The sequence below is a fragment of the Amblyomma americanum genome, chromosome 4 (assembly GCF_052857255.1).
Source record: "Amblyomma americanum isolate KBUSLIRL-KWMA chromosome 4, ASM5285725v1, whole genome shotgun sequence".
Taxonomy (NCBI): Eukaryota; Metazoa; Arthropoda; class Arachnida; order Ixodida; family Ixodidae; genus Amblyomma; species Amblyomma americanum.
Window position 1 is genome coordinate 99,459,199 of NC_135500.1, and position 72,089 is coordinate 99,531,287.

Here is a 72,089-nt window from a genome sequence, read left to right on the forward strand (position 1 = left end):
AGAAAGGAAATGGCACAGTATCATGTATATATCTGTGAACACCCCAACCGGTTTTGAGAAAAGGAAATGGCTTAGTAACTGTCTCACATATATCAGTGGTCACCTGAACTATAAGGTGTTTGACCTTTGGCTCACTTGAAGGTCAAAACCGAAAGCCCCACGAATTCATTACTAGGCAGCATAGTAAAGAAGGACGTTCTGGCGGGCTAGTTGGTTCATGATGAACAGAAAGGGTATAAACTGCGCTAACAAGACGGGACGAGAGGCACACACCTGCGCTTTGTCTGTCGATTTGTGTGCCTCTCGTCCCGTCTTGTTCGCACAGTTTATACCCTTTTTGTTCAGCATAGTAAAGCTTTCCCTTCAAAAATGACAATGATATCATACAAGTTTGCAAATAAATGAATAGCTTAACTCGAGAAGCAGCATGTTAAGATTCATGCGTGGTCATCATGCTGGGAAAATTTATGCTTTATAACGCACATTCCCGCTGCCAATTGTTACGCAAGAAGAAACTGTGTAGGTAATGTTAAAATTCTGCCTGCTGGTGCACGCACCACAGCAGTGCAGTCGATGTGACGGCTACATTACCAAAACCACATAGCACATTTTAACAGCAGGAGAAAACACAGAAGTGTCCCTTGCTTCCTGCGCTATAGGTGATTGCAGAATCCGTATTAGGATTGTCCCATTAGGATTGTACATATTAGGATTGTCACAGAACTGCATTCATAACAAGGCTCGCTCATTTGCGCCTCTGGTACAAAGTATTGTCAATGCTCTTTTGATCACCTATAATGAGGGTAATTTTTTTTCTTCATAGCACACTGGTAAAATGCACCAAAAAGTACCATGCTTTACACTTCGTGACAGTTGCATTTCGTTTGCTAAATGCAGCAATGCACGATATCCGCTCTACTTCGACGCACATGCTAATTTCAGGTGACGCCAAGGACTGCGCCACTTGCCAGAGGCGACACGAAGTACCTAAAGTTGCCGCCGAGTGAGCACACTACAAAAAGGACAATATACTGCCAGCCACTGTCGTTTGGAAATCATAGTTTTCATGAACTTTTGTTGCTGCGTAATACAGTCCAAATGTAAGAGGACGCAGGCACTTGGATGCGTGACTTAAATTTCAAACACGTGGCCAATTTGAAGCCTACGCCCGATGGTACTTGATCAAATGCTTAATCAAACTGGTCATCTCATTTTAACAAAGTGGACAATATCCCAAATAATCTCAAAGAATAGGAAACCATGCTAAGCAGCCTTCCTCCCCACATGTTAAACTGCCAGCCTTTCATGCCACGGCACATTTGAGCAGCAGCGCACAGAGGGCACCGCAAACCCGTGGCGCACGTGCAAGTTTGCGTCACTGTGCAGAGAGGGTGCCACGAGTCAGTGCGCTCATAATCCACATGGTAACACAATCCCCTCTGTATCAATTGCATTTATCGCCTGAAAGATTTTTTTAACGACCCTGGAGCTGCCGATTTGTAGATGCAGTTGCACAAGCTGGCTACAAGGCTTTTGTTTCCGTCATCCGCTTTTTGTCATCCCATTAGGCTCTATATACACAGTTTATAGATTCTAACCGATAAAAATTGTTCAGGGAGAAAGTGGTGGCCATGAAAGTACTATCGCTGCACTCGCGTACCCCAGCTTACCCGTTTATAAGCGCATCGCATCTTTCATCTTCATCAAAAATTACAGAAGCACTGCTTCCCATTCACTTTTTTTGCTGCCATGTTCACAGCCAATCGTCAACTGCATTACAGCACTATGCACCGTGCCGGCGCAATGCTACACTTCCTAATCCGAGAGAACAGAGCGACCACGCCGCAGAGGCTGTTGATGACCACCACAGCATTTCTTTTGTAGCAGGTCTAGAAATGCTGCGCATGCGCTTTTGACGAATTATAGGAACTGGCCTCATTGACAAAATGACCTCGAGCAGTCATATTAACATTCACTTTGGCAGGGAAACTCGCCACTTATATCTTGCACATGGCAGTGAACTGGTACCAAGCTCTGCCACTGAAAACGCAGCAGGTACAACACCGAAACAACAATGGCACCTAGTGGGCCTAGGCAAGTGGTGGTTATGATGGTAGATTGTTTTAGACACGGATCTGACCATGAATTCAATCACTTGCACTGCAAAGGCTTTCCAACAACAGTTTACAATTTGGTACTGCTTGCTACATAAGACTGACTACAGCACAATACATTTTTCTGAGAAATGTTCCATTTATTTTCCTGGCTATACATTCTCCCGTCTTTAATGTACACAATTAAACATAGTTATGGGTACTAGAGCAACCACAGCACTTACAGTAACGCACTGAACAAGTGATCAAATAAGCTATTACAGTGAGAACTCTTTCACACATCAGTTTTTACTGTACATTGATGTGGAAATGAGTGACATTTGTTGCAAGACATGTAATGTGCAATGGTGATGGCGCTATCCTTTACCTGTTTCTAAATTGTCACGTAAATTTTCAGGTCCTTGAGACCCGCACAAAAACCTCAAAAGTATCTTCATGTATTTTAGGCAAGGAGCATTCCTAGAGTGGCTTCCATGCCCAACCCAAGAGAGCAGTTAACCTTCTTTTCAGGTCCTTGAGACTCACCCAAAAGCTCACCATTCCATTTTCCATTTTAAACCTCTATCTTTGTGGGTACCGTACAGGACACCTCTTATGCCAGCAGACAAGTCAAAACTGATGTGATCAGATATGATGTAAATAGGCCAAAAAAACGTAACGCAACATTAAAAATGACCCTGCTGCTCATGTTGGGATTGGGAGAGCATTTGCCACTAGGACGAGGATGTCCTCAGTCTTTTTTCGCCAGTTCACAATGTCCTTGGACACTCGGCACCAGTTCGGCCCATGCCTTGGTTCCGCCATGATGCAGCGCCGCTTCACTTCCTCCTGCTGCTCCTGCACAATGGCAAACATTTGGAGCGCTTCAGTGCAAAATCCTTGCTTTCCTTGCATGATTTCACTTAAGGCAACTAATTTGTGGACTGATGACTGCATTCCATACGGTCTCATGCCAACAGAGACTGTCTGCACTTGCTATCCATTTCTTACAGGACTAGCTGTTAATGCAAATGTTTCTGAGAAAAGTGAGTTTATCGTGGTCATCGTCAAAAAGCATCAATGCAGTCAAGTGCGACCAGAAGAAGGGGGGGCAGGACGGCTACCCAGCAGAGAGACCCTCCGAGGCCGTGATAACATCGCCACCCTGTGCATAGTCACCAACCGATTTTTCAGGCTCTGTGGGACCCGAAAAATGGTTAAAATACTTAAAAACTGAAAAAAAAAACACTCTGCTGTGAAAAAAACCGGCCTGTAAAATCTCCAATTCTGCTATTTCCCATGTTCTGCTTGCAAGGGATTATGAGCTAGTATTTAAGCTGGAGTCATGCTGTCATCATGTCTTTCTGTACTTGTCTGCGCTGCCCTTAAAGTAACCAATATAAAAGGTTTGAAGCCACCGCTCATCGTGCCACGAACAACGCCACAAGCCAGTTCTGCGCTGGCATGCCGCAATGCACATGTCTCACCACCAGACACATGCTATGTGAGGGAGGTGAGGGGAGCATTTGCTCCTTTAGGCAGTGCAATCACAAAGGCAGAGGGGGAACCTAGGAGAACAAACAAGCCCCCCCCCCCCCACATTCCCGCCGCATCCCTGGTAGTAGCGTGCTCCGAGCCATGTCAGGCGCTGCCGCTGTCCCGTCATCATCGCGATCACCCGCACCTCTTTGCAGGCCACCCTGGTGGGCACAATGAACGTACCATAAACTCAGGTGAGAACTACAAAGGCTGAAACCTAGCCAGGCCAATCCATCCAATTAAGTCGGTTTGATGACGCCTTTAAGGCGGCGAAGAGCTGGCTTGCTGTGGTAGCAATCCTAACCCGCGTCTATGTAGATTTTAAAAATCAAACTTTTCGTACAAGACAGAGCCTTGCTGGCACCCAATTTAGTCTGAAAAATTGAACCTCTGAACTCCACAGAGTCCAAAATATTAGTCGTGAAACTACGCGTTCCTATGAAGCCTATGACTGCGCCTCAGTAAAGTCTGAAATTTCTTGCAAGTCCAGATTTTGGGAGTCCAAAATATTCAGTCTTACCTTTGCAATGGAAGAGGCAACTGCTAAGAGCGTGTACTGCATCAAAAGTGACCACTCCTAACTGTCGAATTTCAAGCACAGAAAGCAGCCCCAGCAAAGAAAACAAACACTGGAAGCCTGCAGGCCACCAACCTCATTGCCGTGGAGCAGTTCAAACTTGTAGAAGTAAGCCCACGCATCACCCAGGTCTGGCTCAATTTTGACCGTGCGGTTCAGCCACTCTCGGACCTTGTTTGTCTTGCGTTCAGTCCAGAAAAGCCTGGAAACAGCCAACCCAGGTAAATGTCACTAAATGAATGTAGAACAAGTCCAAGGAGGGCCCTCTTGACGAAGGACATTGCCAAAGGTTTCCACTGTTTCCACCAATCATAATCTTCCCAGTATGCACACATGGTCTCAACACACAGTTAACTTACTTTGGAACTGGCTGTGACATGGTAAAGGATGCTTCTTTACAGACAATTTTGTAATTTAACACATAAAACTCAGGGCACAGAAGAAACCATTAAAGAGGACCACAGTCAAGACAACCACATTTCAAGCTATGTGCAAGACACTCATATATCTGAGCAGTCAAGGGTTAAACCAAGCTGCTTCACAGATTAGTACCTGAATAACAGGTAGTCCAGAAAACTATGCAGTGACTCAGTTAAGGTGCCTAATCTATGCCAGCAGTTCTCCATGTGTGGGAGCAAACAAGCAGCAAATTTTAGCGGTGTTGCTAATACAGTTTATCACTAGAACCAAAAGCAAGCCACATCAACCAGTACAAGGGCAGCATTCAGAGTTGGAACAAACCCCTGCAGTGACGATGTACTATCGTGAGCAATATGAGCAAGAACGCGGGAGCGCGTGGCAGATAGCCTCATACCCTCCTTGTGGTGACACACGGTTTCCGCATTCAGCAAATAAGTGGTGAGGGTTCGCCCGTTGGACATTCTGCCTACACCCCCTGCGGTGCTAATCTTTCTGCAAACATGGAACATTACGTCTGCACCTGAACGTGATAAAGCTTAGTCATCCTAGGGGATAGGCAATGCGCCAAAGCAGTGATAATTGCGCCCGCATGCAACCGCAGAAAACGGCCACAATATGCGGGCGCGATGAATGGCCATGACAGTGCAAGTACCGAGGCTTGGCCGCGGGCTTTTCACATGCGGCTTGATTTCGCGTGCAAGAATCGCTGCATGCAGGCCGCGCTTGAATGGAAGTTTACTTCTCAAGCGGTCGACGATAAATGAAAGCACTGCTAATGGTTCCTTTTTCACGGTACCGCTATCAGCGTTTGAAACGAAATGAAGGCACGCAGCGCAGTGAGGTGAGAACTATTTTATTGATGCCTGTCAATGCGAAAAAAGGTCATAAAGACACTGCAAAAAAAGCACTCCTGTCAGTATATTTATATGTGCTTCCTTCCAGTTTGTGTCTTAGTAGCACGTCATGCCACTGGCGGACTGAATGCCGCACTCCATTCTCAAAGGCAGAGAAGCATAAAAGATTCAACGAAAGTTGTCTCCTGCTGAAGGCGCCGCCATTCCTCATGCGTTGTTTTCCACAGTTGCGCTGTTGTGGCCGAGTCCAAGGACTGCTTGGAAAGGCTGACTTTCATACGGCCCCAAACATGTTCGATAATGTTTAGGTCGGCACCTTATGTGCACCATGCAAGGCACATAATGCCTCGCTCGTCCAAAAGGCTTGCCACAACCTTGGGTGTGTGCACAGGTGATAGACCCTGTTGGAACAGGTAGTCGCCATCCGGGTGTGGTCCGTTCAGCACATACGGAATCATCGCTTGGTCTAATATTGTGCAGTAAGCAGCGCTGGTGAATTTTCATCAAATCTCACCAAGGGCCCAAGGCCATCGCATGAAAGCGCACCCCACACATTAACTGCTGTGCATCCGTTTGATGCAACTTCCTTGACGTTTTGCGAGCTAAAACGTGTGCACTCCGTGCGCCATACTCTCTGTTGCTAATCCCAGCTGCTTGAAAATGTTGAATCATCGGAAAACAGCACCTTTTTCCACTCGTTCATCATCCAGCCACGGTGGTCCATGGCAACTTGAGCCGAGCTGTTTTGTTAACTGTCGTGAGCAGTGGTTTCTGGGCGGTAATACGAATTCGCAGTCCGGCTTCTCGAGTCTTCGCCGCACTGTGGTGCCACTCACACGGCCGAGGTCAAGAGCACTGCGGATGTCCTTCGCAGTCTGAAATGGATTGTCGCTAGCAGCGCTAACAATGCTGAGACCTTCGGCTTGTGTGGTGCAGTGTGGTCGCCTATCGTGCAGTGCGTCTTCAAGCCGTCCTTTGGTTTGATATGCTTGGACGATCCTGTTTACTGTGCACAACAGCCATCCTGTCACAGAAGAAATATATGGCTGAGAGTGGCCCTTTAAAGACATTTCTACAATTGCCTTCCGTTCGCTGATAGGCACCCTAGCCATCGTTGGCCTTGGAATGGAAAGAGCAGCTTTCCGTCTGTCACTGAAGAAAAGCAGTAGCTTGTCTTTGCCAAGAATTCTTTTAAAAATTGTCATCTGAGAAAACAGATGGCAACAAATATCCCAATCAGTCACTGCAAGCAAAAGCAGAAATGATGACGCGAAGAGGCACCTTCCTTTATAATTGCGTAAGGCGCATTGCCAATCCCCTAGGATGATTAAGCGTTATCACGTTCAGGTGCACACATAATCCCGTTTGCAGAAAGACAGGCGCGGCAGGGGGTGCAGGCAGAATGCCCAACGGGCGACCCCTCTCTACTTATGCGCTGAAAGCGGCCGCCTTGTGTCGCCACAAGGAGGGTTTGAGGCTATTTGCCACGCGCTCCCGTGTTCTTGCTCATATTGCTCATGATAGTACAGTTGCGACAGTGGCAACCACTTTACACAGCTTACAGGTTATACAAATCTTTACTTGTCAGTGCAATGCATATGGATGAAAGAAAGAAGCAGACCCAGCCTCTTTGCTTCATGTTGAAAACAAGAAAGATTCCTACCAAATCAACAAGTTTTTTGCTCTCTCAAATCTTCAAGCACCCACACATTAATTGTGGCTCCTGACCACACTTCTGCTTAGCGCTTAATTCACAAATCAAACAAATTACAGTGGAATCTCGTTGATACGATTCTCACGGGCACCGAAAATAAAAACGCATTATCCAAAAATCGTATTATCCAAAACGGACTCCTAAAGATCGCGAATAATACATTCTTGGCACAGAACTTGCTTTTATTAAAGCACTTTAAAATAATCCGTCACTTTGCGCTGCACTTTTTGCTTTTCGAGGTCCTGCAGCAAGCTTTTTTGGAACTCGTAAAAACGAGTAGCAGTTTCCTCACTGAGCTCCGCAGACGCGACAAAGCCACGAAGCCCGTCTAAAGCTTCGAGTGCACCGTCAGTATTTAATGGCCGACGATCGCTGCTGCAATCTCCGGCGTCTTGGTTGTCATCGTCGTCGCTCTCCTCTTCAGCGGTAACATCTGCAATGATGTCTTGGACGGTGCGCAATTCACATGTCGCCAGTTGGTCATCCGCCGATACAAACTCTTCCGGAGACGCGTCGACATTGAGGTCACCCCAGTCCGGGATGTCAATCTCTGCGCCGTCATCTCCATTTTCCTCAGTATCGCCAGGTGCACAAAAAAAGCCACACTTCTTGAAGCAGTTGGCGATGGTGTCGGGTTTGACGCGATCCCATGACATCGCCAGAAAATGGATGGCATCAAGAAGATCCACCTTCAAGCTGGCATCTTTCCGGTCAATCTTGGCCAAAAAGCGTCTGACCAACAAGCTCCTAAAGTGAAATTTCATGTTTCTAATGATTCCTGCATCTAGGGGCTGCAAATGGCTGGTGCAGTTGGGCGGCAGGAAAATTACTTTTACGTTTTGCAGCCACGAAGTATCGACAGGGTGCGCGGCACAATTGTCGAGAAATAGAAGAATTCTACGGTTCGCGGCACGCATCCGGGCATCCAGAAGGGTGAGGAATTCTGTGAAAAGGGCTCCGGTCATCCATGCCTTCTTATTCGCTTTGTAAATGACAGGAAGGCGTGGGTTACGCGAAAAGCAGCGTGGCTTCCAGTATTTGCCAATGACAGTAGGCTTGAGCTTCTCGGTTCCATCAGCGTTGCAGCACAACAATACGGTGACTCTTTCTTTGCTTTTTTTTCCGCCTTGACACGTCTCACCTTTTATGCTGAGACTTTTCTCGGGCTGAAGGTTGATGAACAACCCAGCTTCATCTGCGTTGAACACGTCCCTTGGCTGGTACTGAGCAATCACCGCCGGCAGAGTCAGAAGCCAGTTGGAGACCTGATCTTGGTCGGCAGACTTCCCTTCGCCGGAAACGGTTTTATACGACAGGCCATGCCGTGTTTTAAAACGATGGAGCCACCCGCCCGAAGCTTTAAAATCTTCGATGCCCAACGAGAGTGCTATCTCATCAGCTTTCTCGCGAACAATTGTCCCGTCCACGTTCACGCCCGCTGCCCTTACTTCCCTGAACCATGCCAGAAGAACCTCTTCCATCTTGCCATGCTGGGCGCCCCTTGTCTGCTTCACGCCGGCGCCGAAGACTTGAATGTTCTTCTGAATTTCTTCTCGCTTGCCGACGATCGTGTTCAGCGTGGAGACGGGCAAACAAAGTTCGCGTGCCAGGTCGACACGTTTCTTCTGCGGATTTTCGTCGACTTTTGCGAGGATGTCGAGTTTTTCTTTCAGCGATAACGCTTTACGCTTTCTAGACATGGTGAAGCGCACGGGTGAAACGCGGCACCAAAACAGAAGAAACGATAAGGGCGAAGTGCAAGCTGAACGCTCGAAACACCAAAATGGCAACGAGAAATGGCAAGCACAAAGCCAACAAAGCCTACAGCATCGTCAATGCATGCGCCAATCACTGCTTCTTGGTCACGTGATTTTACCGTGAGTACTATGTCTTAGGATAGATGGCGCTAAAAACCTTCGGTGCGCTTCGGTGCGTTTGGTGTGCGAGCTTGCGAAAATTGCTCCCAGAGGCCGCCACACTGCTGCAGGAGCAGGGAAAGTGGATTTTAAGAGGTTAGAAGTAACCAAGCGAAGGTTATCTGATTGGTGGCTAAAAGCAAGACAGGAGTAAAATTTCACAAGACATGGCTAGGTGGCTTGAGCCACCGCCCGATGTAAAGGGTTCAGCCGTATCCATCCATCCATCCATCCATCGCTGTGCGGAGGCACGGCCGGACTCTAGCCGAGCCGAGCCAGGCCGAGCCTCGAGCATACAAAGCGCGCATCGCCGCGTCTTTAGTCCGCCGTGCCTGTCGTTTCGCTCGATGTTAATTTCAGTAGCTCTGCCCACCCGCTGCAAAGGACTGGTTCTGATGTCATTATCATACAGAAGACGTTTCCAGGATCGTATTATCCAAACCGACGTGGAAATACGATCGTATTAGCCGTACAAAGAAGCATTTACCTGTATAGGGCATCGGCTGGGAACGAAAAAAAAAACGTATCATGCCGAAAAACGTATTTAGCCGAATCGTATCAACGAGATTTCACTGTATTTGTTTACAGAGAGAAAGTTTAGCACATTTGCAATCCCAAAAAGGGAAGGTCTACCTTATCAAATGTTTGAGCTGCTAGTCTCCGATCCTAACAGAGCTGCATAAGACCATTTCCCAGTTAACACCAGGTTCAGCCTACACTTCGCTTCTCCAGAGCCGGTTCTTAGGCCAATTGGTTGCGCCCACCAAGGCGCTATCGCACGAGAAGACACAAATATGACAAGGGCCTTTTCGCCCGCGTCACAAGCTAGCACAGTCATTCCGTCTGTCTTCTTACACAACAGGAGCCTGTTTTTCTTTTCACTGCTGCAACTATGTTTACAAAGGTTGTGTACAAACCCACCGTGCCATTTCATTCTGTGAAACCTTTGAAGAGTAGAGAACACACCCTGCGCTCAGGCGAAAAATAGAAGCTGCAGCAAACTAACACTGCTCAGCCATGGCAGCTCTTCTAACAGGGATGAAAAGCATGCTTGCACAAATAAAAGCCTGGCCAAAAGGTGACTTAGGCCAGGCGAAGCTACAAAGACAGAAAGGAGGCCCACTCACTTGCTGACAGCCAGCAGGACGTGAGGGTCGTGCTCGCAGCGCTTGAGTGCATCCACACTCTTGGTCTTGCGCTGGGGCCTTGGCTCCATGAAGATGGCCTCCGCCCACAGGACGCCACTCGCCGGGCAGTCCTGCATGGCTACAAGGGGCCAACACCATGGCAGAAGTTACAGCATCAGGAGGTCAGGTTCCACAAGGCCTCAACCCTCACACATAGCTGTTCCTTAAGCCTTGCATTTTATAACTCAACCTTTGGATAATTGGGACGTTATAGTCCCTCAAAGTTCCCATTAATGAAATTTTACTACCTACCATGTTATCCTTAGTTGCCATTCATGTTTCTATTGAGAGATTTCATTTTGCTACTCCTTTTGCATGATCACATTGCAGGTTGTGTAATGCCATGCTGTCTAATCAAGAAGTATACATTTCTGTGCACATCATGCTTTTTTTTTGTCTGGTGCTGATTCAGTTTCGGTTTGTTTAATTTCAATTAGAAGAACCCATACACTCATCATCATCAGCCTGTCTACACCCACTGCAGGGCAAAGGCCTCTCCCATGTCTCTCCAATTAACCCGGTCCTTTGCCAGCTGCATCCACCCTTTGCCTGCGAACTACTTAATCTCATCCGCCCACCTAACCTTCTGCCGCCTCCTGCTACGCTTGCTTTCTCTTGGAATCCACTCCGTTACCATTAACGACCAGCAGTTATCCTGCCTTCACATTGCATACCCTGCCCATACACTATTTTGAAAAACATGAACGTTTGCCTAATTAGCGTTTTAATATTTTTTTCGAACTGAACAAATATTGGATATTAGAAGTCATCTTATGTGATAGCGCAAGAAGCTCATTCTGCTGAAGACCCGGAGTCGGCTGCCATCCTTCGTCAGTTGGAAAATTCCCAGAATATAAAAAAAATCAGAATACAGACGTAAATAACCACCATTCGGTTCGAACAAAAGCCCTCGGCATGAGAGATGGGCACACAACTCATAGGCCATGAAGGTTCGTTAATTTGAGCGTGTCAGAGAGGTTGTGGTGTGAATGTGATGTGTATGACATAGTAACATGTGTTTGCGATGTGTGCTATGTTACAGTAACTAAAAGAATAAAACCAAATATATAAATATAGATATTAGGCATCAGAAATTTTGCAGAATGAAAAGGCGGTGTTATGGTGCTTCACTCCACTGAAATAAATCGTGTGCATGTGTACAAGACGAGTATGTAGTGGTGTAGTACGTCAAGCAGTGTAACCTGGATAATGACTGGTGACTGGTAATTGGTAATCGGTAATGTGATCAGTAATTGTGATTGCAGTCAATGACTGTGATTGGTAATGTGACTGCACATTGGTAATCGGTGAGAAATGGGAAAGGAACGGAATAAAAAGAGAAAAAAAGAGGAGGCGCTATTGCATTTTGCTCTTAAGGCGAAGCTTGAATGTCCGCTTAATTTTTTTTCTTCATGTTCATACACATATGATTCATATTAGAAATTTCAATATTCACATGTACCTACAAATGCAGTTTCGAAAAACTGTAGCCTCCTGTAGATAGGCTGCATGCAATTCCAATTTCATAGCATTCCACCCCATAGCTCACAACAGCGTTTTTCCACAATAGCGACCGTTCCTATGACTCATTTCTTTCAGCTTTCAAGGCATTTCACATCGTGGGTTTTTCTCAGTACAGTAAAACCTCATTCATTCGAACTCGAGGGGGACCGGAAAATTGTTCGAATTAAGCGGAGTTTGAATTAACGAGCAGGCGCTAAAAAAAGCGGCCAGCACGGCCGGCAGCACGGGCCGAAGCTAAAACAGGCATATCTGAGATCGTTATCTCTTACTACGCGCTACTACACATTTGCGGCGGGCGATTGCGCGAATTAAAATCATAGAGCCCGAATGTCGAAGGAAATAAAGTTAATTTGTTTATGCGGTTGGAGCTAACATCAAAATGCATTCGCGTAAGCAGCAAGCTTAATGATTAAATATGACACTATGCTTCAAAAACATGTTTATTAAAAACAGATTGGCAAAGCATATCAAAGAGAAAAATAATCGGTGATGCGCATTTGTTTTCGTTTTCTTTGCCGTGACTCGACAAGCATCGCCTGCAACTTGCCCAACAGCTCCAACGCAGCGTCCCAATTATCATCGGCGGAGAAGTAGCGCGCAGCCAGATCGAGTGCTGACGCTGTTTCACATGCACTCGGGGGTGGCAATGGACCGTCGCCTCCGTCGGACTCGTCGTCGCTGTCAGCTGTGCTCGCCGCGCCGGAATTGTGCGGCATCTGGTCACCGCAGGCCGCTTCAATAATCTCGGCATGGCTTAACGGCCCCGATGTCTCCACGCCGCTGTCAACGTCTACGAAGCTCTGGAAGTCAACACCCTCCGATAAAGCAGCGTAGGCAGGGTGCAGCGCGACGGAGTCATCACACTGAGCATCCAGCTCAGCCGTGCTGCAGGCTTCTGGGCCTTCAATGAAGCCGCACTTTCGATAACAGTTCGCGACTGTGTCCGCCTTGACAGCATTCCACGATGTTGCCAGCATGTGGCAGGCTCCGAGGAGATTGACGTCGTACGATTTGCCGCTGTCCATACACACAAGAATCCGCTCTAGGAGGTGGCGCCTGTACAGTGTTTTGAGGTTTTTAATAACCCCAAGGTCCATAGGCTGCAGCACAGCCATAGTGTTTTTCGGCAGAAATGCCAGACGGATTGCCTTCAGTCCGCTGATGTCGCAATGGGCTGAACAGTTGTCGACGAACAACAGAACATTCCTGTTCTGTGCCGCGAACTTCCTGTCGAGTGTGCGCAGCCAATCCGTGAAAATTGCTCGCGTCATTCACGACTTTCTGTTGAAAGTATAATCAACAGGGAGAGTTTTTAGCCCTTTAAAGCAGCGAGGCTTCGCTGCTTTGCCTATAACTAGCAAGCGGCACCGTTCCGTGCCAGTCGCCTTTGCGCACACCAACACCGTCACTCTTTCCTTGCTTCTCTTCCCGCCTGAACACGTGTCGCCTTTGTAACTGACAGTCTTGTTCGGCAGCAACTTAAAATAAAGCGCGGTTTCATCTGCATTGAACACATCGCTGAGCGAGTAATCGGCAAGGTAGTCCTTTAGTTGACCTGTTGCAACGGCTTGCGCCGGAGCCACCGTGGCCGGAGCATAGGCGGCGCCCGCGGTAAGTGCAAGGCGTTGGTATGTGTGGCTACCCGCGTGACCGCGCGTCAGCCAAAAATAGACAAGTCAACGCTTCGACGCTCCGGCAGCGAAAACCTGCTACGGCATGCACCGGAGGGTTGGTTCGGGCAACGAAATTCACATCTCACCTCGTGCGTGCTGACATGCGTGCTGGCTTATTTTTGTTCTCATCATTCTGCATTTTTTTAAATTTTCAGCGCATTGTATTTGCTACGAGGTGACTTCTATATGCGAGGAGCAATGCCAGCCATCGGCGCCTAGTTCGAATTAACCGACGTGGATACCGGCATATTCGAATTATCGGGAGTTTTGACCCATTGAAATACACAGGGCTTTGCCGGGACCCGGCCGTCAGTTCGAATTAACTGGAAGTTCGAATTAAGCGATTTCGAATTAACGAGGTTTTACTGTAAATGCATAGTGTTCTTCCTGTGCTGCCTCCAAGGACGTAGACGAGATGAGTGTTTGGCAGTGAAAACAGGCCCTGAAATATTGTTTACCTCTCCACTACTCCACCCACACCACACATCTCCATCTCCTTTCTCCCAGCTGTGCCAATGCTGTGCCACTGCCTGCCCAAAGAAGTGATGCACGCTGCACGACAAACCTAAAAAGCAAAAAAGCAAAGAAAGAAAGGCAGCTAGGGGAGGAAAGCATCGCGTGTGACTGACCTTTAGCCATGAGGTTGAGAGCGATCTCCCTGAACCCTGCACGGACCTCAACCCGGACAGCCTCAAGCCAGAGCTCGGCACATCCTGGGTTGCGAAGACGGGCCTTTTCCAGCACTGAGCGAGCCTTGGTCAGTGCGCCTGTAGACTCCTCCAGCCTGGAGAGCAGCAGCCACAGGGGCACCGATGTGGGGCATTTCTTGAGCTGAAAACATGGGAGATGGGGGTCAGCTGAGCAGGACCATAGCATTTCCTCATGGAAGAAAAAGGCACGCCCAACGAGCACAATAAGGACTATGCTCTTAGCCAGCAGCCTATTCTATGAGGAAGTGGCCGCCTGTCAATGTGGTCAACCCTGCCCCACATGCCACACTGCTTCAATTCGATGCTAAAATAGACTGAGAGGTCACGACATTCAGAAAGTAGTCACAAAGAAATCCCTATGGCCTCAATGGCATTTTGCTAAATGCCCTTTTGATTCCGCACCCCGAACCCTCGCTCTGCACTGCAAGCAGTGAAAGCCAAGCAATGCATGTGTGACGATTCGTGCACATGCACCGGTGCCACGGCGAGCCGGTCAGTGACTTTTCCTGGAGACGGTTGGCCGCGCCGTCCTGGCGTGGGGTCGCAGCGGAGAGACATGACCATATTTGGTTGTGGCGGAGAAACATGACCATATATGGTAACCGTCGACGGCCCTGTCGAACGACGCTTGAGTGTCCCCGTCATTATGCACCCCTCGAGAGCCGCGGGGGAGTGGACAAAGGTGCGGCCACGGCTGAAGAAAGAAGCAAAGGCTTTAAAAGCGGAGGCCGACGGGAGGAAGGGGGAGAGCGATCGGGGCGAGTGGACGAGAGGGCCGGAGACGGAGCGAGGCAGAAGACTGGGACTGCGCATTGACCTGAGCCCGGGGTCTAGCCGTCGCTAACGTTCGACCTTTGCCAACGCGCCTCCACGCCTGGCAGCTCATCCAACGACCAGCCGAGAACGAGGGCTGCACAGCCACGAGGAACTCCCAGCCCGGCCGCTGCAGACAACCAGCCATTCGTCGAGCCCGTGCCACACCACGCTGACTCAGCCCCGGCGACGACGAGCCCAGCTTCTGTCCCGTAAGCGGCATCGAGCCAGATGCTTTAATTAAATCAGTTCAAAAATCATTCTGGAGTCTGTGCATCAATCTCCTCATGCCCAGTGTGGACCCAGGGCCATTTTAAGAAACTGGTTCATCACATTGGTGTCAGAAGTGGGGTCCACACTTAAATCATTGGGCAAAAGCTGGACTGCACCCCCGGCGAGAGGAGCTTGAGGCACTGACTATATTTGGTCTAATATGGAAGAAGCCCACTCGAGTGCACAGCCCTTTGGGGCAAGCGTACTTGCATTAGCAAACATGGTGGAGAGATTCACGGGCGACGGTCAGGGGCCGTCTATTGTTGAATTTTTTGACATGTTGGAGCAGGTGTGCAAAATGGGCGGGTTAACGGATGCACAACAGCTGGGAATGGCGAAATGTCGCATGTCAGGGGCAGCACATGATTTTGCCTGGAGAGATGAGGGAGTCAGGAAGGGAACCTTCTAGCGTAAAGCTCAGGCGGTTCCTCGACGCTCGGCAGAAGCCGGGGGAAGACGCACGCGCGTTTGCCTCCCGCCTTCGCTTCCTTGGGAACGAAACCCTAGCGCGAGAACCGGGGCCTGATAGTTCGAAGCAAAAGCACGCCAGAGAGCTGCTTCTGGAGCAGATGACGTCCCAGTTCATCACTGGCTTGAGGGGTCCGGTGCGCAGGTTTGTTCTGTGTAAGGCGCCGTCTACTTTTGAAGGAGCGGTAGAGGCAGCTGTAGACGAGGAGCGTAATGAGCTGCTTGTCTCCAGTGAGGAGAAGGTGCGGCTTGTAACAGAGCCAAAAAGTGCAAGCGCCGACGCGAATGTTACTCAGTTGACCGATAGGCTAGACCGGCTGGAGGCGCTCCTCGCGGAAGGCCTACAGTTAAATAACAGGGGCAATTTCCGGAACCGTGAAAGGAGGCAGGTTCGCTGTTATGCTTGCAGAGGGTACGGACACGTTTCCAGATACTGTCCCGAGCTAAACCGCGAATCTGGTACGCCAAATGGGCAGCAGCGCGCGCCGACCAACACGGGGATGGAACAAAGATATATTGTGCCAAAAAAACGCGTAGAGTCCCCCGCAGCCGAGCCAGTTGAGGGGGAGAGCAGTAATAGCTGTGCTATTGTAAGCGTTTTTGGAGAATCCTGCCCGATTGCCAAATTCGTGGTAAACGGGGTCACTTGCAGTCTGTTGGTTGACACTGGCTCCCGGATAACGCTCCTTAAGCAAAATTTTTTTATTCTGCTGACAAGGAAGGGAGACAGGCAGGTGCATGAGGCCCGAGAATCTCCGAAAGTAAGATTCGTGGGCATCACAGGAGCTGACCTCGGCACGGGAGGGCTGTACCTTTTGCGCTTCACAATCGGGAACGAAAGTTTTGACCATCCCAGCTACATTTGTTTTGATGCTGTGTCGTTGCCGGATGGTATATCGGGCCTCGTAGGTCAGGACCTGTTACGGCAGCATGGCATCGATCTCATGTTAAGCCAGAACTGCCTTTCCTGTAGCGGGGCTTTGGTCCCATTAGCAAATCGAGAGGCCGAGTACGTTGCACGAGTGGACTATGGGGAACAGAGCGCGAAACAGGGCTCGCTAACACACGCGGGCGTTAGTGTTAGGACAACGAGAGAAACAGTGGTGCCGCCTCGGTCAGAGATAATCTGTGTGGGAGCGATGTCAGCTCAGGTTGATGAGGGACACATAGGAGTCGTTGAACCTACAGAGGGGCTCGCAATAGGACTGAGTGTGGCGGGCTGTTTGGTCACGGTTGACTCAAAGAAAAGGGTTCCCGTCCGCTTATGTAACTACTCGCAACAAGAGCTTCACCTGCCGAAAAACAAAAACATAGCTACATTCTCCACGGCTGAGGTAGATGAGCAGGGTACCCCGATTTACACTACGGGCCTCGTCAATGAAAGGAAAGGAAAAGAAGGGAACCTGCAGTTTGACCTCTCTCACATCGACTGCAAAGAGCGAGGAAGAGTTGAGGGTCTCCTACAGCGCTACTCGGATGTGTTCGCTGCATCGAAGCTAGACCTGGGAAAGTGCGGAGTGATTAAACACCGCATTACGACTGGCGACTCGCCACCAGTGTACCAACGGGCCTATAGAATTCCCTACTCACAAAGAGAGGAAATGGATAGGCAGGTCCAAGAGCTAATCGACAAAGGCATTGTTGAGCATTCCAAGTCGCCGTGGGGGGCACCGGCACTTCTAGTTGAGAAACCCGATGGTTCATTTCGACTGGTAATAGACTACCGGCGATTGAATTCCATTACAAGGATAGATCCCTACCCGCTGCCACAGGTGCAGGAAACCCTCGCGCAGCTTGGGTCAGCCAAGTATTTTACAGTTGTAGACCTCGCATCGGGGTTCTGGCAGATCGAAATGGATCCAAACGATGTCGACAAAACCGCATTTAACACCCCGTCTGGCCACTTTCAGTGGAGACGCATGCCGATGGGACTTGTTAATAGCCCTGCAGTCTGGCAGAGAACTGCGGATGTAATCTTGGCCGGTTTGCTGGGAAAGAGGTGCTTCGTCTACATGGACGATATAATAATTTACAGCAGCACATTTGCCGAACACTTGGAGGCCATTGAGGAAGTGCTGGTCAGATTGCGAGCTGCTGGCTTAAAATTGAAACCTTCAAAGTGCCAACTTCTACAGCGGCAGGTCAAATACCTTGGACATATCGTTTCTGCAGACGGCGTAGAACCTGAAGCGGGAAAGTTAAGTAGCATCCGCGACTTCCCTAGACCAACTAAAGTTCGAGGCGTTCGCGAGTTTCTTGGCTTAGTCGGATACTACCGAAGGCATGTGCGAGATTTCGCCCGAATCGCAAAGCCACTGACTGCACTAACAGCAAAAAACATAGAGTTTGTATGGTCGGAGGAGGCAGAGGTGGCGTTCGAAGAACTAAAGGAAAAATTAATAACCGCTCCCTTGCTAGGATATCCAAACTTCAGCCAGCCTTTCATTGTAGCGACTGACGCCTCGAAGTTTGCAGCGGGTGCAGTGCTGTCTCAGAATTTTGACGGCAAGGAGCACCCTATCGCGTTCGCGAGCCGGCAATTCAGTCCAGTCGAGCAGCGGTACAGTGCCACTGAGCGGGAGTGTCTTGCAGTGGTTTGGGCCGTGCGGCACTTTCGATGCTACCTCTATGGCCACAGATTCAGGCTAGTGACCGACTGTCAACCCCTTAAGTGGCTTCTAAACGTGAAGGATCCGAGCTCGCGCCTCGCGCGCTGGAATCTGCAACTTCAGGAATACGATTTCGAGATAGAACACAAGCCAGGCAAGGTGCACACTAACGCGGACGCATTAAGTCGAGCTAACCTGGTACGCACCGTGAATGAGTTTTGTCCGGCCATAGCTACAAACGATCTCCGCACCGAGCAGCGAAAGGACAAAAGGCTGGAGAAAACATTTCATGCCATTTCTGGGGGGATCGCCCGGGATCCCGACAATTGTTACTTTGTTGACAACGAAGGAACCCTACGAAAGCGCACCCGGCTTACGCGGTCAGGAAGGAAGGCTAGCCAGGTGTGGGAAAGAGTGGTGGTACCAAAGTCAATGGTGCCGCACGTCTTGAGGGTTTTTCACGATGCCCCATACGCGGGCCATTTTGGAGTAATGAAGACGCAAAGGAGGTTGGAGCGCTACTACTATTGGCAGGGCATGCGTTCAGATGTTAAAGAGTACTGCGCTAACTGCCGTTCTTGCGTGGAAAGAAAAACTCCGAAAAACCGCAGGCCGGCCCCCCTTCAGGAATTCGAGGAAGTCTTGACGCCTTTTGAGAGGGTTGGCATGGATATCCTAGGCCCACTTCCGACTACGACAACAGGAAACAAATATGTACTGGTGTGCGTTGACCACCTAACGAAGTATGCTGAGATAACAGCACTGCCCGACCAAAAAGCAGAAACTGTGGCACGTGCCTTTGTAGAAACAGTGGTTCTGCGGCACGGCGTTCCGCGGCAGTTGTTAACGGATCAAGGGTCAAACTTTGTGTCGAGGTTGATGAAAGATGTGTATAACCTTCTGGGAATTGACAAAAGACAGACCACCCCTTACCACCCGGCTTGTAACGGTGCTGTGGAGAGGCTTAATCAAACAGCAAGCAAACTGTTATCCCATTATGTTTCGCGAGACCAACAGGATTGGGACCTCTGGATACCGTTTGCTGTTTTTTCTTACAACACGGCGGTGCACGAGAGCTCCGGTGACTCCCCTTTCTACCTCTTGTACGGTCGCGACCCAGACACACCGAATGCGGTGGTTGATGGACAGAGACGGGTGCCATACGGGTCACTAGATGATTATCGAGCCGAACTGACGTCTCGATTGCAAGTGGCCCATGACGTAACAGCCGAAGCATTACGGGAAGCAGCCGACAAAAGAAAAAGGCGGTTCGACACTAGGGCAAGGGCGGTTCCTTTCAGGGTGGGAGACCGCGTATACCTTGAGTGTGTGCAGGTCAAGGCAGGGCTTGCCCGTAAGTTAACGCCCAAATGGAAAGGACCTTACCGCATAGTAGAACAGCTATCGCCGGTTAATTTTCGGATTCGGGAGATCGCAGGGGCCTCAACCGCTGTGGTCCATGCTAACCGGTTAAAGCAAGCACCAACATGCTCGCCTCTTTCTGAAACGGCTGCCTCAAGGGAACAGGAGGGGCAGGATAACCTTCGCACGGAGCCCGCCATTGTAAATAACCCTGCATTGCAGAAAAGCGGTCAGAGCGGCCGGCACAAAAATTTCAGTCCATGTGATGAACTGGAACACTTTATGCAGTCGCAGCTCGGAGGCGCCCTTCTCGAGGAGGAGGCATCCCAATCTGGCAGACGTATTCCAGCCGCTAGGTACTACCTCCGTAACCGAGTAGTGGACAGGGAGGTACCTCGCTAAGACTACATTTCCTTGTTTTGTACATTACAAGTGCGCTTCGTTTAGTTTTATTTTTGTTCGTTCTCTTGTTTGAGATTTTGTACATACTGTTAATTATGGTCTTATATTGTGCACTCGAGTGGTATCTACGTTGAAGAATTGTTCTGAAACTCCGCTCTGGCTCGGTGCTCGTGGGGAAGAAAGGAGCGACTTGTGCGGGATACTGGCCCGAACAGCGCGGCGTGTGTGTGTGCGCGTGTGTGTGTATGACGAATTCCTAATGTTCAATGAACATTCCTTTTAAGAAGGAGCGGATGTGACGATTCGTGCACATGCACCGGTGCCACGGCGAGCCGGTCAGTGACTTTTCCTGGAGACGGTTGGCCGCGCCGTCCTGGCGTGGGGTCGCAGCGGAGAGACATGACCATATTTGGTTGTGGCGGAGAAACATGACCATATATGGTAACCGTCGACGGCCCTGTCGAACGACGCTTGAGTGTCCCCGTCATTATGCACCCTTCGAGAGCCGCGGGGGAGTGGACAAAGGTGCGGCCACGGCTGAAGAAAGAAGCAAAGGCTTTAAAAGCGGAGGCCGACGGGAGGAAGGGGGAGAGCGATCGGGGCGAGTGGACGAGAGGGCCGGAGACGGAGCGAGGCAGAAGACTGGGGCTGCGCATTGACCTGAGCCCGGGGTCTAGCCGTCGCTAACGTTCGACCTTCGCCAACGCGCCTCCACGCCTGGCAGCTCATCCAACGACCAGCCGAGAACGAGGGCTGCACAGCCACGAGGAACTCCCAGCACGGCCGCTGCAGACAACCAGCCATTCGTCGAGCCCGTGCCACACCACGCTGACTCAGCCCCGGCGACGACGAGCCCAGCTTCTGTCCCGTAAGCGGCATCGAGCCAGATGCTTTAATTAAATCACTTCAAAAATCATTCTGGAGTCTGTGCATCAATCTCCTCATGCCCAGTGTGGACCCAGGGCCATTTTAAGAAACTGGTTCATCACACATGACTCTTCTATTGTCTGAGAAGAAACCAGCGCAAAAAGATGAGATGAAGAAGGAGCAGACATACCCAAGCACTGACTAGCAAATGATTGTATTTAATGAATGGTCGTATAAATACACAGAACAACAGATGCGCGGAAACAGAGGAGGTGGGGAAGCAACAACACCAACAGCAAAAGCACTAGTATAGGCTTGTCAATCATGAATTAAGATATGACAACTCGTGGCGGGACAATCAAATCGAAGGTTTGCTTGCGCATGAACCCCTTTGCGCGCGATGAGAAGGACTTCATAGCATTCCCTTGTGCGCTGCTCAGAGTAACTGAAGATTGCGCACTGCTCAAAAAGTGGAACGCAATCTTGGCACAATTTATATGCTCCAAGTTGCTTTTGAGAACAATATCTTCTAGGGACGATGCAGGATTCTCTGAGGCAATCATTGATACATCAGCCCATCTGACAAACAAACGAGGCCCTGCAAGAAAAAGACACCACATAAACTATGTGGGTGCAGCACAAGACAAAACACTATTGTCACTAAGCATTCAGCGGAGACATGGCAACATATTGTGTTTTTTCAACATGCTGATTGGTGCCTGTGCACCAACCGTGAAGCATTTTCGCTGTTAAGGCAATCATCCACTCATACAGGCAACCTCGCAAGCCTAGAGAACAGCTTGATGTATCTCACAAACCTGCAGAAAACCCTGAATATGTAATGCAGTCAAATCAATCCGAGAGGCATAACAAGCAGACAGACTGACTGAGGGCCCGAGCAATGCTTCACCACTGCTGCCATTTGTGACTGTGCAATAAGGCAGACCGGACACACTGCAGTTACTCACTCCTTGGTTGTAGGTGTTGCGTGCCTCATCGGTGCGGCCCTGGCTCTGCTCGATCTGGCCCTTCATCATCCACAGCTTGGGGAAGTCGGCGTACAGCTTGAGCCCTTCGTCCAGCAACTGCAGGGCCTGCGGCAGGTCCTTGAGTGCCCACTCCAGCCGCACAGACTTCATCATCACCTGCACGCACGCACACACACAGACATCACACCGGAGGAAAGTGCACGTCTACATGAGCAGGCCTTTCAGACTTGCTATTAAGTGGGTTCATGAACACAGCCAAGTGTCCAATTAGCACAAAGCAAACAAGCAAACAAAAAATTTGAGATCACTGCGGCGACCCGCATTGGAGAAATGTGAAAGCACTGCGTTGCTGCGATATTCGTGGCTCCTATGCTACCAGCGCCTCAACGATTACGCAAATCACACCGTTCTGCTCACGAGCAGCAAAACGTGCGCACTCGTCGGCGGCAGAAAGGGAATGACTGACGTGGCCCAGAAGTGCTTCTATGTATAAACATGAAGTGACATCATGGAACTTTTTAGAACGCGGGTTTTTTCCACGACGTCGTCGGATGACGTCCAGCTGTTATGTCGAAGTCCATGGCTGCTGTGACCTTCAGGTGTTATATCGAGGTCCATGGCTACTGTGACGTCAAAGGGTAATTTTCTTGTTTAATTAATTCACTAATAACAACTCATCAACCAAATTCTCCCACAGCAAGATCTCATTCCGCACTATCAAACACAATCAAACTTTTGCACATTTATCTTCACAGAACGACATAAGCGTGCGGACAAGTTTTGCAGACACGAAACACGGGACATAGCCCAGTAATGCTTTCGCATTAATAACACTGCACAAGGATCAATTACAACAGTTTCCAGTGAGACCATCAGACCTTCTTCCTGTAATGAAAAAAGGCCCAAAAAAGGACCATGAGGATATGACGCTCCTGCGAAATTTCAGCAGCTGAGCCAGAACACATCATGCTCAGGCACACTGGTTCAAGAAAGCTGACAGCACCATTTCGGCCATCTAAAGGAAGTTCTGCAGCAAAAAGGCATATGCTACGCCTTCCGTGATTTATAAAAAAAACTTGGGAAAGCATGATGAAATAATCTGTTTTGTCAGCAAGCCTCATAATGTGTTACAAAGGTGCTCCATCATGCCCAGACCACTGAAAGTATGATGGCACGGTAATACCATGGATTATGTTCTCTGAGATAGGAGAAATGTCAAACTCGAGCAATATGTTCCTCAAGCTGTTTCTCAAGGAAAGTCCCAGCAGAATTGTGGAACACTTGATGTTTCACACTAAGACAGTGGGAGCCCATGGGTAAAGAAGCATTCCAAGAGATAAAGCAGGGATTCCTAAACCTTTTTGCCGGGCAGTGCCTGTGCCATTATAACTTGAGCACATATGCAGTCAAAAGTACTCCAAGCCTTAGTTAACTCAAAATCATATACTTATCTCAAATTATGAGTTAAAGTAATAATTTTTAACGCCACACAAAAAAAGCTTCGGTAAGTACCCGGCATTTGTAACCACTTATGATGAAAGGTTTTGGTGACGAAATTCGAATACATAAATCATGAATCTCGCCCATGAAATCTAAAAAATAATATGAAAAAGGCCAACTAGTTGTTTGTGCAGACTGCAGGTTATGCCAACAACTAGGCCGCAAACCAATGAGCGAGTCGACACTCGTGTGCTGTAAAGTGCATCCTGCACCCTGTACTACACGTACTACAGAGAAGGGTGCCATTCTTCACGACTTTTACTCTCACCCACCCTAATGTGCTTCACGCAATTCCTGCACTGGCTTCACATGAAGCAAGGACACGGACTATTTCCCTTGAAAACTACAGCACAAGTGTAGCAGCATTGTTTGAGCGTTGACTGATTCTTTGTCACAAAATTAAGGTAGATAGAAAGGTGTAATTTATTAGAATGCAGGGACAGAGCACTAAATTTTCTGCATTTCACCTGTCTTGCAATTCCATTTATTTCAAATATTTTCTAATTCTACAAATGAGTAAATGAGGGTTAGAGATGTACAGCTCCTCAATAAAAGCCTCTGCTCAAGCAACCACATGGTTCCACAAGGTTTACTGTGGAGGAATGAAAAATGGCTGTGGTTTAGCTCTGGCTAAGCCTGGAGTGACGCAATAGTAGCTACATAGCTACATCTGGCCGAGTGGAACTCGCTCAGCCGAATTGCAAAGCCAGTCTTTGACGCTCCGTTTCGCTGGGCGTTCCTTCTTCATCTTCGCGGACGTGGATTCATTCCCCCGCACCCGCTCAGCGCGCTGCGCCTCTGGCAGCTGCTCCCCACCACCTGTGGCCAGCCACGGCGCCACCACAGAGCTCAAGGGCTGCCATGCAGCTCAAGGGGTGCCACGCTGAAGGCTCAAAGTGCTAGAGTAATGTAGCTGTCGCTACAAAAGGAAAGGGGCACATACAGCCAGTGGCAAAAGTTACAGCTGCTTTCTTTCTTTCTTTCTTTTTTTTATGGTTTTAAAACAAGCACAGGGGGCGTGTGCAGGGGTCACCAGTGCTTGAAGAAGCAGAAAAAAAAGTGGAAGGGACATATAATAGGGTACACACAGGTAGTACATATCTGGTTTTTGCTGCAACCATTGTCATTGACTTGGCACAGGTGCCTGTGGTGTGTGTGTTCTCTCTTTCCCTCTCCCTCCTTGATTTACTGACAAAAAGTATGGTGGAGCTGCCATAAAAAAAAACGTAAACCAATAAGCTCCTGCCTGTGCCACTACGTATAACAGGCTTTTGATTTACTGACAGTCTGATTCCTGCATGAGGCAGTGACAGTAGCCTGTTTGGTGCCAGTCAATAGGCTCGCGCATTTTCCTTTTCTTCCCTTGTACAGCCACTCACGCACACAAGCAGAAAAAAAGGTTACCCAAGGGTTTCCTGCCACCTCGCTAAGTAACCCCAGAGCTGAAGCAACGCAGGGCAAACATAAGAGGAGGCAAGTTTTTAAAAAAGTAGACAGGCAAAAAAGGACTGACACAAACGTGCATCAAAGATCAAAGGGGGCACAGGACAGCTACAGAAAATTTCTCTACAGCAGCACATATTGCAGCTAGTAGCAGTGCAGCAGCATCATCAGTGACCCTCTCACTCATGCCTCGTTTACCATCAGAAGTCACCAGCTGGGCACATGGCCACAAACCACTGCAAGGCCTGCAAGTTCCTCCCAGCTGTGTGTAGTACTACCAACAAGAGCAACTCATATTCTTTCAATTTTGAACCACATCAGTGGCATCAAATGTGGTGGGGCCAATAAAGCCTACTGTTGTTGAAGCTCCCCCATTTTCCATGTGCGTTCCTTAAGGAAAGCAGCTGCTCGAGCTGAGTGACTGCAAACAGGGCTCCAAAGAGAACACAGGGAGGGGAAAGAGAGAGAGTGAAGCAAGACCCAATGGGGCACTGACCCTGGCGGTGGGGGCGCTGGAGCGTGCCTTGGCAAGGAGCCGACGTGCACGCTCAAACTCATTGTTCTCGCTCTCCAGCTTGACGGCAGCCAGCCAGATCTCCTCGCTGTTGGGGTTCGCCTGGAAGGCCAGCGACAGGATGCTCCGTGCCGCTGGGATGTCACCCTGCCAGAGACAGAAGGAAGGAAGGAAGGAAGGAAGGAAGGAAGGAAGGAAGGAAGGCACAGCTTGTCAGGCTTGGTCTCTTGGACTCTCAATGAGCTCGCAGCTTATCCATAAACATTCTTGTATCTTTTTTTTTCCCCGCAGTTTTCATCCGTCAACCTATAAAGCATCTTTTTTTTCTTTTTCATGGGTATGAAGTTGTTGACCTGTACAACGTATTGACCCACATGTGAGTAAATACAGTAAATGAAATCAAATAAACCACGTATAACGATACCAGATATAATGATATATCGCTTACAATGATCAAATTCATTACATTTATCAATTCTCCCATCATCATTAAGTAAAAATAAACTATACGAAATAATGGATACAGTGATAGGATATGGCTGCGCAGAAGGTGTTCTACCACCAAAATGTCTGAAAGTTTGATAAAAATAAAATACATTGAAGCAAATGACATGAAAACTCTGCAAATGGACCAGACTAGCGTGTCGATATCCGTGACAGGGCACTGCCTACCCCTTGGGAACCAAGCCATCCAAGGGCTATCACCGTGGTCACAATCTCTGCACGATGGAGGAGAGCTTACTTGGCCATCGCCTAGGGAATGGAACGGTTTCTCACACAAACGTAGTTTCCGCCCATTTATGCATTCGTAAACTGGGTAAAAATGGCGCTGACTAAGCGCAAGGCGATATCTCTGAACACCGGATCCTCCCCCACTTTTGTCGGTGAGAGTTCACTTCTTTTTTTTAAAGTGTTTGCTTTTCTTAGCTTGTTCCTCCCTTTCGCGCTGTTTTTACTGCAAACTTTGGCAGCGCGCCAAGATGCTATGAACTGATAACATCAGGACCATCAGGACGTATCTTTTTTAAGGGAGCTCCAGTGGGGATGGCTCACTTGGCAGAACGCCAAGACGCTGTGCGTCCTTGACAAGAGTGTCAGTCGTGGTGGCTACATGCATGGGGTATAACCTACATCCGTGAACACGTGGGTGTGTTCTTCTTGCTTTTTTTTTTTCGCCGGTCCAGATATAACAATAAACAGTTACAACGATTGGATTTTCCATTTTCTTTAGTACCGTTATAAGTGGACTGCACTGTATAGAGTTCCTGTGAGTGAGGTGCAACAGGAATGAATGCTGCACTTATTGTATGCACACACAAGGAGGAAACATATCTGGCCCAAGCAGATTGCAGCCACAGAAGAGCAGTGCAAGGAGCTGTTGCAAACAGGGAGTATCCAGTCGGGCAGTAGTTATGCATCACTGAACTTCTGAAAAGGGGCTCTCAATAAAGGTGTGGTATTCCTGGGATGTTAGAGGACACTGCTTCATGAATATCTTCCAGCAAGAATTTTTTTTTATGCGCTTTGTAGAAGCTCAGTTATCTGTAGTCAATATCTGAATTTCAGCGTCTTTGCGCCTTCATCTCTCCTCTTATCACTTTTTGCACGCTCAAGTGTCGGCGTTCCTCGTGCAAGAATTCCTGAGTAACACTGCTGACTGGCCATGACCATGGTAGCTACGCAACGCCTGAAAGAAGCCAAAACTGAACCAGAAGCTTATTACTTATGCAAGCCTCACTAGCCTGGCCCGGCTTCCTGCTACTGACAGTAATCAGGTTCACCCTGCTTTGAATTCCTCCTTGCAGTCGGTGTGCATGCGAAAGGGCTACAAGTTTCACATATAAGGTCACACAGTACACTGTCCAAAGTGCAGCTCATGGAGTCGAAGAGCGCTCGCACAGTCAGTGCTCGAAGCGGAAACTGCGCACGAGCTCGTGCCCACTACTCACAGCCATCCATTTGGACTTGGCACCCATGAGCCAGAGCACCTCCGCCTTGGGGCAGTGGGCCACTGCTCGCTGCAGGAGGGCCTCCAGAGTCTCCCTGTGTACAAGAGCACCAATGGCACCAATTGGCAACAGCCCCCGAAACTCCACCATACATCATGAAAAATGCTGAAGATTAATAGTGATCGACACATGCCCCAAACCAATGCCAGGGACTGCAAGTCAGTACACATCTCCAGACAACCATTGACCACTCGGGCTCTTACAGCGGGTGCAGACGAGACTGAATGCAGCATGAGTACTGCTGCCACCACAAACACGCAGTGAGGAATTGGTAAGCAGCAGCTGTGTTTGCAATCCAACATCCCCCCCCCCAAAGCACAGGGCACCGTGGCCGAATAAAGAACCTGCAATCTTGTACCAGGCAGCAGCCAAGGCAGTGATGCACACAAACCAGAGAAGATGCACTGATAAGGCTGAATGCGAAATCAGAAAGAAAAAAAAAGCCACAGGTCACAGAGGCATTTGCATCTGTTCTCCAATTTCCTGTTTCAAGCATAACATGAGATGACTACTGAGCCGCCCCCCCCCCCCCCCCCCCCCCCTTTTTTTGAGGTGGTTCAGCGCAATTTTACGTACACTATCACACATCCTTTCAAGCAAACCTTTGCATCTTCTATCATGATGATCTCCAACTTTGACAGCAGCACTTGAGCCAGTTTTTCTTCACTGGCACATTTTCAAACTATATATGCACTCACAGTGCTTTGTGGCTCTTGACCAAATGAAGCGCTGTGCTGCTCATCATTCCTGATCCACAAGTATGCAGCAGCTCTGCCACAATCTGCAACAACTCACAATGAACATCAACTACTCATCTGTCCCGATAGGTCCAATAAGGGCATACAGATGCAATGACTATACTTGGTGACAATTAGTTTTGGCAATGAAAAGAAAGGTACAGGGGCACAGCACCTGTAACTGTGTCACAGCACCAACAGTACAGCTGCAGGATGGCCACTGACATGCTGCTCGCTGTGCAGCTGATTTGCTCCGCTGACGGAGTGGGTGGCGCCATTTATGGAATCCTCGTGTACTAGACATACTCAAACAAAAAGTGTTTCTGCTAAGACTCCATAATGTTGAAAATGTGCAGTTATGATAGAAATATGCCTCAAATAATAAGTGCTAGAAATAGACTGTTTTAAGAAGAAACTATTAACTGCAACCAGGGAGTACCGTCTGTGGCAAAGAATGAAAGGCTGTGCTTCAGATCTGTAGCTGGAGTATGAAGTCACGAAGTCTAGCACTACCACATGTTCATTTCTGCTCTGGGTTGGATACAGGTGCTACAAGAAAAGAGCAAGTTCAATAATGGAGCATGGCAACACTTCTTAAAATTTACGCAGGGTGTACTTTGTTGAAATCCTGCAACATCTGACTGTGCCTGCCCATGAACGGGAAAGTTCCACAACTGTTATTATACTATATAGTAGTAACTTTCGAATCTTCAAAAAACTCAAATACCGTATTTGCTCGTGCAATTTGCGCACTTTTTTCTTCAAATGGGCGTCAAAAAGGAGGTGCCAAATTACGTGAAAATTTTCTGAACACGTCCTAAAAAAATGCTACAGAGGTCATAACCTGTAATAATATACTGTACATTGTCGCCTAAACATAGATCCTCCCATCTCGCACCCCTTGCTGGGCAAAAAAAAGAAAAAGACTCCAAATATGAGACACATAACTCCTGCCAGCCCATTTCACGTTATCTAATTCCCCACGAAACGGCATGATGACAAGTGAGCAGCTACAAGCAATAAACGTGCAACGACACAATTGTGAAGCCAGCAGTAAGAGGCAAAGGAGAAAACCGCTGATAACACGGCGCCCTCACATGCAGCCCGGCTAACTAGCGGCGAACCAAACAGTTTGGTAGTTTCGGATTCGGGCACGCACGTAACTGCTCGTCCTGGAAAGCAACTGCCAGTGTGAGCGAGCCAGGGTAAACGGCACAAAATTCGTGCCCTCGCCACTTGCACCTTTCGCAACCGCACACGGCGATGCTGCCAAGCTGGTTTTCCAACCAAGCCTGCTTTGAGCACACCCGCATACGTGCTGGTGGTCTCACGCAGCAGAGAGCACATTATGCGAGTAGTTTTCTTTTAAAAAATCCGGGTAAAAAAGTGGGGGCCTCGCATTTTAAGCGAGTAAATACGGTACTTCCAAATACTGAGAACGCAATGCGAAATGAATCGAACAGCAGCCACGATAGGCAAGGTATTCAAATTTTCAAATGTTTACACACAAAAAGTTCTACTTTTAACCGGACCAAGTTTAGCATGCTCACAGTCCATGAGCACATTCACTACATCCTCACTCCTCCCTCACGGTGGCCGCATTCTGTGAGTGCCAACCCTCAAAAACTTCTATCAACACCGCCGCCACATGCATTTTTGTAAAAGCAAAATGCAATGCCCTAATGGATGTAGTACTGTCACAGAAAAAAATATGGTACTACTTGGAGCAACGCAACTATGCAGAGACCCCCTTCATTGAGCAACGATTTTTTGAAGAACTCAGACCAAAATCAAGGCCAAAGCTAGATTTCCTTCATTACTGAGAAACCCTTCAAGCACACAGCCCAGTAGACGCATGTGGATGAATCATGCCTTATCCGCTGAATCAAAAACCTGTAAATTATATAGCCATGTAAAATTGAGACTTAACTATATTATTACACCTGCCCACGAAAACCATAGTACTATAGTGAGCCGAGAAGGTGTACCAGCGCAGCAGTGCTACCAGTGTGCCAACCAACGAATTCCCTTTTCCATGCCGTGAAAAATAAGGTGTGGCGGTTGAGGGCAAAGGGACGGAAGAGGAACTGGTCCAGAGGAAAGAGCCAGAGAGTTGAAGAACAAAGAACGAAGCAGTCAGCTGGCGCCAAAACTCACAGCTGATTACCCCACCGCTTCTGCACTTCACGCATGCATGAACAGTACCTAATTGTGGCAGCTGTTCAATGACTACTTAGGGAGCTGCACAAACGTACTATGCTGATGCAACTAGTGTGCACACGTCAAAGCCAGTGAAGGCCTCACCTGGTGCCACTGCTTTTCTCAAAGTAGGCTGCCCGCAGCCAGATGCTCTTTTTGCTGGGGAACACTGACAGGGCATGAGCATAGATGGCACGGGCACACTCGTGGGCACCCTGGGTCGCCACCTGTGAATATAATGAGAGGGGGCACAAACAGTTGAAGGCCAAGCCGTACTCCTCAAGCCTAGTCAATATGAAGGAATTTCACTCCTGGACTCAGAAATCAAGAAGTCACACCAGAGTAACAAATACAAAAGAAGTCATAGCAAGACGATTTCGAATTCCCACCAAATTCACCATCAGTAAGCAAGCCTGTAACATCACAATACATGTCTCGTAGTTTTGTGGGCTTTTGCGAGCTACACTTTTCATCCTTGGCTCGGTAATTTAGCTCAGTTCAACAAGACTTTCCCTCATGAAATTTATGCAAATGCGTTTGTCCTATGTGCACAACTAATTGAGAACTGCCACTGTCAAGGAAGAAATTCACACGGAAGCACTGCAGGCTACTACAGAAAGCACAATTTTTGTCTAGTCTTGCAGGTTTTCATCAAAAGCACGCAACCTTAATCTGCTATCAATATCTTAAATCTTAAAACTTGTTTTGCTTGAATAAGAATTAAAAAAATGTCTCTCAATACAGAGGCAAACCCCGATTTAAATACTAAGCTAGTGCTCTCAAGCTCAGAATTTTCAATCACCGACACATCACTATCAAAAACTAACCCTCTGGGGGAAAAGTCTGCAGATATTTGCGGCCACAGTACATTACTAAATCAACCTTAAATCAACCAGTACATTACTAAATCACGGCCTTGGCACTACAGCAATAACAAGAACTAAATGCCAGGGGCATATGATTTGGTTGTCTTAAGAGCTCCATCAACGGTAAAAGAGCAAGCTCAGCGTACAGCCTCGGCATCCTCCATCCAGGTGTGCTTGCGGTCCTCATCCTCAACGCCGATGCCCACCACTGTGCGGATGATGGCCTGGCAGGTGAGGATTGACTGGGACTTCTCACACTCCACAGCATCCTTCAGCCACTGCTCGCGGTTGATCTCCACCCCGTTGGCACGCAGGGATTGAATGGCTGCACCAAACAGACGGACACACACTTGCGCCTGACATACGTTTTCCACCACAACAACTGTTGTACCAAAACTAGCAAGAGACCACAGTTGCAGCAACTTGTTATTTATTTCACGCGACCACGATAATCCCTGCCACATGCTTATGGGCTGATGAATGACAACACAGTGGTGTCAGTGAGCTCGCATGTACCGGCTACTTCTGTTTTTGTCGGTATTGACAATTTAACGAGTCAGCAAACCCCTTACCACCCCAAAAAATAAAAATGAACTGCCCCTCCAAAAGTGCCTAGTACGCAGCCAAGGATGGCAGGTTTTACCTCTGTCGATGATCTTCTCAACCATGTGGGTGTTTCCATTGGCCTCCTCCAGCTTGGCGGCTGTGATCCAGATCTGCCGGTCTGTGGGAATGTTCTCTCGGGCCTTGTTCAGAACCTGTGAGGAAGAACAGCCACAAGGGATGGATAAGCACTGGGAAACGTACAACCGTGCTACTTATTCGAATGATACGACTGTCGCACCATGTCCCTAGCTTCCGTTCTTGGGTTATTTTAACTAATGATTGAGTGTAAATGGCACTCAATAGCCAGCCAGCCAAGGCATACAATTCAGTGATACCGACCTTTTCTTGGTTAAAACCGAATTTCAAAGAAATTGAATCAGCAACCCCTACACACTATACTGCTGTGTCTGAAAAGAAGGAGTGCTTCGGCTCTATAGCCTTGGCTCCACAGCCAAGAAACGTTGTCACAGTCTACTTCTTCAATGTAGCAGTGCCTGTGAGAAAATGGTTGCACAACTCCTGTGTTCATTACCTGCTTTGCGGGCTCAAGTTCACTCTGTGAACATGCTGCTTTCAAGCTCACCGACCTCCTAGTTCTACCACTGACGCCGTGACACCATGTGAAGACACCAGTACCTTCCGGGCGTTGTCGTAGCTTTCTAGTCGTGCCAGTGCCAGCCACAGCTCGACGCTGGTGGGGCAGCATTCGACGGCACGGCTGAGCAGGATGCGGGCGTCTTCCGGTTCTTCCAGCTCAACAGCTGCCTTCCACAGACGCACAGAGTTGGGAATGCTCTCCAGGGCCTAGGCAGGGAGAGGAAAAGAATGCAATGAACCACAACATCCCACGGCGCATTTGTCTCTTTTACCGACGGGACTGCATTCAGCCAGAGGCAGCAGCACAGAAATGGTGTCAGGCCCGAAAGTAGAATTGGAATCATTTTCTTCCTTTCTGTCAAGAAAATCAAAACTAGACATTCCATTTAGGTTATATATTAATTTTCTTCCCAATGTTTTCAGATGCACAGTTGCTATCTGAGTAGACCACTACTTCTGAAGGTAACTTTTCACAGTAAAAACAGCCAGAGAAAAAAACTAAGCCGTATAGGCTGCTATTGCCAAAAACTAGACACAGCGAACTCCAGTTAATTCCAATAGCCGACTTAATTGAACATACGGTTTGGTTCCATCAACATCAGGTGCATTAAAAAGGGTATCCAATTCCAACGCTACAACATACAAGCAAATTTTCTGTCCCTTTCAAGTTCAAACTATCAAGAGCCAACTGCAGCACAAAGCGCAAGAAAGATACAATAATAAAGAATGGGAGAAGGAGTCACATACCTTGCGGAAAACCCTCTTCTTGGCCTTGAGCTCACTCTCCAGGTCAGCAGCCTTGATCCACAACCGCACCGAGTTGGGGATCTGACGCACTGCCTGCGCTATCACTGCCTTGGCCAGGTCTGTCGGCTGCACACACAACGTAAAAGCCACAAGTTAGCATGAATGCCAAACTACAAAACAAGATCAGAAAACATACTGCATTCACTCCCGTGTACTACGTTCACCTGTTTTTTTTTTTCCAAATAGCACTCTCCAAACTGGGGTGTTGACTAATATGCAAACTACTGGCAGAGCAAGGTGCAAATTTGGCTACATACGCAGAAAAAGATGAGCAAGAATGACACCAGTGATGCTACAATGAAAAGCCTTGCATTCCGGCCGCCTTCGAGCATTCAAAAACTATGGGGTTGCTATTACCATTTACTTGCCAAAGGTTTCATGAGCCCCTTCTTTTTCAACATAGCCACGCAGTAGATTCTCAGATAAGGCCGACATGAAGATAAGCATGGAGCAACACAGTGGCCATGCCAACTGTGGTCTCGTCGAAAAAGCTAAACTTTTCTCCGTAACTGTGCTGCAGGTCATGCCTCCCTAATGTTGGTAAATGTTCTCAGGGCAGCATTTAAAGGAACTGACAACTGAATTTCAAGCCCCCAATTTTTTGCGCCGCACCAAGGACCTTACTGCGTAAAATGCTCGATTTCACAATGGTATCATTATGGTTTATGGGGGTTTAACGTCCCAAAGCGACTCAGGCTATAAGGGACGCCGCAGTGAAGGGCTTCAGAAATTTCGACCACCTGGGGTTCTTTAATGTGCATTGACATCGCACAGTACACAGGCCTCTAGAATTAAGCCTCCATCAAAATTCGACCGCCGCGGCCGGGATCAAACCCGCGTCTTTCGGGCCAGCAGCCGAGCACCATAACCCCTGAGCCCCCGCAGTGGCTTAACAATGGTATCATTAGAAACACTGTAGAAGATTTCTACTGAGAATTTTTCCATCAGCGGATGCACCCGTTTTTATGCATCCTGATAATGGAAACAGAGCTCAGTGAGCAAGATTATTATTGCATGCTAGCAAAAGTGATGAACTAAAAACTAATATACAGTCCTAGATGCCTGACATTAATCAAACAGCTTTAGTACAATGTAGTGCCCATTTGAGTTTTTACACCCAAGGTTGTTAGGCACAGTAACATAGGCCTCATCGACAACATTTTCAGTGGGCCAAGGTTCCTGCTTCAAACAAGAAATGCCAAACACTGTGGTGTCATCTAGTCACAAAAGCTGAAAGTGCTTCATCAGCAATTAAAGAGAGCATTGCTCATGATCGAAAGGAGCACTGGAGAGCATGAACTAGGATAAATATGACGAGCACTCGTGAAAATAAAAGATACATTGCAGTTAACAAAAAATAAGCAATACCTCACCAAGATGTGCTTATGTGGTGGTATGCACACCATTAGTGGGTGGTTTTCACCACAGGATGGCACTTCAGATTATTTTGTGCAAAAATACTGAATACAAAATACTGATTTTTTCAATTTTACAGTGCTCGATTCTTACAATACGAGGCAAGATCTTTCTATTTCCACCACAATCTCATGACATGCTTTTTGTCAGTTGTAAGCCTCTTTAAGCAAGCAGCTGTGTTACGTGCAGAGGTGTCAAAAAATTTCGCAACAGCCCTCAAGTTCGATGGCACCAAAAAATGCGTCAGATATTGAGGAAAGCAGCAAGAGAGCCTCTTAGCATGCTGTAACAATGCTAAGCTTTTTCATGCAGGAGTGCTGCCGCTGACACAGAGCAATGGTGGCACTCTGGAAGTTGAGCCTGCTGTACATTAAAAAAAAAAAAGTGGTGTTGACATCTCGTGGGCTCTATTACACATTTCTCGGGATGAAGTGTCAAATTTTTATTGCCTCTGCTGATGAGTTTCTCGTGGTGTAGTGTGTTGATCATCTTAATGAAATGAGGGAGCTTTCATTGGTCGATTTGTAAAACGTTCCAGAATTCGGGGAGTGGCGGGTGGGGGAGGGGGTTTTCACGACATACAGACCAATATGCGAGTAAACACGGCATCCTGCCGCACTTAGCACTTCCCTATATAAATTCATGCAAACTTCTTTCTTCATTTTCCCCCCACAGTTACCTTGTCCCTCCCTCTGAAACAAAAGGATTTCCAAACAATCATCCAGTAACTAGCCCCAGCACAAAAAGCAAATGTTACCTGGAAATTTATTTTTATTTATTTGAACATACTGCTGGCCTCACATTTGAGGCCGTCGCAGGAGTGGGACATCACATACACTAAAATAACACAGGTCAAGTAAGTGCCAACACAAAGGCGATTGTAGTCCAACAAGGCAATATGCATTATACAAAAGGTAAAACAAAATAGCAAAACAGGAGCAAGTAGCATATTTGAGGACTTCGGCACAGTAACAAAATGCAGTAACAAAACACAGTAACAAAACACAGTAACAAAACACAGTAACAAAAATGCAGACAAGTTTTTAAGGAGCAAGAAATGAAACAATACAGTCGAACCTCGTTATAACGAAGTAGCATCGGGACCGTAAATCAGTTCGTTATATCCGATATTCGTTGTAACAGTAGACATAAATATCGGCTGTGACAAATTCGTAATTTGGCTCGCGCAAATATTCTAGACACTAAAATGTATTATATACTTGGCTTTGAACCCACTACAAACGTGGTAATCCTTACCTGTCTCCTTGTGGCATTCAATCAAAATAGGCCGGAATATGGGAAGGTTGACACGACTGTTCTTACGTCGCCGCGCACGTGAAAGTGCGTGGCGCGAAACGACTGCACCATGTGTCTGCGCATAGGCGACTTGGTGTAGAGAGAGGAACTCGAGTGAGACACAGCGGGAACCATCGCGCCTGTGTGCTCTGCCGAAGCGCGATTGGTGGCCCCGAGAGGGACCGTTGAAAAAAAAAAGCTGCCAAAGCAGCTTTGAGAGAAGAGGAGGAGGAGGAGAGGGGGCGTTGGGCGAGAAGAGAAGGAGGAGAGGCGGCGTTGGGCGAGGAGACATATGCAACGCCAGCCCGGGATCAGCCAAACAGGTTTGCATTCGTTCATTTGAAGAAAGATGTTATCTTCGTCTGGTGACTTTTCACAGCGCTGCGCAGAATGAAGTTTTCCACATTGTCCATGCTCAAGAGGGCCTTTTCTACGTCAGCAGTTTTCGTCGTCGGGAGTTTTTCCAAATATCCTTTCAGCCTCCTGGCCATGTCCGCGGCATCCGCACTGCTCATCGTTGGTTCATCCCGTTCACTCTCACCGCTGTCGCTGCTGCTGTCATCCTCGGGCAACAAAACGCGATCCACAATTTCTTGATCCGTCAGCTCGGGCGCCACGGCCAAGTTCTCATCGGCCGAAACGAAATCGTCGAATTCGACGCCTGGGACTGCCAGCCGATCCCAAGTTCTGTCCAGCTCTGCCTGGTCTTCGGGCTGCACTTCTTCTTCGTCGGCAGGCAGAACAAAACCGGCATCCGCGAAACAGTCCCTTATTGTCGACTGCCTCACCTCATTCCACGACCCGTACAACATTTCGAGTGTCGTCTTGATGTTTATTGTTGTCGATCTATGTCGATCGATGTCAAACACCAGTTGCGTCACCAAACGCTTCCTATAATTGCACTTAAGCGAACGAATAATGCCTTTGTCTAAAGGCTGCAAAGCAGAAGTTGCGTTCGGTGGCAAAAACTGCAAGCGAACTGCCTTCAGCACGATCGAAACTTTATGCGCCGAACAGTTGTCCAAAAGCAACAGGACCTTCCTGTGCTGCCTCTCCATGTCCTGGTCGAACGCTCTCAGCCAGTCCTCGAAAAGCTTGGTCGTCATCCACGCTTTTTTGTTCGACGTGTATTGAACCTGCAAATTCCGGACGCCTTTCAGGCACCTCGGATGTGCCGACTTGCCGATGACGGTGAGCCGTCTTTTGTCGGAGCCGTCCATGTTCACGGCAACGACGACAGTCACCCGGTCTTTGTTTTTCTTGCCCCCATGGCAGGTCTCGTTCTTCATCGCCAGTGACCGCTCTGGCAACAACTTGAAAAACACGCCGGTTTCGTCGACGTTGTATACGTCGCACTCGTCGTACTCCTGGAGCAGAGGACGAAAATTCTCCAGCCACGTTTGACATGTCTCCATGTCGACAGCGGACCCTTCGCCAGACAAAGTGTGGCACGCGATCTCGTGCCTATCTTTGAAACGTTGCAGCCAACCGCTGCTTGCACAGAAATCGTCATGCCCCAGTACGCAGGCCAGGCTGTGGGCCTTCCGTTGAAGAAGTGCTCCCGACACCGGCAAATTTCGCGCCCTCACATCTTTAAACCAAGAAAGCAAAGCCGCTTCCACGTCCGGGTGATGGCAAGGCCTAACTTGTTTACGGTCGGCTTTTATGGCGTCCTCGGTGTTGCCCTCAATCTTCTTTCTAGTGGCCAAAATGGTGGATAACGTACTTGGAGGAACGCCGAATTCCGAAGCAATATCCTTTTTCTTGCGGCCACTGTCCACAGCTCTCAGTATCTGCAGCTTTGTCTGGAGCGAGATCGCTTTCCTCTTCGATGCCATTTCGAGCGCTGCAACAACAAGACTGGCCGCTGTGCTGATGTCAGAACGCCGGCCTCAAAGTTGCCAATGTTGCTGCGCTTGCCTTTCTTTACCGCTGGACAAGTGGCGCCGCCTTTCGGCCCTCTGTCATGTCATGAGCTTTCAGAGTTTTCGCGCTCTGTTCACAGGTGGCGCGACCATCCAAACGCGATTTTTGTGCCAGACGGCAAAACTTTTTCAAACGATAAAAAAAAAAATTCAGCTGTGTATCGGCCTTCGATTTTCATTTTGGTTTTTGGTTTTTTTTATGCTACTTTCAAGTTCTGAGCCTCGTGTAAACCAAATATTTCTTCGTTACAGCCGATATCGCGGCGGATCTCGCGTTTTCGGTTTCGTTATAAAAGAATAAATGTCACTGAAATGAAGCATGACCAACCAAAATTCGTAATTAGTTCGCTATAACCGATAATTCGCTATATCAGTGTTCGTTATAACGAGGTTCGACTGCTGCTGAAGAATGATACTGTCATGAGAAACGAGCAACATGGTTAAAAAAATATAATAAGCGAGAGTCAGATAAGAAAGTCGGGATGTCATCGTCAGCAAGGAAAAAAGAGTGCAAGAGTTAGCGCACCAGCATCGTAGTCGTTTTGCAAAATAAAGCGTGATATGTTGGCGATGAAATCTTTGAGTGATGCGCAGTTGACAGCATCGCAAGGCGGACTATTCCACTCACGGATTGCTTGTGGGAAGAAAGAGTACCTGAATATATCGTTGTGAAATCTGTACTCGGTTAAGTGCTGTTGGTGTTTTGTTCTGGTAGTGCGCGTGTTTGACTTTATTAAGTACTTACTCGTATCGATTTTCATACCGCCATTAAGCAGAAGGAAAAGAAACTTGAGGCGCAGTAGTCTGGCTCGGTTAAGTATAGTGGGAAGGTCGGCTTGTCTTAAGAGCTGTGTAGGGGAGTCATGACGGCGATATTTGTTAAAAATAAATCTGACCGCTTTTCGTTGTACGCCCTCTAATCTTTCTATGTAATGTTTGCGGAAGGGGAGCCAACATATTATTCCATAGTCCATTATGGAGCGAACAAGTGAAGTGTATGCTAAGAGCTTAGTGTCGACTGATGCGGATTTAAGCAATCGTTTAATCGAGTAGAGAGCTGCCAGTGCTTTATTAGTAATATAGGCTACCTGCTTGTTCCATATAAGATCCGAGGAAATTATTACTCCTAAATATTTATATTCTTCTACTTTCCTTAACATCTGTCCTTGTAGATAATAAGGGAGATTTATTGCCGCTCTCTTATTTGTTACTGTCATGCAAACCGTTTTTTCTACATTAATCGTCATCTGCCATGTTTCACACCATTGTGCTATGCTTTCAAGGGCACTATTTAGAATTGCTTGGTCTGCATGGCAGGTTATTTCTTTGTAAATGATGCAGTCGTCTGCAAACATTCTTACTGTTATGTTAGTACTATTATGCAGGTCGTTGATAAAAAGAAGAAAGAGGACAGGGGCCAGAACGGAGCCTTGTGGCACGCCAGACATCACATCGCCGCAATCTGAAGAGTGCCCTTTAAAGTGTACATATTGGCGCCGGCCTGTAAGGTAGCCTTTCAGCCATTTGGTAATATTATTGTCACCGAGATAATGGAAAAGTTTTTGGAGGAGCTTAGGGTGGGAGACCCGATCGAACGCTTTCGAAAAGTCTAAGAATATCATGTCTGTTTGGCCACATTTGTCTATTGTAAACGCTAGGTCGTGAATTGTCTCTATTAATTGAGTAGTCGTAGACAAACCTTTTCTAAAGCCATGCTGGTTAGGCACAATTATGTTATTTTTTTCTAGAAATGATAGGATATGTTTAAGAATTAAATGTTCGAGGATTTTGCATGTTGTACAAGTAAGCGAGATTGGTCGATAATTGGATGCGTTGGTAATGTTGCCCGATTTATGTATAGGAATGACCTTGGCAATTTTCCATTTCTCCGGGATTTCGCCTGTTTGCAGTGATTTTTCAAAAATAATCAGCAAGAACTTTGACATCCATTCCGCGTAACGCTTAAGAAATGCATTTGGTATGTTGTCGGGACCACCGGATTTTTTAGGGTCTATTTCAAGTAAGAGGGAAAGAATGCCCGATTCATTTATGATCAAATCATCTATTTTTGCTGTGTTACTATTCTAGGTCAGGTTTTTTTCCATTGTCGTGCGTAAATACTGATATAAAGTAATCATTGAAGTCTGTAGCCTTCGCGATAGCCTCGGCGGGTGGTGGATTACTGTCCTGACGTGAATTCGAATTGAGGTACCGCCAAAACTTGGAAGGAGATACTTTGATAAAATTACTTAGGGTGACGTTCATGTACTCATCTTTAGCCTTTTTTATAGCTGCCTTTAGTGCATGAGACTTTTCGCGTAATTTATCAGTGTAGACGGGTAGCGGCAGTTTATTCCTCAGTTTCCTATGTCTTGCAGTCTGGCGCTTTAATTGTATAATTTTTCTTGTTATCCAAGGGTTTTTCTTATGCACCGGCTTGACCTTTGTGGGAACATATGCTGATAAGCAGTGCTGAATAATTCTTTCAAACGCTGACCATAATGTGTCTACTGAAGCTGAACTATTCATGGCGAGAGAACTAAAGGTGGAATACGATTCATCTAGATAATCCAGTACACTAACGTCGTCGGCGTTTGTCCAGTCGAAAATTCGTGCACTCATCTTTACCATAGGTGATGGCACGCCCAGCAGCAAGAAGCATTTAGCTGCTCTATGGTCTGCTACGCCATCCACAACTTCCCATGAAACTCTGTCATTTGCAATCAAATAAGTAATTTTTTTCCTCTTCCAGAAGCAACTTCACCCCACCTAACTTTATCTGTCTCCATTTTGCTGACAACAGAAGTCCATCAAACACCTTTTCCGGTGATCACCGATGCTCCATCCTGAACGCAACTATACTCCGTTTCATACATCAGTTGCAGCGCTGTCAAGGCTGGCGTTCCTGTTTGCACTGCCTGCATCCACGACCAAGAAGTAGTGCGCTCCTTGTGGCAAGTGAAACTATGTAAATCCTTTGCCTGCAGGCTTACTACAAGACACATTTGGCATGAGCTTGAATAAATGCACTCTTACCGCTGACGACACGCTGTTGCTTTCTCTGGATTTAGACCACTCGGCCACCGAACAAGCACGGAGTAACACGCCTCCCTTTATATTTCCGTGCGGACTACTTCCGTACATTTCATAGCATTGCACTTGATGTATGAAACGGGGTATAGTGAAGAGCGAGGGACCTAACAGAAAGTGACACTATCACTGCAGCTTATGACAGCATCACCGTTATGGGGACACGGAGGAAAAGCTGAAGTTGGTCTGAATCAATATATTACCCCGTTCTAATGACTAATTGAAAATGGAGCGTTTAAAATAGTTGAGTGAAAACCTGACGACAACCAATATTTTATTTCTGCCAAATGTTTCTGTACCAACTCGGTCCCTTCTTCAGGGATGACTAAAGTGTGTGCCAGCAGCAGCGGGTTGCTGCCTTTGCTCTCCACTCTCCATTTGTTACATGTAACGCAGTCCACTAACTTACACGGAGCGGAGCATTCCTGGAGTCCTATTCACCACCGCCTTTGTGAGCCGGATGTGCCATGACTCGACATGTCGCCTCTTGAACCGGTTTGGCTCCATAGCCAAGACGCTCACCCCTCGAAGGCTATTCCATGGTCGGCATGTTAGCAGTGTTCGGTGAGGCAGTTGGCTTCCGAATTCATTAACCGGATGTCATTCTCATGCTGCCATATTCGTTGGTGGAGTTTCTTTGTTTCAAGGGAGAGCGAAGACAGCCCCCCGCTGCTGCTGGCACACATTTTAGTCACCCCTGAAGAAGGGACCGAGTTGGTCCCGAAACGTTGGGCAAAAATAAAACATTGGTTGGCGTCAGTTTTCTCTCAACTATTGTTTCAAGTTCTCAACCAGGCGAACTTTCGTCGAAGATGTTTTCGTTCAGCGCTTTTAAAAGCTATAAAAGGCCAAAAAATTAACTATGCATGTCGCCCTCGACCATTTTCACAAGCAAACTGCAGCGTGCCATAACAGATTCTTCCCCGCGGATCCCCGAAGTTAGGTAACACCACTGCTGCCTACCAAATGACGACCATGGCATCCTACTCAGTACGGATGTCGCAAGTTTAATTCAAGAGGTGACAAAATTTTTCAATCAAATTTTCTTGGTAACAAATGCATCTTTCGATGCTGGACAAATGTGAACATAGCCAAAATAGAAACAGAATTGATTTTTACTAGAATTAAAGGTGGCTGCAGTTGCCGTCATTGTCTGTTTAAGTTCCATGCCTTAAGTTTACTACCAGTTGTCCATGCCATGACTACCATCAGCTTTGGCTCCTACATCATTAAGCTCACAACTGCAAGCAAATCATATGGCACCAAGTACAGTCACCGACCGATTTTTTGGACTCGGCGGGACCCGCAAAAAAGTCCGAATAATCAAACAGTCCGAAAAATCCCCGTGAACTTCGAAAGAATGATCCTTGTGCGGAAAAGAGGCTTTAAAAATCACTAACTTCACCACTGCCCATGTTCCGCTTGCAAGCAATAATACTAGACTTTATCTGAGCCACAGTCATTCTTTTGTCATGTCCGCACCACCTCGCGTCACGACAGACTCGCTCTACGTCAGGATACCAAACAGTATGACGCGGCTGTAGGTCATGTGCGAATGAATGCACGCGCCGTGCAATGCAAGAACAGCCTGTTTCAATGGGCAACGACGCTCGCGAGGATTGAGAGAAGGAATCCACGGGAAGATGCGAGCGAAAGCGAGCACCTCCTAATGCACGACACCCTGTCCCCTCACTTCCCCAGCAACGCCGTCCAAGCTGCGGCGAACGCTGCAGCTGCCCCGTTTTCAACTCGATAGTGTGCTTTTTAAGAAAGGCCGCCTCGTTAGCAACGATCAGCGTGTTATTGGTGTTATCTCAAGTGGCAGCAGTGAACAACAAATAGCCAAGCCTATCCAAGCCAGCCCGTCCAATTGACTCCGTTTAAATTCAAGATGGCGCCTTTTACAGCGGCGAAGAACCGCTTGGTGGCAACAGCGGTGCCCGCTCAAGTCTTTATTAAGCCAAAAAAATTAATTTTCGGTTGAAAAACTATCTTCACAGTATTGCTGGCGACTATTTTAGTCTGAAAAATAGAACGTTTGCACTCTGCAGAGTCCAAAATATCGGTCGTGAGAATGCATACGTCCCTATGAGGTGTATGACAGTTCCTCAGTGAGGCACGAAATATCCCACAAGTCCGAATTGTTGGAGTCCGAAAAGTAGGTCGGTTGCTGTAATTGCAAGATGGTCGTAAGCCACTGCAAAATAAATTAGCAAGAGCATATCAGAGATGCCACTACACCTCAACACCTAACTGCACAAGCAATGCACGAAAAGGACCCTTACCTGGAGCCTGGCAGCTTCCAGCCAGATGTCCTCAGAGTTGGGACACATCTCCCCACCCTTCATGATGAGGTTTCTCGCTGTCTGAATTTTGCCTGTCACTTCTTCCAGACGGGCCGATGCAATCCAAGCTGGAAATCCACGCAAAAAGGAAAAGATGTTACCGTTACTCTATGTGATCTAAAGCTGCAAGATGCACTCACACATACAAACTAATAGTCCACATTGTTTGGTCACACAGAACGAAAGACACACAGAGCATAAACTTTCACATTTAGTCACAGAAAGGAACGAAGTTGCAACTTAGGTAGGTACAGAGCAATTAAGATGTTTGTACAGTAGGTTTTACTTAGGAAATAAAGAACTTGGAGAGAATTTGAAGCCTATATTTGTTCATCCCTACAATGAAGTAATGCTACCAGCTTCCCAATGAACTAAGTCATAAAGTCTACATAACACCCATAGCCAGCCTAGTTGAAGCATCAAGTAAAAAAGAGAAATGCCCAAGACTAACAGCTTGCTCAAATGCTCTGATTAATCAAGACCACATCTAGTTTCTAATATCTGCTGATGGAAGGAGAAACTATAGAGGCAAGTGGAAGGAAAAAATTCTAAGGACAATTTTGATTCTCCTTAATGCGAAAATGGAGTGCAGCTCTGCCGGTGTCTCAGGCTCTGTAGGTTCACTGTGTTGCTTTGCTGGGCTGTCAGCATGTCTGGTAGTTCGGTAGTAGTACTATTAGTTAATGAAGAAGATGATGTGCAATGCACAGCGCGAGAGTGTTGCAGTTAACGTAAGACATGATCAGTGGACAGCGAAGCTGATCTGTTCGTGACAACGCGGGTTCGAATCCCAGTCGCGGCAATGTTTATTTTCATTAATTTATGGTTTGGCTTGGTTACACCGACAGCGGTAATGTAGTTCAACCCAAGAACAAGCGCTTAAGAGCTGAGCTCTAGAATATGTGCAAAAATTTGTGCAAAAAATGGGATGACAGAAGAACAGAGACAACATGGGTATTTTTTTAACAGCAGAGAAAAATAAGATGTCCCACCTGGCGGATGGTTGGGGTTCGTCTCTCGCACTGACTTGAGAAGCAGCCGAGCCTTTTTAATGTCACTGCAAGAAAAATAAAACCAAGATGGAAACATAAGCAAAAATCGGGCACAGCACACTATGACCTGCAGGCCATGAAAAATGCCCAAATGATCCAAAGATCTGAATCAAGGAATGGCCTCCCAAAAACTGTCAAGAACCATTTGTATCGCCGTAAATTTATTTGGTGAAAACCTGGGCAGGGTTGTCTGCTTTTGAGATGAAATCTGCGCAGCAATGACGTCATTTCAGTGTCAAGTCAGATGATTTAGAGCATGCATGCAGTCGGGAATGCCAACACAGAAGTGCTCCACAATGGCAGAGGCTTCCGCAGCTTCCTTCACAATACGAAGTGGTAGCAGTGTAGCCTCCTCATAAGCAGTGCCATCTCGCGTCGGGAGTCTACAACACACAAACTGCAAACAGCGTGTGATGAGCGCTCAGTTACAGCACACAGGCAGAAGCGGAAAACCATGGGGACAAATGCGAGGGAAACGTGCCGGTGCCAGAATGGCGAGACATCTTAAAAAAAAAGAAAGAGCAGTGACAGCCAGTCAGAATTAAAACAGATGTCGCTGCACTCAACTGGCTGGTCCATGCACGACCAATGCACAGCCATGCGCTCCGTTGCTGCGGGCCAGTGTAAAGCACGGAAAAGAGAAATCACCGGACAATTTTTTTGTTACGGTGCCTCTCTGATCATCGTCACACCTGCCGCTGTGCGCACGTGAGAGGTTCACAGACAACACTGCGATATGAAGTACAGGTTTGAGAAGGGTCACTGCAACTATCACTTGCTATTTTGGTCATGCATCGACACAGCCCTCCACTGGCAGCCAGTTCCCGAGTTGACTGGTGTGATCCCTGCTGCGTCCAAGTAAATCAGTGTCCTACGTCATGTACACTTACGTAAGCGTAAACCGGGACTACGCTGGCAGTCCAAGCTAACGGGGGCCGAATTAATGAGGTTTCACCGTATAAGTCACCCACCTGATGTCAGCCCCATGGCTAGGAATCATGGACTGCAGGTCAGTGAGGTACCCTTTGGGGTCCACCACAGTCTGGCCGCTCACAGAGTCCGACACCTGCACAGGAAAACATCGAATACAAAGGAGAGAAGAGCATTCCATTACTGAATAGAACTGCAAAGAAAGACTGAAAAGTCTTCAGACAGCAAAAATGGTCTAGCTAGTTTTTAGCATTTGCATTAATGCCAAATGAACCGAGTGTGTAATGCCACAAATATAAATAAAGTGTACAGGTTTGCCAAAGTACAATAATGTTTCTGAGGAATTTATCAACTTAGTTTTTTGGAGGGTGCACGCATTAACTTCCACTATGAAAATTTTTTGCTGACCCTTAAGGATATGGGCATTAAAGAGCAAAGAGCAAAAATAACTGCAGCAAATCACTACTTAAAATTCAGAGCCCTCTTCGGTTGCTAAGGAGTAAGTAAATAAAAGTTAATGTAAGAGAGGTTTGGTAAGGAAGCCTTTTACTACAGTTCTTTTTTTTTTGTCCACTTACAGTAAATAACCAGACAGCCAGTATGGCTGATTCCACCAACAGTGATACTGGTACATTAAATGGGTTTGAATGGAAGATATGCTGCATAATATAAGAGCAGCACAACAACGTCACACCACGGCAACAACACCGCTCTTAATGTGTGTAATTCTTACTGGTGCAAGTGATGTGTGGCACAGCAAGCCATGTTTACTGCCATCCTCATCATCATCATCATCAGCCTGACTAGGCCGACTGCAGGGCAGAGGCCTCCCCCATGTCTGAATTGAGTACTGCCATGCCATTCAGAACTGCCACTGTCTACCACTCGCATCAACAGCAAGCTATGGGCACAAGTGCCTGGAAAGTTGCTTTTGCCTGAACGCGAACCCCATGTGCATGCATCGTGTTTTGCTGTCACAAATGCATTTCCTGTCCAAGAGAAAAAATGAGAAGATCACAAAAGCAGTGCACTGGGAGAACTTGAATGGATATACCCACTCAACTGTATCTGCACAACCCTTAAAAATTTTTGACAGACATTCCACGGAATAAACTACTGACTTTCTATTGACAGTCGAAGCACTTGCGAGGCAATGCTCCTACGACCAGTCTAGATTCCAGTAGCTTTGGAGCCCTTCACTTGCGTCCAACTCAAGAAGGAGAGCTGCCTGACCTGATTGAGCTTGATGTCCATGAGGGTGTTCCGAGCTTGGCCAATCTTACGCAAGTCCAGGTCAGCCGACGGAGTGGCCCATCCGGGAGTGACTGTGCCTGGGAATGGTGTCGTCAGCCCGCCTCCGTACGGCTGCATGGCATTGGCAAAAGGACATGTCAGATTTTGCTTCAAGAAGCCACTGTTACATTGGCAGAAAACAAACAAGCCCATTGCCCTGCGAATCGGGACTCTAGTATACAAGCAAATGGTTGCGAGGTCACATTACAGGAGCACTGCCAGCCTAATTTGCAGAATAATCTTTTGCACGACCACTGAGTTTCATCAGTGTACATGAGGGCACTTTCTGGACACTTTTGAAGCTGCACTGGGTGTATCCTGCTCGCGGTTACCACTTGCACCAATGGAAGCAAAACCAAGCTGTACAGAAATTGCCACTGAATAAATCGAACACAGTTTTTGCAGCACAGAGTGCATGAGCCATTTTCTTTAAATCTTGGCAAAGCTGCCTTTCAGTCCTCATAGATTCACCACTGCTCTATGGCGCCAGCATTCTCGTGGTGTTGCTTTTTCTTCGTGACTGCACATAAGCACAGCGTCTGATGTAGCTGCAGAAAGCCCTGTTCAAACAAACCACGCTCAATCATGCTGGCCCTGCAAATTTTTGCATCAGCGCCTTTTGCATTACAGCTAACGCTGGTAACCTGCCTACTGCTGCTTCTGTGTGGGTAGATTTATCTAATCTTTGATATTGTAAGCGCAAAATCATGAGCTCCCCCCTTCCCCTTGAGAGGAAAGCATGTGCATACGTCTGGACTCAGCCAACTACAATGATGAACTAATCAAACAAACTCTTAGCATGAAAATTCTTTTATCCCCAAACATAAAGAGTAACAGAAGACAACCAGTAGTTGCAAACCAACACCATGAAAAGGGGAAAATTAGAAAAAAAAAACTCAGTAAAAAAATAATTATTCAGCAAGTCAATATCTAATTTTAAAGGACCTCCTACCTGCTGTCGTGGGTCCAGCGTTGTCACTGACTCAGAGCCAATGCCTGCCTTGGACAGAATGGAATCTGGCATGGGGGTGAACCTGAAGGAAATCACAAAATATACGCAGAGCCCATTATATTTACCTTGTAACCCAGTACAGGCTGTTTTCACTCCAAAGCAAAAGCTGTTTGCATTGCCAAGGCGCAAGGCAATAACATCAATGCCAGTCCTAAGCAATAAACTTCCAGGAGGCCAACACCTTACAAGACAATCATGGTGAATTTGCAAGTACATTAAGCAGAACGTGGAGCAAAATATACATGTTCTGGTTACCTGGCTATGCGCCCACCATCTATGTCATGGAAAATACACGTCATCATTTGTCTGCGAGCGCTGCGCAGTACTATCGCACCCGCAGCTCCACGCGGGAAAGCTAGTCTCCCAAAATGTGCTGAGGAAAAGCCAGCTTCTTAAGTCGGCCGGTTTTGCCCAAAGTTCGATCTACGAGATATGACGGCTAATTTTATACAATGTAGCCATATGATTTACTATACATCCACGTTGTAGCTTTACAGAGATCAGAAATTATTCGATATGTAGGATAATTCAATCTAACCAAGTTCGATATAATTGGGTTCAGCTGAATATTACTAGCGGCTCTAGGGTGAAGATGATACGATCTGAAAAAGTACAAGCAAAATAACATAACAAGATAAATCTTTTGAGTGCGCATGACGTTACACACCAGATAATTTTTTGCATAGCAAACCTGTAGCTCAAGGCCAATACACATGCAATGCAACATTTCTCCTTTTAAATGTCAAGGACACATACTTTTCAGGTCGAGGATTCCGCTGCCTCTTGTTACGGGCATCGCCAACCTCGGGAATGCTCTTCCAGTCATCCACAGTCACCTGCTCCAGATCTCTCTGCATTGCAGTGGTGTGGTGCGTGAAAGGGAGATAAGTGCCGCTGCTTAGTAACTGGTGTTTGAAATTAACCAACAGTTGATGTTCACCGCCAAATGCCTACAAGGCATGACAACAAGGCATTCCACAGAGGAAACTAAAGAGCCTGAAAAAAAAAACATGGCTGTCCTGTTTTTGTTTATTCATATATTCTTTTATACTGGGCATCATGACTTTATTGCACAAACACTTGCGTTCATCTTTTGTGAGATTATTTCTAGCTTGCATGATAAAAGTGTAATAAAGCTAAAACAAAAGCCAGGTACTTAAATGAAGAAAAAAAGAAGATGCAGGAAGTTTGTTCTACAAAAGAAAGGCTTCAGAGAAAGCAAGGATGCAAGACCGGTACTGGTACCATTTAAACCATAAGCTTGCCTCCGTCTGGTACAATGTCCATAAATTACAGTAAATAAAGTTGTGCAGACCTAATATACAACATAAAGACATAAAAATTCAGTCTCGTTCAATATATGATGGCAGAAAAACAAATCCGCATGCCTTTGGCACTACTCATATTTATGGTCAACCTATCCTGCGGTGGATCTGAAGACAAGGAATGACTGACCTTGAGATCGGAGAACTGCTGCTGAATCTTGGGTCTCTCTTGACGGTAGCGCTCCAGTTCCCGCCTCAGCTTCATCTCTCTGGGGAACGGGCAAAAGAGAGGAGTTACAGGATATCACGTCTCTCCTCCCACCCGCCACTAGGCAGTTAAAGGCCAAAGCTACGCGCAGGCCTCAAGGAAAAAAAAAAAGGCCTGATAAGTAATAACCTGCTCACAACTGCTATAAGCAGAAAAAAAATGCAACATTTATATTCACAGGAGAAAAATATTCTTAATATAGTAGCGTGAAAACAGCACTCAAATACGAGACCACAGAAGTGAGGCCACAGTTCAATAAAACTGGGAAAACTGCAACAAGTTGATGAAATTCAGCGATACATCAGTAAACGCAAAGTAAACTCCAAATAGTCCCCTTTCACATCAGAAGCACAGAGCGCAATGGAATCACTGTCACCATGCCCATACAGTTAATAAAGCACGCTGACTCTCACCAACTAATAGACTGTTATTACTGCTGCAATCAAAAAGCAAATCAACAGCATGTTGTTTAGTCCTTCGGCCTCACCCAGGCATTGACCTTCGGCCTCACCCAGGCATTGAATGCACAGTTAGGCAAGCATGATCCGAACATGATTTTTGTGCAACATCACTGGTTTCCTCCTAGTACACCCCTGTATCTCCAATAATTCGTTCAGTACCTCAATGAACTGCTGCTCCTTTCAACTACAAATGACAACAGCTCCACCGCTAAAAGTGGCATGCGTAGAATTTGGGTATTCTCCCACAAGGAACTTCTCACACCATAGCCTACAAATACACTAACTAGCGAGGTCTGCACATGAGCAAAATGCCCCTCAAAGAAGACAGAGCTGCGTAACATTTCAACTAAGATGCAGTGCGACATCATCAATTCAGTACTAGTGTTAGACCACCCCCCCGTTTCATAGAATTCTCACAGCCACATAATTTCCAGCAGAGAGAGCAGTACACAATATGATGCATGCCTCACTGCATGAGTCCCGTGCTTCGTGAGCTGGCCTCAAAAAGAGGATGGGTCATTGTGCTGTGCATCTAGTTCGCATATTAGATACTAAAAAGACCAGTCCAGTACACACAAATATTTCACTGACACAGCTTTGTACATATTTGCTATTCAATATGTTCAGTCAACATAAATCGAGGCATGCCAACTGTAATTTGGTTTGCTGGACATTCAGGTGCCCATATGCTCCCCAATGCTAGTTTCCAATATGACGCATCCTTCAGTATACTGTTACAACCTAGAAAATGCAAAAATATACAGCTCGAGACTACAGAAAGTATGCACTTATTTGTGCAACATTATCTAAACAACATATACTGGTACAGTGCTCCACATATTTGTCTTCAGTGTGCGTATAGTACACTGTGGAGCATGCTGGCGTCTTATACGACTATGCTGGGGTTAAAAAAATTGGCTGTGGTTTAGCTCTGGTTAACCCTAGTTGAATTATGAAAGCTTCGTTTCCTCGGCACGTCGTCTCTACGCAGCGTCTCTTTCCGACGCTCTTGAGAACTCAAACTGGTCTCTTCAGCAGTTGAAGAGTCACTCCGGGACATGGCACGACTTCTTCTAGCTGCATCTTCGTTACGACGCTTCTCGAGTCGTGCGACGCATTCTTCTGGCATCTCTTAAGCACGTTGTCTCTTCCTCGCTTCGTTCTGTCGTTGTTGCCTCTCTTTCGCGCTCTCCATAACGACTACAATACACTGAGGCGAAGCGCATGCATATATATATATATATATATATATATATATATATATATATATATATATATATATATATATATATATAATACCCCCACGAGGCGACACCTCCTCTCCCTCTACCCCAGCAAAGTTCATCTGGTGGAGCGAGCGGCGACGGCAGCGGCGTCGTCAGCGCCGCCATCTGTTGGAGCGCAGCTGCGGCGTCGCTAGGGCAACGGCGGCTCAAGGTCGGCCACAGCATACGACACACGGCATACAGCTCAACGAGCCGAAATGGCTCACTGGCTGGCATAGTAAGGCTTTCGCTTTAAAAGTATTGCACAGGGTTGCTCTATATGAAAGGGAAAAGCCACCATGCTTCGGAAAGCACTGCCACCAAGGGCCAGCAAGAATCAGCAGCAAATGTGCAGGTGCAGCAAGTATGACTGGCTGCTCTTTCCATGCATGCGCCAGGTGCCACTCATTCTCAGTGGCTCTCCATGGCAGTGCTTTGCGAAGCCCGGTCGCCATGCACTCGTGTGTTCCCTTTCATATTGAGCAAACCTGCACATGCACATTGGTGTGAACTGTGGTTGACTTGTCACACCTCAAACAGCTATACTGAGCCTGGCATGAAGCAACAAATGTCATGAACATACACCAGTGCACCCTTCAAGCACTCGAAGCAGGTGTATGGACATCTGAACAATAGGTGTAAAGTAGCAGACACAGCGACTGCATGTGTACCACTCGTTCAATGATCAAGCCTGCCAGGGAACATAATGCCCCCTATTTACACAAGGTACAATCTAAAAAAAAAGAAAAGCAAGGCATCCTCAATGCCTATAGCAAATGATCTCAATTTTGTTTTTCTGTTCATATGAGGGTTCCAAAATGCAGAGTGGTTGGCTGCTCGAAAATATGATGCTCGGTGCAATGGTACACAGAATGCATCCACTGTATTCTGGCAATTACTTCACACAATAATCTCCTGAGCAGAATGATAGCCAAGATCACTTTCTTTTCTTTCCAAGATAATTTTGAAAACTTGCCGACTTCAAATAGCCTTCTTCACATCAACCAAGCTCCACTGTTTCATAACTGCTGCTATTGAAATGTTGGTGGTTCCATGTGTTTTTCAACATGTGCAATTCCCATACATTCCAAGTCTTGCAAAAAAATCATGTACCATTAGGCACAAAAATTTACAGGTCACAACAGCCACATAACTGAATTACCTCAAGTCCCAAGCATGTAGCTTGGAACCTAAAAACACAGACCGCATTTGTACACGCGATAGAGACAATGGACTTTGAAATATCTGGATGTACAACAAAGCTGCAATAATTCCGCCGTCACAAACCCAACAAATCCAACCTTGGGATGCCCGTAAAGTGATGCACTCACCTGTACTCCTTGCGCTTCTCGTCCATTCTGCGGTCGATGGCCTCATAGATGGCGTCGGCCTCTTCATCGTCCTTGTCATAGGGGTCCTTGCTGAACAGGCTGCCTCCATAGCCAGCAAACTGGAGTCGAACGTGTTCAATGAGAACAGTGCACCACACCTTGCACAGCTCTTCTGCTGTACCAAGCCTACACCCACCACTGAAATCTAGAGCAGCGTTTTAAAATACTGCAAGCTTCTAGTATAAAAACATTTTTGCTGTATCCACAATTAATAATGCTATTTATTGCAACACTCACAAGCAAAACCTGACATATTTTCTCTTTAACTGCATGTTGGCTGGCCAGCTGTAATGGATGCCTGAAGTTCGAAAAACAGCCCAAGAGCCTCTTTTTTTTGAGAAAACAGTGCTCTTTAAGCCACCCAGCATAACTATGGTTGTTTAGTTTTGTACGCAATAAGTTTCTATCAGCTATCTGGGTGTGGGTGTCACTCTGGAGTCTGTACAATGAGGCACCTGACAGCAGCAGGTGCTGCAGGCACACACCATTAATACACAAAGCACTATATTTTATGGAAAAGTAGAAGGAAAAAATTTTTGGCAAGCTACAATGCTGGGAGTTCCTACGTAGCAAAGGGGCACCCAGGACATGAGAATGTAACGACTGTGCCACTAGAGTTGTACAGACGCAAGTAGGTCAGTACAGTGGCTGCTTGGACTTTCCAAGCATCACATGAAATCAGTACAGCTGCGCAGTCCAAACCCAGGTGCAGCTGTAGACATGTTTGTGTATGCCCGCATTATCACGCCTGTCCTGAAACAGCAGTAACGACTTTCTCACTGTAAGACACGGATACTAACTGCATCTAAGACAACTTGAAAAGGTGAGTGTTGAGCATCTTCATCTTAGCCTGTGGACAGAAACTTTACAAATCGGTAAGGCTCAGCCACGGGGTTAGTTTGCTCTTCTGAACTCTCCAGAAATTTCAAAGCGAAGAAACACAATTTACGTACCCACTTTGCCAAAAGTAAACGAGCAGCAGGTTTTAGCTTCTTAACCGCATAACGGAAATTTTACGGCACCCCTAAAGACCGAAAGGTGTCAAAACATGAGGACAAGGGTTCACCTTACTTGACAGACACAGATTCAGCTTAAGGGCTGCTATAAGTGCTTCGCTATGCGTCTAAGAAACAAGCCACCATTGCCCCTGTTACTTTTGGTAAAGACTGTACCTGTAAGCTCCGAGACCATGCTTTAGCAAGTATGTGCTTAACAAGCGTTATATGTCAAGTTAACAAACCCGGAGATCGACCCCTTACCTCGTCATAGTTGGAGTCGTTAAGATCCTCATCGTCGTCCTCCTCTTCTTCTTTCTTGTTCTTTCGCTTGCTTGGTGGAGCGTGACGATCGTCACTGCGAATGTCAAAGCCGTCAAACTCGCACATCAGCTAGGTGTCTACAGTTGCTCCCCAATACAAAGACTATGCGATGCGTTATGTTGAACAAGTGGCACGTAGTTTCGCGCTAACCATCAAACTATCTATCAGACGGAGCATGCAGCATGAGAAAATTGCATAAGTATCAACATAAACAAACCAGTGGCGCACCTGGGAACATCGACGCACTGCTGTCATGCAAGCGTGCAAGACAAACCAATACGATTGCAGATATAACAAGTTGTAACCAGGAGAGGCAAGGGAGATACTTACGGAACATCACTCGCGTCTCTCGCAGGACCGATATCAGAACGTGTGGTAAAGCCGGTAGCGCTGCAATGAAAAAATGAACGACGATATTTCTTAGGACCAAAGGTGGGCGCCTTGGGACGCCTTATCCAGGCATCACGCTAGAGTTTTAATGAAACTATATGAAAGTAGAAACTCGTTACCCTCTGCCGACGCCAGCAACGTATCCTAAGGGCGCTGGAACGCCGAGAAAATGCTTTCGTTTCTTCGCAACCAGCGATGTGGGGGCTGCCATTGCCGCCATGTTGCTTCGATTTCTTTCTGTCATTGTTGAGAGACGTTTCTCTTGAATGCGACTAGCGGAGTTCATTGTAGTGATTGTAGCCAACTCTCCGATTCATTAACCTGCGAAATACACAAAACAAGGTAATCACTACAAACGTAGTGAAATAACAACGTTTAATTGTTATTAGGTACGCTTTTCCCGTCAAATTTTCTAAAAGCGCGAACTTCGAAACGTCTACGATATTTCTTGCACGTAGGTACTTCCACTGGCAACAATAATTTTAGAACTGTTGCTACTGGTACGGCACCCTACCGCTGCTCTACACCATAAGCACAGAAACTGTTGGAGTCCTTATCTCCTGATGATCATGAGTCGGCAGTGCGAGGCTAGCTCAAGGCGCAGAGGCAAAGCAAGCACACATGCAGGGAGTCCCACAATCCTGGAATGATGTTATGCTTCCTGTCGTGAGTATATCAGCGTACGTTAAGTAACACGATCTAATTGGTGAATGTATTTTTCAATGCAACATGGAACCAGATTCTAGAATTCGGCGTCAGAAAATCAGGTTGTCCAAACAAGTGCTTTATTGGATGATGCTAGCACGTGCAGAACCTTCGAGTCACCGCTTGCTCCGTAAGTAAAGCTGCAAATTGGCCTAGTTTGTTCATATTTAACTTCATTAGTGCGCTTGTTCCGTGTTTCCCGTACGTGTGGACAACAGACTAGCAACGCGCGAGGGGTACTAATTGCAAAAGTTGCTACATCATTTACTTACCTTTGTCGCGGGACAGGATGCCGACAGCGGTGGTCACATTTCAGTGGAGGCGAGATGCAAAAACGCTCATGTGTTGTACAATTTCAGAGCACGTTTAAGAATCCCAGGTGGTCGAAATCTATCCGAATGACGTCTCGCAATCCACGTTACCAAACCGCAAATTGGCGTGCGCATCTATGGCTTACTTCCAGTGACTCTATCGCTTACCGCCACCGACACCATATTCTTCTTCCACCTCGACACCATCTTCTTCTTCTTCACCCCAGGTATATGGCACACACCCACGCGGAGGGATTGGCCAATGTGTAGTTGAATAAACAAAGAAGTTTCCATGGAAGATGACGACAAAATTGTAGCACCAATCGTGAATTTTGAAAAATCAATGAATAAAAACAACAGAACAATATTGACAGTTAAATAACAGACAGCATTCTTATGAAAAAAGAAGAGCTCGTAGAACTTTAAAAGAATTAGCACATCAACCTACCAGTTGCAATTATGTAATCGCGCAGAAACCCACAAATAGAACCCAATGCAAATCCCTTGGCGTTCGCACCAAATGATAATAATACTGGCAAAGATAAAGGGAGTCCTAACCTGGAGAGAGGGACCTCCAGGTAAATCTTTCTCTGAAGTGCGAACTTTGGGCAGTAGAGGAGAAAATGGTCTAAAGATTCAACTTTCCCACATCCGTCACATAGGTTCGTCGGTGTCAACCCACACCTGCATAGATATAAATTCAAACTTGGAATCCTGCACCGCAACCGCGTCATTGTTACCTCACAAAGCCTGGACACCATCTCCGTCCAACACCTCATCCTCTTCATCTATTTGCACCCGCGTTGACGCCTGCGTCCCCACGGATTCATTCCGGGATCACTTATTTTTCTTACTGTTCGTTAAAAACACTCTGAGATGACTGTTGTACGAAAAGGTTTGCACTGTCGATAATCAGGTGCGATTAAATAACGACCTCGCAAAACTGATGATTTGATGTGAGCAAATACGAATTTCCATTAAAGGACTATATAGACGCCAAATTTTTGCTAGCCGGTTTTCTCCTTTCCAACGACCCGCTAGACATTGGTATACACGGAACGCCCCGTGGTATTCGCCTACGGCCTCTAAATAATTTATAATTGAATTTCCTCTTGACGCTGTTTCGGTTTCGGTTTCAGCAACCGAATTTGCTGTGTCATGTAGTCAATGCTTAAGTCATGTGAGACAAAAAAATGGCAATATAACTACTAACACGTCGTTTGATGTAATTATAGTTATTGAAGCAGACTGGTTTAAGTGTTAGTGTGGGTTAAAACTATGTGCATGAGCATTTATATTGCCGGTTTATTGTGAGAGGTTGGGGCCCTCCAATGGGCCCCAACCCTTTCAGAGAGAACGCTCCTCGTAGAAAAAAAAAAATTGCCGACGATTACGTTCCTCGGTAATGCGATTTTTGAGCGCAGCTGCTGCGGTACTTCGACCCATGGGCGACCGCAGATGGAACACGCAGTGCCGATTAACGGAGGTGGACATGGGTTTATAGGCTTCGGCAGCGCGCACAGTGATCCGCCGCCGCCTCTCCTCGAGGAATCCTCACTGGAAACATTCTCGAATGACGTTGCACGGTCTCACCTATAGTCACGTGACAATGAGGCAAATAAGGATGTCAACTCAGGCTATTAGTTGTCCTAAGAGGATTCTGGTGTGGGCTAGTTGGTTCATACTTTCTATGAAACAGATTGACACAGCGCAAGGTAACGAGGACACAGAAGAAGAAACACGACGGGCGCTGTCCTGTGTTTCGTGTTTCTTCCACCACACCAGCTATTAACGCAATATGAGACAGTCGGTTGGCGTAGACTGCAAACAGGAAGCTTTCATAACTTACACATACTTCATAAAATGTTTCCGAACCAGTACGCGGACACATGCAAGTGGCGTGGAGCCACCCCCACTTTATACCATATTACATGAGAGTGTAAAAACAATTATTCATTCCATAAACTAAGAGCCCGATGCGGAACATTGGGAGAGCCTGCTCACCAGCAGCGTGCTGGCGGTCCAAAAAGGACTGGTCCAGCATGCGTATGAAATAGCAAGGCTCAGTGGGGCCCTGGAATAAGGGCAACACCCCTGGAAGACTCGGAACTTCAACATGAAGACACCCGGGTCCCGTTGAATCGACCAATTTTTGACGCCAATAATGTTTATTTTCTCTCTCTCTCTTCTCGTCCTCGTTCCGTTACGCTGTTTCAATCTGTTTCTCAGAAAGTATTAATTGTCATTCGTCGGAAACGACATTAAATTCGCCGCCTGAGAGGGGACCAGGCACATATCCAACGGGGGGGTCGGCCCGCGCTCAACACCCCCTCCCGAGCAGTGTTCTTGTTAGGCGCCCTGCGCCCCCACTCCCCCCCGCCCGCGTGCTTTTCTCTATACAGCTGCCTTGGGCCCCTCCCGAAAAATATTCCACGTGCCTGCAGGGGGCTATTGTAATTGCTTGAAATTCAAAGGGTTCTGTAGCGCAGTGCCTATTATTCGTGTCTCCCTCTTCTCCAGAATCCTTAAATTTCGAGGGATTGATCATCAATCGCGAGCGCAGCTGCTCACGTAACACCATATTACACGCTATTTGCTCTTACGCAACACCATTTAACGCAAAAGGTTACACATCACTGTTTGAGTAAAAAATTAATGATTCGCGGATGCGAAATCAAATGGAGAGCGTTAGCTAAGTTTTTTTCAGCTATACTGTCGACAAATTCGGATACCAAAGTGTACATCACGTGACGATGATCCGTTTGGTACCACCCGCATCCCTCAGCGACCACTGATTCACCCGCCACGGCCCTCCGAAGGTCGCCCTTTATGGTTTCGAGGACCAAAGATCGTCGGTACGAATCCCTCTCCCTCACACATGCCAGGCTTCAACTCGACAAACAACTTTGTGCTCCGAATCATGCCGATTCATTTGCCACCACTCCGAACCCTCTGCGCCAAACAGGTGGGCCACAATTTTGTCACCAATGGCAACCCCAAAATGTTCTGAGCAAGTGATTTCACAAACTGTCCAGGCGGAAATGTTTATGTTATAACATATACTGATTGGTTGGCAGGTAAAGCGCTGAACGAAGCAAAAGTTGGTGATGGGAGAGAGGTCTGTTTCTTTTTACGTAAAAAATAATGTATACACACAATCTCATTTAGAACAAGTGGAAGTACGATTAACATATCGAGTGTCACGTGTGTCGGTGCCGGCTTAGCTATTCTAGACGAATTCGCTGACTCTGCACCATTTAAAAATACCTGTATAACCGGAGGATAGCAAAAAAGAAAACAATTGCAACTACGACACAGAAAACAAGAAAGGTTCTGCGAGGCCGCCAACCTTTTAGCCCGAGGGTCTTTAAACCGGGTTGAGGTGGCCTCGGATCGGGGATTCGCGAGGGAGCGAATGCACTCGTTCAGCGAGATGACGCAGGCCTACAGAGCCTCGCGCCAGCTCTACCCCCCGCCCCACCCCTCCCTAGATAACAAACACGCAACACTCTGGCGCAAACTACAGAGCACACACTCCCTTCACCCCTGACCCTAGCCCACTATCATCCCTCCTTTTCCAATCCTGCCTGCACCTTGTGCCCAGAACCATTCGCCGCTTCCCTCCACATCCTCTCCCTCTGCCCGGCGGACCCTCCCCCGCGCGGCCTAGAGGACCTCAAGACCTGGGAGGACTGGGAGACCCTGCTGCCCTCGGAGGACCCGGCCGTGCAGACAATCGCCACCGGCCGGGCTGCCAGTGTTAGGAACCTTAGGGACATAAACACTTGAGTGCAGCGGGGTCGTGCGGAGACCCAGGGGCGTGCCCCGATTTCCTCTCCAACAATAGTTTTTCTCTCTCTCTCTCTGTACGTTCGTGAGCAAGAAATATATAAACACAATCAACATGCGCGCTTGTGATATGTGCCTATTTTTTTTTAAATATGGCGCCTAAAAACAAAATATTTACAGAACGTTTTGCATTTCTCTAACCCTTCAACCCATATGTATTCTTTGTTCTGAGCCCTTAGTACGAAAAGCCCTAAAATTTCAACTAGTTTAGCAAACAAGGCTGTAGCAAAATAGCTTTTTAAATTTGTGGTCTAGCTTTCCACGCCGCCGGCGCGGCTGCCGCCGTCGAAAAATGGCCTTGCGCCGCCGCCGCCGCCGACGACGACTAGAAACGACCGCCACGCCGCCGCCGTTCGAAGCCGACCCGGCGCACACCTCTACTATTAAAGGGGCTTTGAAACGCCTTCCGAGGAGAGCGCATTAACTCACTTAATCAGTGCACTGTGTTGTCGTGAAAACCAGAGCCAAATAATACTCTTCTACACGCAGCAGACGACCCACAATCACTCGTCAAAGTTGGCGAGCCCTTCCCGGCGACTTTTTCATGCTCGCACCCTCCTCCGTACCCCGCATCTGCGTAGACAAGGTGAGAGGGGGCCATTGGTTAGGTTCTTGCAGCCGTCGGGCAGCTACCGTGGCCGTGGCCGGTTAGCTCCGGCGGGTCGGGAAGCTTCGCTCCCAGAGGGGGTCGGCGAAGGAGCGCCTACCTTCCAGCGCGCAAAAAAGTGACGAGAGGAGAGGGAAAGGCGCGAAGACGCTGAAATTCAAATTTTGGCTACAGATAACTCAGCTTCTACAAAGCGCATTTAAAAATTCTTGCTGGGCACTATTCGTGAAGCGGCGTGCTTCAATATCCCAGGCATGCCGCAGCTTTATTAGAGCCCCCTTCGCAGCCCCTTTAACTAGAGGGAAAGCTGGCGTCCCGCCTTTGGGAGTTTGCGTGGAGCTTCCTCGAGACTACCTGAGCCACCATGGGCGCTCTAAGCACCATGGGGCGGAGAGCTACAGACTGCAGAGCCACGAGTTTTGGCCAAAAATTAATGAAAACACAAACGTTGTTCGGTATTCAAGAATATACTAACATTCAATATCCTGTCTATAAACTGCAACAAACGAGCAGAAAAGCAGGTAAATGTAAAGTTTGCCCAAAATAAGCGATGGCTTGCTCTCCTATTGGCCGAATATTGCAGACCACAAACCCAATATTTCGTGCTAATGGGCGCATTTTTTAAAAAGATATATGTTAAAAAAATGTCGCTTCAACACTAAGAGGTTTTTTAATGGCACTTCGGAAACCAAAAACCTTTTATTGGCGTCGTGTGTTGTTGCGTTCTCGCTACTATGGCTTTTGCGCACTACGTTTGCGCCAAAGTCGTCTGCGCCGTGGACGGAACGGGACTTCTTAGTAACGGCACTCTCTGTTCCTGAAAAAAACAGACTGTCCCGCATCAAGTAGCTCATCACCCCATGATCCTTGGAGCGCCCATGGTGGCTCAGGTGCAATGCCACCAGCTTTCCCTCTAGTTAATAGTAGGAAACTCTATGCCAGCAGTAGTAGCACCCCCCCCCCAACATTTCTTCAGAGGGGGCACCTCCTCCCCCCCCCCAGTCTCTATCTGCTTACACTCAGTTCAGATTTGTGACAAATACCAATTCTAGGACGTTAGTATAATGTAAATCACAGCGGCTGATCTAGTTGGCTTCGTAGCCAGCCATAAAGCATTTCGTTTGAGTAACCTGGACCAACCATGCTCCTTGATCGACTTACCCCTATTGGTGAGAACGATTAGCACAGATGAAACAGACTATGTTCATTTTTTCAATGGAGTTGATCGCATCACGCATAAAGCGATTGTGTGCATCTACCGCCTATGCCAAAAGTAACCGAGCAGCCGCGGCGGCCGGAGCGGACTCGCAGCCGAGCAGCGGCGTACATTGACGTCTCCGGCGCTGCTCCCCGGCTGTAAACTGGTTGACGTAAGCCTGCGCCCTCGCTCAGTGTGGCAGCGCTTTGAAGGCGCCAAATAGCTTGCCGCAAATGCTACCACGGCCGGGCTCGAATAGCGGCGGCGGCGCACACTTTGTACGGCCTGCGCTTGCGCTATGGGGGTGTTTCCTGTCTGCCTCCGCGGCGCGATCGTGGCGTTGCGACCCTACCGCTCCTTAATGTTCCTGTATATGCTCCCGCAGGGAGCAGAGTTGCGCGAAGGTCCTCCATTATGTTCCATTCTGTGCGGGAAAGCCGCCGCTCGTGCGTACAGGGGCTGCGTTAATGGGGTCGCTGTGTACAGCGCTTGGGCTTGTTTTTTTATTTGCGTACAAATTGCACTCGATCGCAAGTTTTTAAACGTAACGTCAAAAATTAATCTGTGATTTGCCGAAGGTGTTCATACAGCACGAAAAAAAATCGCTAGATATTAACAGCAAATTGAAGTCATGACAAATTGACGACAAATACTAGAAACAGGCTGCAATAGTTTTTTTCTGGAACAAGTAATTTCAGATGAACAATGAGTCCCGTTCAGGATGGGACAGCGTCTGTCCCGTCGCGTCATGACTTCCTGCGTGGTCGTCTTAAGAAAAAAAGAGCATAGCGACGAATTACTTTCTTCATAACTGGCGCCGCCGCGTGCTCTGTGCGAGTTATGCACGGAAAATATGAAAACGCATCTCCCTAGACCCACATTAAAATGATTATGCAACTTGTTTCAGGCAGGCAGACAAAAGCGACACCAATGAATTCAACAGGCGAGTCTGACCTAACGAAAAAAATTTCAAACTCAATACATTGCCTAAAACATTTTACAAAATGCACCCTGTTTCTAAATGCAGTGAAATGACGAATCCTTAAAGGACCTTGAAAGTACTCTTTCTCGTTGATATTATTAGCTTGCCGAATTTTTATTAAAAGCATCATCTTTTCATCTGAATTATTAAATTGTAATATTTGGTCGCACTTAACGCGGCCCATTCTCAAAAGCCACTTCAATCGCCAAACGCATTTCAGCCGCTGAATTTCCAAACGGCATTTCGTAAAACGCTTTGCCGTTTCCAGTGCGGTTGTTGCGGTTTGGCGCACTGCATGCAGTCTTAGCTGACGACTGCGTCACTCACTACCACCGCAGAACCCCAAGCCTGACGCCACAGGTGTGCACGGAGAATGTGTGAAATGTAGCCGACAGCGTGGGCTCACATGAGGAGTCGAGCTGACGAGGGGTCGCCCTGCTTCTCTGCGGAAAGTGAACACTTGACGTCACGAAAATCATGTGATCGCCTCTCGTCGAATGGTGTTTGGAGCAGCAAGGGAAAACAGACGCGCAACTCTGCTCCCTGCGGGAGCATATACAGGAACACAAACCGCTTCTCAGCTGGGGAACTGGTGATGGGGACTGGTGAATGCATTCATTTGAAAATGGCAGAGAGGTTGCGTGGGGAGCAATCCCTAGTGGGCCGCTCCCCTCACAGTACTAGGAGGAGTTCCTTAATCAGGGGCCCCATTAATTGGTCTGGGCCGCAATTCAGCGAGCTCGAGTGGCGGCCCAGACCGATGGGCCGGCGGACTGGCCGCTCGCATGTGAAATGCTGCGGCGCGTGGGCGCTTTCGCTCGCTTATCGCGCTTTTGAAGCCCTGCAAACTGTTTTGAATCTATTCAGGCTAGTATATACTCAATCCGTAGGACTGCAAATGCCTTGCGCATTGATGTATTCCAGTTGCATATTGTTTATGGCCAAAGGTGATGTGAATTTGTACCGTATAGTAATATTCTGCGGCGTATGTCGCCTATACTCCTTTTTATGGTCGCAACAGACCATGATCACAGTTCACAAAGGCTGTATGCACACTGCCCGTTCGAATACTAATTGAAGCTAGCTGACAGAGTGAGATATGCAATCATGAAGACGACTCAAACAAGCAAATTAGCTCTGTTATCACACACTTATATTGGCTAAGAAACTTCGAGACTTCGAAACAAATACGCCTTCCCAAGTGTTATAACTTCGCCTGCATTTGAGGAACCTTAGTTTAAAACTAACCGTTTATTTCACTCTACTTAAACTTAACTCCTAGGAATACACTCTTACTTAATTCCAACTTAAACTGCCATCTGGTTTTGAGAACATCAAAAAAACCTCAGTAAACTTTTTGTGTTACAGAAAAAGAAAATAAAGCACGTAGCTGGAATCAGTTTCACAGCCCACACCCGTCCGTTCTTCCTTGAATATGAAATTATGTTAGTTAACATTATGCACGAATATCCATGTCCAACATTCTCGAACAAAAATTTTGACTATTGGAAAATGGCAAGGTCCTAATTTATGGAAATAGTTAAGGTAAGGAAATATTGAAGGCGCTGTTTAACAAATTTAGAGAAAGTACGGAAATATAGACTGCTGCTGTATAGTCTCATCAGCATTTAAAAAAAAAAACTGTGAACACATTCTTATGATGTGCAAATGCGAGAGCATCTGTCTCACTTCTAGGTGGACACCTCAACCGAGGCGTTTGCTCCGTGTGCCGCATTTCTGCCACAGTGTTGTCAACGCCAACGCCAATGAACGCCGGCGGCCTGTTGCTCCAGGAGGAGTGGTGACGTCATTGGCGTGCCGCGTTTCTGCCATGGGGTTCTGATGACGGTGGAGTTTTTGCGCAATGACTCATGTTCTAGCATTAAAGCTCGTGTTACCCCCTCCCCCGCGCGCATACACGCATATACACACACACACACACACACACACACACACACACACACACACACACACACACACACACACACACACACACACACACACACACACACACACACACACGCACGCACGCACACACACACACACACACACACACACACACACACACACACACACACACACACACACACACACACACACACACACACACACACACACACACACACACACACACACACACACACACACACACACACACACACACACACACACACACAGATAAGTTCCGGAGTCCCCGCCAACAGCCTTACCATCAGTGTCGAGTGTCGACTGAAAAGTTCCCTTTCGTTCTCAATATTTACCTGCGAATTTTTTCTCACAGTTGCAAGTTCTCTGTGCTGCTGCACCATCTTCTAAGTTATTCGTACCTGTTACAAGCAAGTAGATGTTAAAAATATGCACGCGTTGTCAAAAGTAGAGCCGAAATGGTCTGCTTCTAAACCGAGTAGTACAGCACTTCTAGCCATGACAGTGCGCTACGTGTCTCCAGAGGGCCGCTTCTTCTGCCGGCATCTTCCCTTTGCGGGACCTCGGAGGCGCTTGAGCAAGAGATTGTATGGTGCCAGGAACCGTCGTGTGCTCATTAGGGGTCCGAAGGCTGACAGCCTGGCCGTCATCTTAATTCCCACGCATGCCAACAAGCATTCAACTGGTCAAGTTTGCTTGACCACCAAAGACTGTACGGGAGCCGGCAGAAGGGGAAAAGACTCAAGCAAGCGGGAGGTCCGGGGAAGGCGGGGAATGCCGCAGACGTCGACGCTGAGAGAGGGGCGAGGGCGACGCTACAGCCTGGAAAGACGGATCGCCCGAATGGACGGGAAAAAACACGAAGATAGCCAGTCGGTGGGGTGACGAGCAAGGCCCGAGACGACACCGCTGGCAGTCGGTCCTCCGGTTCCCCAAGCGGTAGGGGAAAAGCTGAGCCTCGCCCAACGAACAAGGTCCACTCCGCAGTCCCTCCGTTCCTTCTCACGAAGACTCGTCGCCAACGCAGAGGCGTGTAAGCTTGGGCACCCCGGCCTCTGCATCGTGCATACTCGATAACATGCAATTCTTGAATATATCTTTTTGTTCCAACTGAGTGTAGCCGTGTATCTTTGCCTCTCCGTCCCGTGCGGACCTGCGCAGTATGTGGGGTCGTCACACGTGATGTCAAAAGTGGGGTCTCAAAAACAAAGGTCCTCTGAATGCTGCGACATTCATGACTTCAAATATTAATTCAAGAAAAATCATGCGACTGACTGTGGGACTTTGACCCCCATTTAAGAGGCCTGAGACATCGAAGGGCTAGAGCGGACTAAGTGTCTCTGTCTGATGGAGCTCCCACTCCGCAGGCATCGCTCGGAGCAAGCATGTTGGCACTAGGAAGCGTTAATCCGATATTTACGTGCGATAAGACTGGGGTTAACGTCAGCTATTTCTTTTCCGAGTTCGAAGAAATTGGGGAAAAGGGGGATGGTCCGATGCGCAACTGCTGGGGATGGCAAGGTGCAAGGTGGCAGGAGCTGCTCATGATTTTGCATGACGAGACGAAAGGCTAGGTTCGCACAATGATTTTCGGAAGTGAAGAAGCTTGCGTTTCAACACTTCGATACTGAACCCCGCCTAGCGCGTGTACGGAAGTTCCGCGGGGCCGGACGGATGCATGGTAGGGGAGGACGTGCAAACGTTTGCTTCGCGACGTCAGCGCCTAGCACGCGATACGCTAATGAGTGAGGAGGAAGCCCAACAAACAAAAATTCTCCTCGAAATCTCCCCAAAATAACCCATCGAAACATCTGGAATCTCCCCAAGGGGTGCTCGCTTTTCACGATCATGTCCAAAAAATGTTCGCACAAATAGGAGTGTCCAAAAAATTGAGCGCTACAGGAAAATACCCCAAAAGTTTAGTGCTGGATTTCTCGGCTCTAGCTCAGTAAAATTATTCCTCCTTTTTTATGCAGCCTTCAGGCATCTAAGAGCTCACATGTGCCATATTTCAGGCAAATATTTACGTTACAGGTGGTGTAATACACCTGTCACTCGTGTGAATGCGTTCTGGCTCGGCCGTCCTGTACTTACCAGTTTGCATGAAATGTCCTAGCATTTTACGCGCAAAGAAAATGAATTCAAAAAGTCGCCCGATCCCGCCCATATAACAGGAAATAGCAGTGCAATACAGATGTCATTTCAGTTTACTAGCTGTGCTCTTTGCATTTAAATAAACACAAACGGCAGACGCATATGTATGCACCATTCAGTACACAATGTACGTAGCACTAGGGCGTCAGCAATAGTGATGACCACTTTTTCTCTAGCCCTGAAAATTCTGAAAAAATCAAGAAAGAAAAACATAATGCAGACTTAAATTTGATGTACCTTGAGCAAGCATTCTAAGGGCTACAAAAGCATATATGCACACGCAGAAGCAAACGCATGTAAACAGCAACTTGAGTGGCCAAAAGAAAAGGCGATATGGGCGTACGCTGCAGATGCGCGGTTTCAGGTCACGGATTTTCTGCAGGTTGAAACCCATTTCTCGCTTATAGAGTCGCATGAGCCTCGAAGCAAGCTTCAGCGACGTGTTACACAGAGAGCAATATTAGCTGCCAGCTGCAGGCCACACTTGTACAGGAGGAAGAACAGGATTTTAGATTTCACCTCCTCAAGTGTGGCCTCGAACCAGCGGCTAATAATAGAGCTACTGGCTTCTTTGACGGGGCACGTGGTCCAGAGACTTTTGTCCCCGACTGTGCATGCCTGTGTTGTTCCTCTGCTTGTGTTTTCTTTCTTCCCCCGCGGGACCGATTGTCGTTAATCAGCGCTCTGAAGTGCGAAAGCGGGTGCGCGCCACCAGCCGCCGCAGAAGCAAGCGGCCCGCGAACGGTAGGCTGCGGTTAGTGCCTCTAGCTGCGGTTAAAGCCCCTAATTGAGGGGCTTTAGCTGCGGTAGGGTCACCGCTCCCCTAGCGGCGGCGGAGAGCGCGACTCGCGTAGAAGAGCCCCCATTGTCCGCGCGCTCAGTGCGGAGGCCGTACGAAAGAGCTCACGCTCCCCTCGAGACCGGCCGTGATGCTACCCGCTTATCAAGAAAGCGAGGGCGAAGGCTCCGTTTCACACTCGCAGCCACGGGAGACCGCAGCGCCACCGCTCGGCTGTGAGCCCGCTGCGCGGCCGCCGGCGCAGCTCCTCGGTTACTTTTGGCAAAGAGGGCACATCTTTAAGCTGCCCATCCCAATTTAAGTTTAATATTCATTAAAAAATACAGACTTGCAAAGTGCAATACAAGAACAACTATGAACAAGGAACAAAATTTATGAAATATTTAAATTAATTTTTGAATAATAAATTAACTGCTAAATATTTACAGGAGTAGACATTTAGGCTATTTGGAGTGGTTCACCTTACAAAACAGCGCAAAGGACGGGACGAACAGCGCTCGTCCTGTTGTCTCGTTGTTGTCCCGTCCTTTGCGCTGTTTTTAAGATGAGCGAAAAATTGTGGAGGTACCTATGCAAATTCTTATGATGTGCAAATGCGAGAGCATCTGTCTCACTCGTTGGCGGACACCTTAACCGAGCCGTTTGCTCCAGTGCCGCGTTTCTGCCACAGTGTTGTCAACGCCAACGCCAATGAACGCCGGTGGCCTATTGCTCCAGGAGGAGTGGTGACGTCATTGGCGTGCCGCGTTTCTGCCACGGGTTTCTGATGACGGTGGAGTTTTTGCGCAATGACTCATGTTCTCGTATTAAAGCTCGTGTTACCCCCTCCCCCGCGCGCGCGCACGCACGCACGCACACACACACACGCACGCACGCACGCGCGCGCACACACACACACACACACACACACACACACACACACACACACACACACACACACACACACACACACACACACACACACACACACACACACACACACACACACACACACACACACACACACACACACACACACACACACACACACACACACACACACACACACACACACACACACACAGATAAGTTCCGGAGTCCCCGCCAACAGTCTTACCACCAGTGTCGAGTGTCGAATGAAAAGTTCCCTTTCGTTCTCATTTTTTAGCTGCGAATTTTTTCTCACGCTTGCAAGTTCCCTGTGCTGCTGTAACATCTACGTTATTCGTCGCTGTTATAATCAAGTAGATATTTAAAATATGCACGCGTTGTCTAAAGTAGAGCTGAAATGGTCTGCTTCTAGGCAGAGTAGTACAGCAATCGTACCTATGACAGTGCGCTACGCGTCTCCGGAGGGCCGATACCTCAGGCGGCATCTTCCCTTTGTGGAACCCCGGAGGCGTCTGAGCAAGAGACTGTATAGCGCCAGAATCGTCAGGTGTCGGGGGCAAGTCTCATTAGGGGTACGAAGGCCGAGAGCCTGGCCGTCATCTTTATTCCCACGCATGCCAACAAGAATTCAACTGGTCAAGCACACCCTACAAGAGTGACACGGGCGCCGGCAGGAGGGCAAAAGACCCAAGCCGGCGGGAGGTCCGGGGAATAGGGGGAATGACGCAGGCGCAGGCACAAGGTTGGGGGCGAGAGAGATACTCCTGCCTGGAAAGAGGGATTGCCCGAATGGAGGGAAAAACAAGAAAAGCGGGGAAGTAGAGAGACAACACCGAGAGGTCCGAGACAACACCGCTGGACAGTCGGCCCTCCGGCGCGCCCCAAGCGCACAAGTCATCGGGGAGAAGCTGAGCTTCAGGGAACGAACAAGGTCAACTGCGCAGCCCCTTCTTTCCTTTTACGAAGACTCCAGCGCCAACGCAGCGGCATGTTAGCTTGGACACCTCAGCCTCTGCATCATGTACTCGATATTATGTAATTCTTGAATATAGCTGTTTTGTTACAACCGAGTCTAGCGGTGTCTCTTTGCCTCTCCGTCCCGTGTGGACCCGCGCAGTATGTGGGGTCAAAAGTGGGGTCTCAAAAAAAATGTCCTCTGAATGCTGTGACATTCATGACTTTCAATTTTTAATTCAAGAAAGAATGATGCGACTGACTGTGGAACTTTGACCCCCATTTGAGAGGCCTGAGACATCGAAGGGCTAGAGCGGACAAAGTGTCTCTGTCTGATGGAGCTCCCACTCCGCAGCCATCGCTCGGAGCAAGCATGTTGCCATTAGGAAGCGTTAATCCGACATCTACGTGTGATAAGACTGGAGTTAACGTCAGCGATTTCTTTTCCGTGCTAGAAGAAATTAGGGAAATGGGAGATGGTCCGATGTGCACCTGCTGGGGATGGAAAGGTACAAGATGGCAGGAGCTGCTCATGATTTTGCATGACGAGACGAAAGGCTAGGTTCGCACAATAATTTTCGGAAGTGAAGAAGCTTGCGTTTGAACACTTCGATACTGAACCCCGCATTGCACGTGTACGAAAGTTCTGCGGGGCCGGAGAGATGCATGGTAGGGGAGAACGTGCGAACGTTTGCTTCGCGACGTCAGCGCCTAGCACGCGATACGCTAATGAGTGAGGAGGAAGCCCAACGAACAAAAATTCACCTCGAAATCTCCCCAAAATAACCCATCGAAACATCTGGAATCTCCCCAAGGGGTGCTCGCTTTTCCCGATCATGTCCAAAAAATGTTCGCACAAATAGGAGTGTCCAAAAAATTGAGCGCTACAGGAAAATACCCCAAAAGTTTAGTGCTGGATTTCTCGGCTCTAGCTCAGTAAAATTATTCCTCCTTTTTTATGCAGCCTTCAGGCATCTAAGAGGACACATGTGCCATATTTCAGGCAAATATTTACGTTACAGGTGGTGTAATACACCTGTCACTCGTGTGAATGCATTCTGGCTCGGCCGTCCTGTACTTACCAGTTTGCATGAAATGTCCTAGCATTTTACGCGCAAAGAAAATGAATTCAAAAAGTCGCCCGATCCCGCCCATATAACAGGAAATAGCAGTGCAATACACATGTCATTTCAGTTTACTAGCTGTGCTCTTTGCATTTAAATAAACACAAACGGCAGACGTATATGTATGCACCATTCAGTACACAATGTACGTAGCACTAGGGCGTCAGCAATAGTGATGACCACTTTTTCTCTAGCCCTGAAAATTCTGAAAAAATCAAGAAAGAAAAACATAATGCAGACTTAAATTTGATGTACCTTGAGCAAGCATTCTAAGGGCTACAAAAGCATATATGCACACGCAAAAGCAAACGCATGTAAACAGCAACTTGAGTGGCCAAAAGAAAAGGCGATATGGGCGGACGCTGCAGATGCGCGGCTTCAGGTCACGGATTTTCTGCAGGTTGAAACCCATTTCTCGCTTATAGAGTCGCATGAGCCTCGAAGAAAGCTTCAGCGACGACTTACAGAGAGAGAAATAACTTTAATTTGCAGTCTTCAAAAATGACGGCGTATAAGGCTATAGCGTAAAGCCCCATTTATTCTTCTAACTGAAGGCAGGAATTCGTTGGCACTCTGCGGCGGTCAGGGCGAGACCGATGACTTTGTGTTGTTCTGCTTCGTGGTGAGCAATATAAGGTCTCCCAGGATTGCACATTTCTATTCGGGTCGTTATAGAAGGGCAGGTCCAGGCCATGTGGACTATATCTGCAGTGCTATTGCAGTGCATACATCTAGGATTAAAATCTTCTGGATGCGATTTACTGTACAGTTCAGGGTTTGGAAACACCCCGGTTTGAAATTTCCTCCACATGATTTCCTCTTTCCCACTGAGCTGTTTATCTGCTGCTGAATAGGTCTTACTACCGAGCTTATAATGAGAAATTATTTCATGGAATGTTGTGAGTTCGTCACCCGATGAGAAGTGTACCTTGCTTGGAGGCGGCACGTCAGCGGCGATCGACCGGAAAGAGCCCTTGGGCGGTCGCGTGCACCTTGTCGTTGCCCCACATGCCCTGATGAGCCGGGGACCAGATCAGTGAGATTAGCTCTCATGGTACTTGCCCTTCTCTCAGAATATTGGCGGCTGCAGCAGGGATTCTGCCCATATCACAATTCTTAATGGCTGCCTTAGAGTCCCTCACTATCACCCTTGTACCGTTTTGCATTATAGTTAGAGCAATGGCAACTTCTTCTGCCTCAGTTGCACTTGTGTTTTTAAAGGTGCATCACGAGACCGGGTCTCCACTCTCACCAACCACTACCGCTGTGTGTGCTGCCTTGCGATCGTATTCGGCAGCTTCCGTGTAGAGCACATCGGATCTGGCACGAAATTTGCCCTGTAGGACCACAGCCCCATCTTTGCGTCCACCTTCATGAAATACCGGATGCATGTTCTTTGGCAGCGGTGGAATTTTGTGTCAACCCCTGGTTGCTCTAGTTACGTTATCTCTCCGCTTTGAACACTCCGAGGGCTTGAACCCCAGGCGCTACATGATGTCGTCCAGCTTCGCCATCTGCGCCGATAGCTGTCTAGACCTATTTTCTTGCTCAGGGCAATAAAATGCAATGTTGAGGTCAACGGCTAAGTCTGATATCCTCAAGACTAGCTTATGCAATCTTCCTGCTCGTTCGCATTGCATCTTCGTGGCAGTGCTTCCTGCGCTTGATGTTCGCGATTGACAAACTGCAGTGCAATGTGTCACAGAATTAAGGATACGACAGCTCGTCAATCGTGCTGCTTCTTTTTAGTGTAGTTTTGGATTGTGTTGTCCTGACAAAAGTGTGCTGCGCACTAACCGCCAAGCACACAAGGAAACAAGACACATGAACACACGATGCTGAGATGACCTGGGTTTACTTGCCGGTACTCCACAACATCGGAGCTTTCGATCGCACTCGGACCTATTAACTACCCCTGCCTAGGCGTACGCCCTGCGACGGCCGTTATAACCGTGCGGCTGGCCAGTAGGGTCACTTCACTGGGAGATTGAGTTTCAGAGGCCAGCTACGGAGAATTCACCGCGAGGTCCTGGTTTCCCTGTAAACAGAAACCGCCGCGTCGCTAGCCGGACGGCGGACCCCCACTTTCAGGAAGAAGATCGCAATGTATCTGAAAACCTTTTGAGTTTTCGTACACCGCCTTCAGAGCCGGATTTCGTGCATCCAACCTGAGTACGAACCCAGTCCTGCCTCCACCAGGCATCGGACTTCATGAGCGCAAATGGCCCTCACAGTTGCATGAAAGTCGCTGCAGCCTCTCACGTGTGCTGTCTCAGAGGATGCATGGGTCCCAGCCATATCGGTCCACACCTCCCCCGTTGCAGTTCTAAAAAGTCGGGCAGCCAAAACCGCCCTTGGCCCTTTCAGCTGACGGGGCGCGGACTTCGTGCTCGAGCCCCCAAATCGGATTTTTCCCCCATATCAAAAAAGGAGCGCGCATTACAGAAAAAAAAGGAAATGCAAAAAAAATCATGATGCACGCGACATGACGAATGATAAAAAGAATTTGGCTACCTCGATGGAAGAAGAGGAGGAAGAAGGGGTGAGAAGAGTCGAAAATATTCGTTTGAAGTTACCGTTGACCACTGGTCGCCGTTTTGGGCGATGTCACGAAAAACAAGCCA

At 47.6% G+C, this 72,089-nt stretch overlaps 1 protein-coding gene across 1 annotated transcript; it reads right to left on the reverse strand.

The window, feature by feature from the left end:
* Positions 1-2,233: 2,233 nt before the first annotated feature.
* Prp6 (pre-mRNA processing factor 6) lies at positions 2,234-55,042 on the reverse strand. The gene is made up of 24 exons (XM_077661277.1): positions 54,964-55,042; positions 54,106-54,307; positions 53,927-53,986; positions 53,537-53,630; positions 52,218-52,336; positions 49,083-49,161; positions 48,384-48,478; positions 47,568-47,649; positions 46,556-46,687; positions 45,364-45,458; positions 44,333-44,397; positions 43,281-43,408; positions 33,209-33,334; positions 32,501-32,668; positions 31,902-32,016; positions 31,405-31,583; positions 30,498-30,619; positions 27,397-27,490; positions 25,430-25,594; positions 21,970-22,146; positions 14,127-14,328; positions 10,241-10,379; positions 4,285-4,411; positions 2,234-2,951 (listed from the first exon to the last, which is right to left on the reverse strand). The coding sequence occupies exons 2-24, from the start codon at positions 54,270-54,272 to the stop codon at positions 2,799-2,801; spliced, it is 2,883 nt and encodes a 960-aa protein (XP_077517403.1). The 5' UTR covers positions 54,273-54,307; positions 54,964-55,042; the 3' UTR covers positions 2,234-2,798.
* Between the last annotated feature and the right edge of the window lie 17,047 nt (positions 55,043-72,089).

Coding starts and splice junctions, on each gene's coding strand:
- Prp6 (XM_077661277.1), bottom strand. CDS start 54,272: ATGAACTCCGCTAGTCGCATTCAAGAGAAACGTCTCTCAACAATGACA. Junction 46,688..47,567: donor CGCTGGACCCACGACAGCAG/GTAGGAGGTCCT, acceptor AATGCCATGCAG/CCGTACGGAGGCGGGCTGAC. Junction 22,147..25,429: donor CCAGCGCCCCCACCGCCAGG/GTCAGTGCCCCA, acceptor GCGTGCGTGCAG/GTGATGATGAAGTCTGTGCG.